We start from the raw sequence: 51,407 nt of genomic DNA, 5'->3' as shown, positions 1-51,407 counted from the left end.
GAAAGAAAATGCTTTCAGTGGACAGTAAAAATGTCTGTAGATAAGAATTTCAAAAATGATTTGCATCATATGTGATTATTAAAGTTAATGTAAAGAGAGGTAATGTACCAAATCAAACAACAAATCAAGCATTTACCAATTTTCCAGGTGGTGCGTGTTGAACCTTTAGCTAACATGGGTCAGGTGACCGCTCTGCTCAACGCTATTGGCTGGACACTGCCTGTGTTGCCTGAACTTGATGACCTCACAGTTGGTAGGTTATGAGAGAGAATCTATAATATCATGCTTTTTTTTTGGGATATTATCTTTCATGTAGTGTGATATAGCTGTTTGTGAATATAAAAGGTCAGCAAAATTTAAAAGATCAAAGTGCATGATAGATGAAACGAGCCTGAAACGAGTTGTCAGCAATTCCAGCACGAACCTACGTAGGTTTGCATAATTTGCATAATGTCAGTGTATGTTCTCCATTGGCTGCCTGCGAACAACGTCAACTTTGACCCTCAAACACCGTAGTTGTAGCTGAGTGTTGTCGACATGTCAAGAATAAGCTTTTGTCAGCGTTATGAAAGCAAATCCACTTTGCATGCACTTAAAAAGGAAAAGGACACCATCGTTACTGTCCATATCACTATGTAAACAAGTGCAGAGGAAGCTGAAATTCAGCTAGTAAATTTGCAGGGAAAAGTATGTGAACCCTTGCACATGACTATCTGGATAAATTCAATAATACATGCACAAAAAGGGTTCACATACTTTACCCAGCATCCGTGTGTTAAGCCTAGTTGTTTGTTACTAAGCCTCAGATTACAGCAAACTCTTATTTATGTGGCGTCTAGATGCATTTGAGCATTTTCTATTCAGCACACAGTAACACTTCTCTCCATTTAGATGAAGATTGTAAATCATCTCTGACCTGAATAATCTCTCCCTCTCTTTCCGCATGCTCCGCGAGGGATTTGTTTAATGTCTCTGAGCACTTGCAGATATTCGCTTTCTTTAAATGGAGCATAACGTCCTCTCCTGATCAATATTATATGCCATGTGTGGTGCATCAGAGGCTGCTCCTAATTAGGTTTCAATGAGGCAGATTAGATTTGGGGCGGATACGGGTCCTATTGCTGAAAGTGTTTATAGATCCCAGAAAGGAACGCTCATTGGCGGAGAATTGTTTTATACTCTCTTTCCTTCAAATTCATTTGTAATTCTGTAGAGACACAGTGCTTAGTAATAAGACATGGGAAAGGTGTGTTGTGTTTGTGAAGTGTTGGACGATAGGAGATATTTCTGGCCACATGTATTGATTCCTATATATTTGAAACCATAAGCACCGTATCAAAGCAATAGTTTTATACAAAACCATTTCTAAAAGCAGTTTAGAGCTGTGCATCTGCAATCAAAGGTCAGTTATTTGGACTTTTGATCCTTTCTTTTTAGCTTCCAGTTGGCACTTTTCCAAATTTGCTTTCCAAATATATTATCAGTGTATTTTTCAAGTGTTTGAAAGTGTCTCTCATGATTCAGGTGGGCTGGTAATGGGAACAGGCATTGAGTCTTCATCTCACATCTACGGCCTGTTCCAGCACATTTGTGTGGCCTTTGAGCTGGTGTTGGCTGATGGTAGTCTGGTCCGCTGCACTGAGGTGAGTCCATTGTTACAGAGTATATAAAATGCACACACATAGATAGGTTAAAAATCTTTATTAAAACAAAATTCTTGCTCACAGAAAGAAAACTCTGACCTGTTCTATGCCGTTCCTTGGTCCTGCGGGACTCTGGGGTTCCTGGTTGCGGCGGAGATCCGGATAATTCCAGCTCGAAAATGGGTGAAGCTTTGTTACGAACCTGTACGAGGCTTGGATGCTATTTGCAAGAAGTTTGCAGAGGAATCGGCCAATAAGGAGAACCAGTTTGTGGAGGGACTGCAGTACTCTCGGGACGAGGCCGTGATTATGACGGGCACCATGACAGATTATGCAGAGCCTGACAAGGTGATAATGAAAATTCTGTAATCTGATTGTTTTTTCTTAGATTTTTTTTATGGCCCACTTATTGAAGCTTGTTTCTGCCATGGATAAAAAAAAAAAAAAGAAGGTAATTGAGACTTTTTATCTCACAATTCTGACTATTTTTCTTGCAATTACGAGTTTATATTTCACAATTCTGAAAGAAAAAAAAAGTCAGAATTGCTTGTTAAACACAATTGTGAGGGAAAAGTCAGAATTACATGTTAAACTCACAATTGTGATAAAAAAAAGTCTGAATTCTATTAAACTCGCAATATTGAAAAAAAGTCAGAATAACAAAAAGTCAAAATTGCGTAAAACTTGCAATTGTAATAAAAAAAGTCTGAATTCTTTGTAAAACTTGCAATTGTGATAAAAAAAAAATCTAAATTGCATGTTAAACTCGCAATATTGAGAAAGAAAGTCGTACTCGGTTACTAACGTAACCTCGGTTCTCTCTAGAAGAGGGAACGAGTACTGCATTTTGTAAAAACGCATTGGGGAAAACCTCTTTTCCACGAAATACTGAAGCCAAAAAATTATCCTATAATTTTGCATTGTTGCAAAGCGCGTTGCAGCAGCACACAGCCATGGGCGAGACGGCTCGCTCGCTCATTGGCTGCTCTGCGGCAACTGCATTAGCCTATCGAGCGAGGCCTGAGGTGACGTCAGGCCAATGAGGGCGCTTCACGCCCTCCGTGCCACTTCCCGCCGAAACGGGTGTGGCCTAGCCCTATAAAAGGAGCTCGAAAAGGCTGATTCACTGATTTTTCATCGCCGAAGCGAACCAGAGTGAATCGCATGCACGGCGGGGAACGCAGTACTCGTTCCCTCTTCTAGAGAGAACCGAGGTTACGTTAGTAACCGAGTACGTTCTCTTACGAGAGGTCTCTCGTACTGCGTTTTGTAAAAACGCATTGGGGACCCATTGTAAAACGCCGTGCGTGCAGGGATCGAACACCACTAAACCTGGAAGTGAAGCCCAGGATTTAGAGTGCACAATCACCATAGGGACTCACAGAGAGTCCTGGAGAGAGGAGGGGAATCCCCCTGTCCATATATAGCAGCGTCGCAGACGCAATATATGACATCACATAGACAAGGCGGGGAGCCTGAACTAATGTGGAAATGTAGGTCTTACGCAATACTGCCCATAGTATAACAGTCGGCAGCGCGCAGCGCTCACAATCTCAGCGTCCCAATCAGACAGAACTGATTCGTTTAAACCGACAATAGCTTAGCCTGCAAGGCGGGAACCTCAAGGTTATAAAACCTTATAAATGTAGACGGCGAGGCCCAGCCTGCCGCCATACATATGTCCTGTAAGGAAATCCCGCTAGACCAAGCCCACGAAGAGGTGACGCCTCTCGTGGAGTGCGCTCTGACACCCAATGGGCACTGTGAGCCCTTGGCAGTGTACGCCAGCGCTATGGCATCAACTATCCACCTGGATAGAGTCTGTTTCGAAACAGCCGCTCCCTTGGAACGTCCACTGAACGAGACAAATAGCTGCCCAGTCTGTCTGAAAACAGACGAGCGAGACACGTAAGCTCTTAGAGCCCTAACTGGGCAAAAAGAGCTTGCGTCCCTTTCCTCACCCGACACCGGCAGGGCAGACAGGGAAATGACCTGAGCCCGAAAACGGCGTGTTGAGGGTTTTTGGAACGTAACCGTGCCTAGGTTTGAGTATGACTCTAGAGTCGCTTGGCCCGAACTCTAAGCACGCCGCGCTCACCGAGAGCGCGTGCAGGTCACCTACGCGCTTCACTGAAGCGAGAGCCAGTAAAAACACTGTCTTGAAAGACAGATGCTTGAGGCTAATCGTTTGGATAGGCTCGAAAGGATCACCTTTCATGGCTTCCAAAACAGTAGACTAAAGGAGGTCTGGGAGGATTCAGCCTCCTAGCTCCCCTGAGGAAGCGGATGACTAAATCGTTCCTTCCTAATGACTGACCGAGCGTTGTCTTAGAGAACGCTGCGATAGCCGCCACGTAGACTTTGAGCGTGGAAGGGGCTCTGCCCTTATCCAACAGCTCCTGCAGGAAGGAGAGAACCTCCGTCACCCCATAGTCGAAGGGTGAAAAAACCCCGAGCTGTGCACCAGCTGGAGAATACCGACCACTTCGAGGCATAGAGCCGTCTGATAGACGGAGCCCTAGCCTGAGTGATAGTATTTAGCACTCCCACTGAGAGATCAGCGGGTACCCGTTGAGCGCCCACACGTGGAGGGACCACAATTCCGGGTGAGGATGCCAAATCGAACCCCTGGCCTGAGAGAGGAGGTCCCTCCTCAATGGCACTGGCCACGGGGCAGTGTCTGCTAACTGCATCAGAACTGGGAACCATGGCTGGTTCCTCCAGAGCGGTGCTACAAGCAGCACTGAGCATTTTGTCTCCCTGATCCGTTCTATCACCTGAGACAGGAGAGAGACGGGGAGAAAAGCGTAGAGTGGACAGCGCGGCCACGTGTGGGACAGCGCGCTTTCGCTCTTAGAAAAGAACGCGGGGCAGTGAGCGTTTTCGTGAGACACGAACAGGTCCACTTCCGCTCTGCCAATCTCTCCCACAACAGCTGGACTGTTTGCGGGTGTAGAGACCATTCGCCCGTCGGAATGTTGTTCCTGGACAGTCTGTCTGGTCCCAGATTGTGGAGCCCAGGAACATGTACTGCTCTCAACGAGCGTAGGATGCGCTGAGCCCATAACAGGAGGCGTTCTGCCAACCTGTATAGGTTTCGGGATCTGAGACCGCCCTGGCAACTTATGTAGGACACCACAGACACGTTGTCCGATCGGACTAAGACGTGGTGGCCCTTTATTAGGGGACGAAAACGCGTCAGCGCGTTGTCCACTGCCAGCATTTCCAGGCAGTTGATATGTTGGAGCTTCTCCCGTTCTGACCACTGGCCGAAGAACGGTCTGCCCTCGAGCAGCGCTCCCCATCCCGAGGTGGAGGCGTCTGTCGACACCACTTTCACTCTCGAGGAAGTCCCCAGGCTTACACCTGATTGGTACCAGTCGCTCGCTTTCCAAGGTTCCAGAGCTGCAACGCAGCTCTGATTGACCTTGAGACGCAGCTGACCGGACGTCCACGCTCTGCGCGGTACTCGCGCTTTCAACCAGAACTGCAGAGGGCGCATGCGGAGCAGGCCCAGCTGAAGAACTGATGATGCTGAGGCCATAAGGCCGAGCATCCTTTGAAAACCCCTGAGCGGGACGATCGCGCCGCAGCGGAAAAGGCTTGCTGCGCGCTGAATGTTCAGCACGCACTGTGATGACAGCCGCGCTATCATAGACTGCGAGTCCAGAACTGTGCCCAGAAACGATATCGTTTGACTGGGGTTCAGACAGCTCTTCGCCCAATTGACTCTGAGACCAAGATTCTCGAAGGTGATCGAGTAAAATGGTCCTGTGCTTCACGAGCTCTGATCGTGATTGAGCTAGAATCAGCCAGTCGTCCAAATAGTTCAGCACTCGCATGCCTCGAAGTCTGAGAGGTGCGAGCGCTGCGTCCATGCACCTCGTAAATGTACGGGGTGCTAGGGACAAGCCGAACCGCAGGACTGTGTACTGGTATGCCTGTCCCTCGAAGGCGAATCTCAAGTATCGCCTGTGACGTGACGCTATTTGTATTTGAAAATACGCGTCCTTCAGATCTATTGACATAAACCAGTCCCCTCTGCGAATATGCGCGAGTATTTTTCTGGTTGTGAGCATTTTGAAACTGCGTTTCGTCAATGCTTTGTTCAGCTGTCTTAGATCCAGTATGGGTCTGAAACCCCCGTCTTTTTTGCCAGGAAGTATCTGCTGTACAGCCCCCCTTCGCTTTGAGCCTGAGATAAAGGCTCTATAGCCCCTTTGCTCATCAGTTCTGATATCTCGGCACGAAGTAGGTGTGCTACTTCTGAATTCACCGTAGTTTCGACGCGCGCTGTAAAGCGGCGAGGACGTCGACAAAACTGTAGCGAATAGCCTCTCTTCATAATGTCTAGCACCCATTCCGAAACCCCTGGAAGCGCTGCCCACGCATCTGCGTGGTTGGCTAAGGGCTGGATGCGAAGCGCGCTCTGATCGCTGGGCGACAGAAGCGCTTCGGTGTGCTGTAACATAGGCGTGATGCCTGTGACATTCGAGGCGGGGAGCGCACTGATCACAGCGGGCAGGACGCTCGCTCCCGACCCCGCTACGGTGCTTAACCGAGTGAGGGAGGGCTGAGCGAGTCCCGTAGGACTCATGATGTCTGTGGGTAAGTGTGGGCGCGGTGGAGCGGGCACATTTACTGCATTGGGCGCGCTGTCTGTCTGAACAGAGCGAGCGCGCACAGGTTTCGTTTTTACAGAAAACGTGTGACATGCATAACATAGTGTTTGTGGGCACTGGGTAGTGGGCACGTTTGCTATGTTGAGTGCGCGATCGACCTGAGTCGATTTTATGAGCGCGAGCCCTGTGTGAAGGGCTGTGCTTGTGTGTAGGGATGGGCACTAGACAGTGGGCATCAGCTCTACATTTATAGCACCATCGGCCGTGGCCGGGACTACAGAACATAGTGTTTGTGGGCACTGGGCAGTGGGCACGTTTACTATGTTGAATGTGCGATCGACCTGAGTCGATTTTATGAGTGCGGGCCCTGCGTGAAGGGCTGTGCTTGTGCGTAGGGATGGGCACTGGACAGTGGGCATCTGCTCTACACTTGAAGCACCATCGGCCGTGGCCGGGATTTTTTTTTTTTTTTTTTTTTTTTTTTAAGCGCGCTCTGCTCGTTTGGCGGCAGATGCGCTTTGGTGCGCTGTAACATAGGCGTTATGCCTGTGACATTTGAGGGGGAAGCGCGCTGAACACAGCGGGCAGAATGCCCGCGCTCGGCCCCGCTGCGGTGTTTAACCGAGCGAGGGAGGGCTGGGCGAGTCCCGTAGGACCTATAATGTCCGTGAGTGAATGTGGGCGCGGGGGAGCGGGCACATTTACTGCAGTGAGTGCACTGTCTGCCTGAGCAGAGTGAATGCACATAGGTTTCGTTTTTACAGATACCGTGAGACATGCAGAACATAGTGATTGTGGGCACTAGGCAGTGGGCACGTTTACTATGTTGTGTGCGCAATCGACCTGAGTCGAATTTATGAGCGCGGGCCCTGTGTGAAGGGCTGTGCTTGTGTGTAGGGATGGGCACTAGGCAGTGGGCATCTTCTCTACACATACAGCATCATCGGCCGTGGCTGGGACACCAGGCGATACATCCCGTGGGATTTTTCTGGGTAGCCATAAAAAGGCTTTCGTGTGCAGGCAAGCAAGCAGCTGTGCACTGCAGAACACACTGGAACAGTCACATTTCTTGGAACTGAACGAGCGGCGTGCGGCGGCTAGTCGAGTCGAAACACATCCGCAGTTGCCTCTCAGGGAACTGATAGAGTGATTTGCATTTGGCGGCATAAATATTTTCTGCCGGTAGACCCGGGATTCGAACATGGGTCTCCCGCACGAAAGCCTGAGAAAGCCACGAAAGCCAGCTTTTGGATGCATTGAGCGTCAACATGTATTCTTCGGCGTTTGCTGGCAGGCGTGCGTGTTATAACAGACTCGCTTGCTGCAAATTATATTTCCAGTCGCCGAACAGGGAACTGAGAAATGAGAGAGAAAAGAGGCCAGTTACGGAGAACACTCTTTTCTCCTTTTGCCGGTGAATGACGCGCGCAGAGGCAGGGTAGCTTTTCTTGTAACGTAAAGAAAAACTAACCCCGACCGTCCGCTTCCAGGAGGAGCAGCCTCGGAGAAGGATGCCAGGTGAGTCCTCAGAGTCACCATAGGCAATTGGCTCGGAGTGAGGGCGGCCGCCGTCAGCGAGCGCGAGAGCTGCGAGATCCTCTAGGAAAGCTCTTTTAGTGTTAAATGGTAAATACACAAAAAACACAGTATAGAGAAGGATATAGGCGCCGGATAGCGCAGCTGGAACGGCGGTGAAGGCGGCGTGGGCCAGCAGCTTCTGAAGTGGCTCGTCCCGCTGAAGGTGCTTTCTCAGACGGCGCGCGGCTTCTTCCGTGATCCAGCGATGCGTGAGCTTCGCTGAAGAGATGAAAAATCAGTGAATCAGCCTTTTCGAGCTCCTTTTATAGGGCTAGGCCACACCCGTTTCGGCGGGAAGTGGCACGCAGGGCGCGAAGCGCCCTCATTGGCCTGACGTCACCTCAGGCCTCGCTCGATAGGCTAATGCAGTTGCCGCAGAGCAGCCAATGAGCGAGCGAGCCGTCTCGCCCATGGCTGTGTGCTGCTGCAACGCGCTTTGCAACAATGCAAAATTATAGGATAATTTTTTGGCTTCAGTATTTACGAGAGACCTCTCGTAAGAGAACTGAATTCTGTGTCAAAGTCAAAATTCGGAGAAAAAAGTCAGAATTGAGTTTTTAACTTGCAATAATGAAAAGAAAATTCAGAAATGTGTGTTAAATTTGCAATTGTGAGAAAAAAAAAGTCAGAATTGAGTGTTAGAATAAGTCAGAATAACAAAAAGTCAAAATTGCGTAAAACTTGCAATTGTGATAAAAAAAAAAGTCTGAATTCTTTGTAAAACTTGCAATTGTGCGAAAAAAAATCTAAATTGCATGTTAAACTCGCAATATTGAGAAAGAAAGTCTGAATTCTGTGTCAAAGTCAAAATTCTGAGAAAAAAAGTCAGAATTGAGTTTTTAACTCGCAATATTGAAACGAAAAGTCAGAAATGTGTTAAATTTGTAATTGTGAGAAAAAAAGTCAGAATTGAGTGTTAAACTCACAATTGTGAGAAAAAGTCCAATTTCCATGTTAAACTTGAAATTCTGAGAAAGAAATTCTGAATTCTGTTAAACTTGCGGTTGAAAAGCAAGTTAGATTTGAGTTTAAAACTCGCAATTTTGAGAAAAAAGGCAGAAGTGAGTGTTAAACTCGCAATTCTGAGAAAAAAGTCAGATTTGAGTTTTAAACTCGCAATTCTGAGAAAAAAGGCAGAATTGATTTTTAAACAAAATTCGGAGAAAAAAGGTCAGAATTGAGTGTTAAACCCACAATTCTGAGAAAAAAGGCAGAATTGATTTTTAAACAAAATTCGGAGAAAAAAGGTCAGAATTGAGTGTTAAACCCACAATTCTGAGAAAAAAAAGGGAGAATTGAGTGTTGAACTCACAATTCTGAGAAAAAATTTTGCAATTACCTTTTTTATTTTTTTATTTCGTGGTGGAAACAAGCTTCCATACCCACTTGCCTGTTCACATATTGGCAACAGCCCACTTTCTCAATGACACTCTGTGATTATTATGAAAACATTTACAATTAAACCCCATTGCATTATCATTCAGATTCTTTTTCTCTCTGTCTTTCCCTTTGTCTGTTAGACAAACTGTATAGGTTACTATTTCAAGCCGTGGTTCTTTCGGCATGTGGAGGGTTTCCTCAAGCAGAACCGTGTATCAGTGGAGTACATTCCTCTCCGGCACTACTACCACAGACACACCCGCAGCATTTTCTGGGAACTACAAGTAAATTACTCAACAAAATCACCCAATTATATGCCTTTTTTCATATTTGTTTTTCAAGAAATAATAACAATAACTGTCATCATCTTGCTTTGCATTTGGGATATGAATATTATCAGACCCTTATTAAGACAGTCATAGTTTTAACTTTCAATTTGGCTTTTGGTTTGTGGTGTACTGTACACTTCAAATGCATCAAGAGTTTGAAACACTTAGTCAGACACATGCTTCCTCCTCTATGGGTTGCATTAGTTGCATTGTCCCATAATGCATAGTTAAAGAGACAACTGCTATTCTTCTCTTCCATCTTAATAAAGCGACGTCTCTCGCTCTCTCTCTCTTAACCCTTCTGTCTCACTCTCAAACATTCTCACACACAGTTTTGATGCATTACTGCAGTGGTTCCCAACCTTTTTCCTTGGGGCCCCCCCTATGTACATATTTAACAATCCGTGGACCCCCCTAAAATATATATATATATTAGGGGTGTAACGGTTCACAAAATTCACGGTTCGGTTCGATATGATACACTTGTGTCACGGTTCGGTTCGGTACGTTTTTGATACAGCAAAAAGAAAGAAATGCCAGAGAAATTTCCTTGATTTCATTTTTTTTATTCTTTTTTCTTAATTAAAACTAACATCATAAAGTATGATTTTTTTTTTTTTTACTTTGAGCAATTCTAGAGCTATAATTCACTCTTCTTATGAGCATATAAAACAAAACAGCTCCTTGGAAAAATTAAAAGTAATATTGTAGTAGTTATAAACAAAGGTTTATTTTATTTCAGATTAACATTTGAGGGCAGCAATTGTATTCATAATGTAAAAATAAAACCGATGTAATGTTACTTGAAGGCATAATAGCCTATTCCTGTCAAACTTCCATGGGTGCAGTTAGTGTTACTACAGTAAATCCATGGTGAATGTTGCTGATCTGTGGACACTGTTTCTTCCAGGTTTCCACGTCAGCGCTGTTTGATCCGTTAATAACGGAGAAATGTGAATGTTTCTCACTAGATCTCGCAGCGATGTTATTACTTCAGTGGCGATTTGAAATGCTTTATTTACCTGGATCTCTTATTAGCGCTGTGTAGTAACAATGTCGCATGATCACGATCGGCTCGCGCTGCACTGGTCCAAACTGATAAACGGTCCTTCAACCACACAATAACGAGCAGTTTCGTTCCGCTTGCATTACGTTTGCCATTTGATGTTGGGCAATGTTGTGGTCTCGCCGGCGTCTCTTACATTATGAGCGCGCTTGCCACGCGCAACGCTCCTATACATTTGAAATAACGAAATTGTAATTGAAATTCACCTCAAAACATATCCGCTCCCGCGCCCCCCCTGTGAACTCTGGCGCCCCCCTAAGGGGGGCGCGGACCCCAGGTTGGGAACCAATGCATTACTGTATATCCACTGAAGCCTTCCATTAGCTACAGGAAGCATGCGTTGTCTGTTGATTGGCAGCACTAGTCTAACATTACTCAATAAATTATGCAGCAAAAGCTCAGGTCAGGAGTGTGCTTTGACTTTCAAACATACATTTTGTGATCATAAAGAATGTTGTACATGTACAAATATTATTGCATTTGCTAACAGCACTTCCTGTAATATTCGTGTAAACACTCATCGGTCAGCCCATTTCTTTTCTGTCTTATTCTATATCTTGTTCCCCTTTACTTTTTCATCTATCAACCATGTAAACTTTGGTTTGCTTTTCCATCACATTTCCTTCCACCATTTCCTTGTCTGTTTTTCAGGACATCATTCCGTTTGGGAATAACCCGTTGTTCAGGTATGTGTTCGGCTGGATGGTTCCTCCTAAGATCTCTCTGCTGAAGCTCACGCAGGGAGAGACCATCCGCAAACTGTACGAGCAGCACCATGTGGTGCAGGACATGCTGGTCCCCATGAAACACATCAAGACCTCCATCCTACGCTTCCACGAGGACATACACGTGAGACACACAAACATGTGGTGACAAATTGTTGGCTAATATTATAAATCTGTACTTTTTTGTCTGTTATTTTTCATGTTAAACATGCTAAAGTTTTAAAACAGAATTCTTTATTTATTGAAAAAAGCAGGCATCAAAATATATTTCTTTTCCGGTAATGCTCACCACAGACTTTATTTTGCTCAAAAATCGAAAGCTGCTATTCTGAAAACACATTAGAAATTCTCACGGGAACCCATGACTCAAAAAGCTAATTCTCTTCCAGGCTACAAACTGAACAGCTCTAAAGCAGCCAAATCAGAACAATGTAAAAAGGGCCAATACACTCACACACATACTGTATATATTACATTTGAACATTTCTGTTTTCCATTTTAATGTTCAAAAGTTTAGTGTTCAAAAGTGTAATTTATGCATGATAAATTGAATTTTCAGCATCATTACTCCAGTGTCACATAATACTTGTATTAATGTTGAAAACAGTTTTTGCTGCTTATTAATGTGAAAACTTCTTTCGGGATGAATAGAAAGTTTACAGCATTTATTTGAAATATAAATCTTTTGTAACGTTATCATTGAAACTGAAAACCTTAAAGGAACCGTATGTAAGATTGTGGCCAAAACTGGTACTGCAATCACTTTCAAATTACTGTAGAGCGGTGTATCCCCTCCCCCTCCCCCTCCCCCCTGACTCTAGGTTGCCAGATAGGCTGCAGGATCCAGCAGGAACGTAGGCTGCTACAAGGAGCTTTCAACTAGAGCAGAGCTGGCAACCCGGATGCCGAAACACTACTGACTTCGTGATTGGTAGATAGGTGGAGGGTGGGGCATCAGGCCAAAACACAACATGACAACATCATGAAGGCTGCAACTTCACTTTTAAATGACAATATCCTGGCCGGACTACTGTTGTCAGTGATATAAGTATTTGAAATGAACATGATTTCTTAATGTCTAGTGACATATCAGGGCCATTTTATGATTAATTGAAATACATTTCTTACATACGGTTCCTTTAAAACTCACCTTTGATCACCAAAATGACATATTTAAAAGTTTTTTTTTTCATATTTAAAATTCTTCATGCCTTAAAATAGCTTGAATGTAACTCTAAACCCTTGCCTCGTGTAGTATACGCAGTTCTATGAATAGGCAAATTAGCCCTGCCTCCACTCACTCGCACCAGCTCAGAGATCCACTCGTTGACGATCACACGTTGACCTGATTGGTACACGATTTCAAACTGCGTTTTTGAGACTGTCTTTGGTTCACTGCAGTTTTAAGGAGAAAATACTCATACTATTTGTATGCAAATTTTTGGATATCACATAAAGAAACTCTGGGTGGAAATGCCAAGATGCGCATAAATTCAAAAATGTGCACAAAAAACATATGCGCTCACTTGAGGCGGATATTTATTTATTTGTATCCAGTAAGAAGACGTGCATAAAGTATGATGGAATCACATTTACCAAATAAATTCCTCGATGCGCATCAAAAATGTGACTTTGCACAATGTGACGGCATAACTGGACCAACCAGCAGACAGATCTAGTTGCATAGCATCTGAAATGTTGTTTTAGTCATTCTCTGAAATGGCTTAGGCAATTATACCAAATAACTTTGACAACAGACTCAACGCTATGCGATATTCCAATTTTGCGCACAAGTTAAATTCACAACTTTGGATGGAAACATCGCTAATGAAAACTGGAGTAATGATTCTGAAAAATCACCAGAATACAGTGAGGAAAATAAGTATTTGAACACCCTGCTATTTTGCAAGTTCTCCCACTTGGAAATCATGGAGGGGTCTGAAATTGTCATCGTAGGTGCATGTCCACTGTGAGAGACATAATCTAAAAAAAAAAAAATCCAGAAATCACAGATTTTTTAACTATTTATTTGTATGATACAGCTGCAAATAAGTATTTGAACACCTGTCTATCAGCTAGAATTCTGACCCTCAAAGACCTGTTAGTTTGCCTTTAAAATGTCCACCACCACTCCATTTATTATCCTAAATTAGATGCACCTGTTTGAGGTCGTTAGCTGCATAAAGACACCTGTCCACCCCATACAATCAGTAAGAATCCAACTACTAACATGGCCAAGACCAAAGAGCTGTCCAAAGACACTAGAGACAAAATTGTACACCTCCACAAGGCTGGAAAGGGCTACGGGGAAATTGCCTAGCAGCTTGGTGAAAAAAGGTCCACTGTTGGAGCAATCATTAGAAAATGGAAGAAGCTAAACATGACTGTCAATCTCCCTCGGACTGGGGCTCCATGCAAGATCTCACCTCGTGGGGTCTCAATGATCCTAAGAAAGGTGAGAAATCAGCCCAGAACTACACGGGAGGAGCTGGTCAATGACCTGAAAAGAGCTGGGACCACCGTTTCCAAGGTTACTGTTGGTAATACACTAAGACGTCATGGTTTGAAATCATGCATGGCACGGAAGGTTCCCCTGCTTAAACCAGCACATGTCAAGGCCCGTCTTAAGTTTGCCAATGACCATTTGGATGATCCAGAGGAGTCATGGGAGAAAGTCATGTGGTCAGATGAGACCAAAATAGAACTTTTTGGTCGTAATTCCACTAAACGTGTTTGGAGGAAGAAGAATGATGAGTACCATCCCAAGAACACCATCCCTACTGTGAAGCATGGGGGTGGTAGCATCATGCTTTGGGGGTGTTTTTCTGCACATGGGACAGGGCGACTGCACTGTATTAAGGAGAGGATGACCGGGGCCTTGTATTGCAAGATTTTGGGGAACAACCTCCTTCCCTCAGTTAGAGCATTGAAGATGGGTCGAGGCTGGGTCTTCCAACATGACAATGACCCGAAGCACACAGCCAGGATAACCAAGGAGTGGCTCTGTAAGAAGCATATCAAGGTTCTGGCGTGGCCTAGCCAGTCTCCAGACCTAAACCCAATAGAGAATCTTTGGAGGGAGCTCAAACTCCGTGTTTCTCAGCGACAGCCCAGAAACCTGACTGATCTAGAGAAGATCTGTGTGGAGGAGTGGGCCAAAATCCCTCCTGCAGTGTGTGCAAACCTGGTGAAAAACTACAGGAAACGTTAGACCTCTGAAATTGGAAAAATCATACATTGTGATTTCTGTATATTTTTTTTTAGATTATGTCTCTCACAGTGGACATGCACCTACGATGACAATTTCAGACCCCTCCATGATTTCTAAGTGGGAGAACTTGCAAAATAGCAGGGTGTTCAAATACTTATTTTAAAATATATTCAAAAAGAAAAGTTATTTTAAATCGTAATAATATTTCACAGTATCACTGTTTTGATGAATTTTTGTTCAAATAAATGCAGCCTTGGTGAGCATAAGAGACTTCTTTCAAAAACATAATAAAAAAACTTGACTGATCCCACGTTTTGAATGATAGTGTATATGCAATGTACTACATTTAGTGCATTTTCTCATGGTGATGTGTGTTGTAGGTGTATCCTCTGTGGCTGTGTCCCTTCATGCTGACCAATCAGCCGGGAATGGTGCATCCTAAAGGAAATGAAGATGAACTGTATGTTGATATCGGAGCGTATGGGGAGCCCCAAGTCAAACACTTTGAAGCCAAATCATCCACGCGCCAGCTGGAGAAGTTTGTTAGAGAGGTTCATGGGTCAGTTATCACTTTTCACCTTTCCATTAGTTGGCAAAGACTGGCCTAAATTTCAATAACCATGTTTTGAAATTCTGTAAAATTGTAAGTGATAAAAGTCTTTAAAACATTATTGTCACAGAAATACCCGGGTATTTTATAACACAGCACTTCCATATCTAGATTCCAGATGCTGTATGCTGATGTATACATGGAACGACAGGAATTCTGGGAGATGTTCGATGGAACACTGTATCATAAACTCAGAGAGCAGCTCGACTGTAAAGACGCATTTCCTGAAGTATTTGACAAAATCTGCAAGTCTGCAAGACACTGAATCAAAGCAAACCTGAAAGGTGTGACCAGCAAAACAGCCAAATAAACTGTACAACGCTTTTACTGAAGACTAGGGCAGATACACTTAAAGGGCAAATACTCTTATTTCTTGAAGGAACCAGCTAAGTTTCAAATTTCAACTCCTATGTCTGTATTTGAGACAAAAAATAAAGGCCCTTATTATTATTATTTTATTTTTTTTAAAGTTTAACATGATAAGATTCACTTAAACAATATATGGTGCTTAACAGATCAGTAGTTTATGTACATTCAAATGTGAATAAATATAAATTATAAATGAAACTATTTTAAAACGTTGACTAATGATCTGTTTAGCATCATATGACAAACATTTATTATAAGAGCTACTATTGAAGCTATATAGGACTAGAATATATATATATATATATATATATATATATATATATATGTATATATATATATATATATAACGTTTTCTAAAATAGTTTAATTTATATGTATATATAATTTTTTTATATATAGACAAGCTCGCAATTGCTACTAGAAAAAGTTTCAGAATTGTGAGAGAAAAAAATTCCGCAATAACATCTTTTTTTATTTCATGCTGGAAATGAGCTTCCATAATTACCAATGATTATTAAAACAAATGAAATTTAAGAACAAATTCTTTATTTTCCTACATTGTCAATGTTTCCTACCTCACACTAGATGTCTTAACAATATCTAACATAATGATTTATTGTAGAGGTGTGTTGAAAGGGATATTTTATATACTAAAAACATTAAAGCGCTTAATATACGCCTGGCACCGTTTGTGAATGTGTTTAACATTTCTTTTCGACCCATAATGTACCACTTTTTAATATGAAAAATATATTTGTGCGTATTATGAAAGTTATTCAGATACATAGGTTAGTATTTTGTCTAAAAACATAAGCCATTTTTTTTTTTTTTTATCTAAAAATCATATGTGTGGCCTTTTGAACTTGTTTTTGCCCTTTTATACTGTTCACACAGTATATATTTTGTATTTGTATTTTCAGTGTGCTGGATGTCACATACTTAGCAGTTTCAAAATATCCATTAAAATGAATAATTTAAACCATACAGACTGTCCTGCTGTTGATGTCATTGAATTTGGCTTTGATCAATATCAATTTTCAGTATCTAATAATGGAGCTTCCGCAGAGTTTTTTTCTGATTTTGATGGCAGTGCTTAATGTGTATGGGCTGGGTTGGAGTGGATTTATGCCTGAGGAATATATACCATATAAAAACTATCATCCATCTGGCCCAAATGAACATTAACATTATCTCTCCCTGTAACATGATGCCGGCACTTTATGATAATCATATACCTCCATATTATATTAATTAAATATCTTTGCTTCAAGAGAACATTTTTCTTTTTTTGGCAACATTATAATTTCCCTCCAAAACTAAACCATCATACAAATCTTCACTAATATCTATAATCAGTCATTAAAATGCACATAAATGATGGAAAACGCTTAAGGAAACACTTCTCCCATGTCTCCCTCTAGTGACTGAATTATACCTTCAAGTCTTTTCTTTAATGGTCCCACATGCCTATAACACTGCCAGGTGAAATGCTGCCAGATAAGAGAAAAGGTTCAGTCACAGCATTGACAATCTATCTATCTATCTATCTATCGAACTAACAAAATATCAAAGCATTTATTTGATCAAAATATGGCACTAGCACATTATTTCACAAAATAAGGTTCTTAGATTTCAAATGTGAGGCAATGGATTAATTGTTCAAAATGAATCAGCATGTACCCACGATTTCTGATCCTTCGGAAATAATTTTAATATGTTGATTTGATGCTCAACAAACATTTATTATTATGTTGAAAACAGTTGTGCTATTTTTATTCTATTTATTTTATTTATTTTTTTAACTGTGATACATTTTTCTGGATTCTTTGATATATACACATTTTCAAAGAACAGCATTTATTTGAAATAGAAATCTTTTGTAACATTTTAAAAGTCTTTACTGTCACTTTTGATCAATTGAATGCATCCTTAGTGAATAAAAAGTATTAATTTATCTCTCTTTCTCTTTTAATCTGACCACAAATGTTTGAATATTGTTTTCACAAAAAAGTTAAGCAGAAAAAACAATTGTTTTCAACATTGATAATAAGAATAGTAAATGTTTCAAAGAATCAAAGAATGATTTCTGAAGGATCATGTGACACTGAAGACTGGAGTAATGATGCTGAAAATTCAGCTTTGCAACATAAATTACATTTTAAAATATATTCACATAGAAAACAATTCTTTTAAACTGTAATAATATGTCACAATATTAGTTTTTACTGTATAAATAAATGCAGCCTTGGTGAGCATAAGATACTTTTTTCAAAAACATAAAAAAATATACACTCACCTAAAGGATTATTAGGAACACCTGTTAAATTTTTCATTAATGCAATTATCTAATCAACCAATCACATGGCAGTTGCTTCAATGCATTTAGGGGTGTGGTCCTGGTCAAGACAATCTCCTGAACTCCAAACTGAATGTCAGAATGGGAAAGAAAGGTGATTTAAGCTATTTTGAGCGTGGCATGGTTGTTGGTGCCAGACGGGCCGGTCTGAGTATTTCACAATCTGCTCAGTTACTGGGATTTTCACGCACAACCATTTCTAGGGTTTACAAAGAATGGTGTGAAAAGGGAAAAAACATCCAGTATGCGGCAGTCCTGTGGGCGAAAATGCCTTGTTGATGCTAGAGGTCAGAGGAGAATGGGCCGACTGATTCAAGCTGATAGAAGAGCAACTTTGACTGAAATAACCACTTGTTACAACCGAGGTATGCAGCAAAGCATTTGTGAAGCCACAACACGCACAACCTTGAGGCGGATGGGCTACAACAGCAGAAGACCCCACCGGGTACCACTCATCTCCACTACAAATAGGAAAAAAAGGCTACAATTTGCACGAGCTCACCAAAATTGGACAGTTGAAGACTGGAAAAATGTTGCCTGGTCTGATGAGTCTCGATTTCTGTTGAGACATTCAGATGGTAGAGTCAGAATTTGGCGTAAACAGAATGAGAACATGGATCCATCATGCCTTGTTACCACTGTGCAGGCTGGTGGTGGTGGTGTAATGGTGTGGGGGATGTTTTCTTGACACACTTTAGGCCCCTTAGTGCCAATTGGGCATCGTTTAAATGCCACGGCCTACCTTAGCATTGTTTCTGACCATGTCCATCCCTTTATGACCACCATGTACCCATCCTCTGATGGCTACTTCCAGCAGGATAATGCACCATGTCACAAAGCTCGAATCATTTCAAATTGGTTTCTTGAACATGACAATGAGTTCACTGTACTAAAATGGCCCCCACAGTCACCAGATCTCAACCCAATAGAGCATCTTTGGGATGTGGTGGAATGGGAGCTTCGTGCCCTGGATGTGCATCCCACAAATCTCCATCAACTGCAAGATGCTATCCTATCAATATGGGCCAACATTTCTAAAGAATGCTTTCAGCACCTTGTTGAATCAATGCCACGTAGAATTAAGGCAGTTCTGAAGGCGAAAGGGGGTCAAACACAGTATTAGTATGGTGTTCCTAATAATCCTTTAGGTGAGTGTATATGTTTCCAAACTTTTAACAGGTACTGTATATGCGCTAGCTTGTTGGAATTCAGTTAAGATATGTACATTTTTCAAGCCTGGCCCAAGGTTTCTTTTCTATTATACATTCACAAATCCACTCTGGTGTTTCTGGTTTTGTTCTCCTTTAGTTGCACATGGTAATTACCCTGAACAATTGTTAATCCAAGCAGTGGGACAAACAGTAAAGAAAGCGCCCAAGAGAGTTACCCTGCCCTTTGCTCATTCACACTCATGAAATACAGACCAATGACATGTTGAGCACTAATGAATCCACCAGTTTGAACATGCCCTGTGAAGTGAAGTGACGGAGGGAGTGAATCCTCTGATTTTTTACAGTCAGAACAGCTATAATTAAGGTCTTTATCAGTTATCTGGTCCTTTGTTGAGGTGAACAGGCCCTAAATTCTCAACTGCTGACATATCAAACGTGTTGTCCAAATATTTTTCAAAAAGTAAATTGTTTTACTTATTTAAATAACAATAAGATACGTTTTTAAACGTAGGCTACATTTATAGCCACATGTTTGTGTGTGCTTAACCATTTTTTTCAGGACAAATACCCAGAAGTGAGAACATATTTTGTTTTTATTTTTTTCTATATATCCCATATAGACAGCAAAATGTGTGTATGTGTACAGGTCAAATGTTTGGAAACATTACGTTTTTTTATATTTTTGAAAGAAGTCTCTAATGCTTATCAAGGCTGTGTTTATTTGATCAAAAATACAGAAAAAAAACAGTAATATTGTGAAATATTATTACAACTTAAAATAATAGTTTTCTATTTGAATATACTTTTAAAAAAAGAAATATTATTCCTGTGATGCAAAGCTGAATTTTCAGCATCATTACTCCAGTCTTCAGTGTCACATGTGACATCCAGTCTATCACATGATCCTTTAGAAATCATTCTAATATTCTGATTTATTATGAGTGTTGGAAACAGTTCTGCTGCCTAATATATTTGATGAATAAAAGGTTAAAAAGAACTGGATTTATTCAAAATAAAAAAATATTTTCTAATAATATAAATCTTCTTTACTATCACTTTTTTATCAATTTAACACACCCTTGCTGAATAAAAGTATTGATTTATTTTTAAAAAAAGAAAAATAATTACTGACCCCAAATTACTGACCAGTAGTGTATATTGTTGTTACAAAAGAGTTCTATTTTTAAAAAATTTGCTTCTTTTTTTTTTTTTTACTTTTTATTCATCAAAGTATCCTAAAAAAGTATCACAGGTTATGAAAAAATATTAAGCACCAGAACTGTTTCCAACTTTGATAATGAATCATCATATTAGAATGATTTCTAAAGTATCATGTGATAGACTGGAGTAATGATCCTGAAAATTCAGCTTTAACTGAAACCCAATTATTTTAAATTGTACTAATATATCACAATATTACTTTTTTTTCTGTATTTTTGATCAAATAAATGCAGGCTTGATGAGCAGAAGAAACTTCTTTCAAAAACATTAAAAATAGTAATGTTTCCAAACTTTTGACCTGTACTCTGTACATGTGCAAAACACCTTTTCCTTAATCAAGAATTAACTTACCGTAATCAAAAAGCATCCACATAAAGCACGCCCACCAGTATACAAACCACGCCCAACAATAACAAAAACACACAAACCACGCCCAACCGCATACGCAACACTCATAAACCCCGCCCACTGGTCTGACTGCCACAGAGTTACTACAGCTGCAGACCGGTTCCTCCTTCACCGTACATTTATGGTGCTCTACCAACCGGCCAACGACGATTTACATAGTGACTGGTGATCGTCCGGTAAGTAGATCGACATCATGGTGAAAGCATGTAGCTGTAATGATATCCAGCCTGTCATAACCATACAGGTGTAGCTTTCACATGACGCAACAAAAATTACGTGCTGCGAGAGCTTTTCTCATTTCTGTCTTGTACTGTACGTCGGTGCCAGTTTAAAATATCAATGGATTTGATCTGTTGGAAATAGTCGCGGTGCTTAATCGGAAGCTTTGGAAGTTGTTTGACACCGTGGCTGTGACTCAACAGCTAGTGAGTCGCCTACATAGACAGTACTTTCGTTGCATTATAGACGCGTGCAGATGTCTATGCGTGCAGTCTCGGAACCAACCGACAATGCAGTCTAGGTAGGCAGTTCAGTAGCTTTTCAGTAGCTTTTGAGACACAGCCTACATTCTGGACATGGCGTTTGAGAATCGGCCTTTGCACAATTAAAGAGCACAAGTAGTGCAGTCACGCAGACGATTCTTAAAGGGACAGTTCACCCAAAAATGAACATTTGTCAATTATTTACCCTCATGTCCTTTGCATGACTGCTGTGGAACACAAAACATGTTAGGCAGATTCAGTCACCCTTCACTTTCTTGGCATATTTTTCCATTCAATAGAAGTGAATGGTTACTGGGGTTGTCATTCTGGGTTAGGAGGAACAACATGGTGAGGGTGACAAAGTTTTAATTTTAGGGGTGAACAATCCCTTTAATTTGTTAGTGTACCTGGTATGATTCATATTAGATGGCAGATCTTATTTTAAGAAGGTTTGTTCCATTATGTTATGCCTTGTTACTCATGTGGGTGAAAGGTGAGCGCCTCCACCTCTTTTGTTTATAACGCAGAATGTGTTTTGTAGTGTGCATCACATTAAGTACATGGCTTAAGACTTGTACAAGACATTAACTCTTACATAAACTTGATGTATGAATGATTTTTCCGCCACATTGACAGTGAGTGAGGGAGGTGAAAGACGATAGTTTGCCCGTGACAATGACTACAGACAGAGAGCCTCCTGTCACTGCTAAACTCCTTCACCTTGTGTTTCTCTCCACCTTCTGGGGAATGCAGATATGGGTCACCTTCATATCGGGTAGGTGTGGTCACTAGTTTTATACATTTATACAAATGTATTCAAATCTAAACAAGGTTGATAATATGCACAGTCCTTAAGGTTGTCTTGATTTTTACTTTTGTTTTGCTCAGGCTTTGTGATGGACAACCATCTAAACCGACACACGTTTGGCTTCATCCAGAGCAGGCTCTTCCCGTTTTACCTGCATATCGGCTCTGCCTGCGCTTTCTTCAACCTCACCATCTTCGCCATGTACCATCCCAGCAACATGCTGGATGACAAAGAGGCCTTCCAGGTATTCACAACAAAATGTTCCCAGATATGTGTAAAGATGTTCCTGAAATAGTTCATCCAAAAATGACGAATGGTCCTGTACGACTTCCTTTCCTCTTTGGAACATAAAAAGAAGATATTTAATGGCGACTACGGCGTTCAAGCTTCAAAAAGGACACAAGATCACCATAAAAGACTTGAGCATGATATTTATGTCTTCTGAAGTCATGTTAAAATTCTGAGTTGGAGACACAGCACATTATTCATTGATAATCTTAATGAGCTGAGAACCGCTGTAATTGAATCCTTGAGTCAGTGAATTGAACTTTAACTGAATCAGTCAGATTCATGAACACATCATTGGTTTTATGAACTGACTCCGCTGATTTATTGACTAAAATTAGAGTCCAAAGAATTAATTGAATCGAGCATCTCATGAATTCGTGAATGTTAAGATTTAAATTGCGACGGAGCCATACTCAACTCTCATTCAGTACTTTTATGATGCTTTTGCTTCCTTTTTGAATCTCCAGTTGCATGAAAAAGAGCATTCTTCAAAATATGTTCTTCTTTGTTAAATGGAAAATAGGAAGTCATACATGTTTGGAATGACATGAGGATGAATAAAAAAATATTTTAAGTTGAACTAACCTTTATGTAAGATGACAGACTCTCTCTTGATTCTACTAGCTTTCTGGTTTCTCCCCAGATCTTCATTTATTTTGTGTGTGTGACTGTGGCGGCAGTGAACGCCCAGTGGTTTGGTCAGATGACCTCGGAAATCATGGCAGACATGCACATGATTGAGCAGGCCTGTGGATTGGGTCAGGACATCGGACTCTCGTCCAATCGGGAAGCCTACGCCAAGCTCTGCGAGACGGACCCCAAGTATAAAAAGCTGAGCGGTCGGCTGTGGCTGTACCACCTGCTGTCCTCTCTTTGTAACCTCTGCTGTATCGTGTGTAACGGATACAGCCTATATTACCTGGCAGAAAACCTCACCACCCTCTGATGACCTTCCCGCCTTATAGTGGAGTTATACTCCCAAAGTGCAATGCAAAACCTTCGGTTAGTGTCTGTGTGACTCCTGCTGCTCTCAGGTACTGGATTACTTCCTGACAAATCTGCTCATTCTTGTGATGGATTGTCTTTTTTTTATCTTTGTTGTGCTAGTTTTAGCATAGAATATGTATAGAGAATATTTGTTGTAAATGTTATAGATAATGGCTGTGGATATTTCAATTAAAAAGATGTTACACTGCACGCTTGAGGAATGAGGGAAAGAAAACGACACGCGAGTTTAAATGAACAAAAATGGGAAGTGGAAATATATTTTCTAAACGGTTTCCTTTTTTATATATTCTAGAAGTTGTTATGGTTTTCTGAGCAACCTCACTCTATCACAAAAAATATATATTTTATCAAATTATTTGGTTTCTCTGTTTCAACAGCCAGCTTCACCCTTTTCTCCTGGACTAGGTGTGAATGTAGCAACATGTTCGCGCACAATCTTTCAGTGCACTTCTACATTTTAACAAGGATGAATATGCTAATTATGCTCTCATCTTAATGTTATATATATATATAAAAGAGCAAAAGAGACAAAATATTACTGTCCCCAAACTTTTTCCACACTATATCAGTGTGGTTCATGAAGGATGTTCAACGTTGAGGCATTGTTTAACTTATATTTGCTGTTAAGAGACATTTACAGATGTAGATGCTCTCTATCTGAAACCATCAATTTGACCTTTGTCATGACAGGTTCAACAGAAACCAGTTTATCTCCTGTTTGACTGCTTTTGCACTCAGTGCCTTTTGCAGGTGTTAAGCAACAGCAAACCGGACTACCTGGGTGTATCTTGACAGTGTTCTTTAGAGGCATTTTTTTGTGAAACACACGTGATGTGACTCACTAATGTGTTAGTCATATAAAATTGTGTGTATTCAGATAATAAGCAGCACCATTATTATAATGGCTACACCTTGCTATAGAATGTAGATTCTGCGTTCAGTCGCTTTACCCTTCTGCTGTCTGTCCAGTTACTGTACAGTGCCTTGCATACTATAGCGATATCTTCCATTTTTCAGTACTGTATGCCAGTAAGATGCTGGTGAGGCTTTGAGTTTGTCCCTGTAATTAGGGATCGACTATATTTTATCAATGCAAATGAACCGGCAGCTATAACAGTGAACCTGTTAATGATTATATTTAGTGTGTTTAAATTAAGAAGGCTTAAAATATCATCTAGTATATCATGGTCAATGGAATCAAATACAGAATAACTTTGTGCTTATATTGTGTCATTGAAGTTCCATGGATTTTTAGCTGAAGTTTCGTTATTGTCTGGCTATGTATGAAGTAGTAGATAGAAGGGAGGGGGGGTGAGGAACGCAAGCTAGGTCTCGGGACGCGTTTTTTAAAAGTTGAACTGATTTTAACTTGAGCGCCGTATTTTTGGAACGATTTTTAGCTGTTTTTGCTGCGAGCGCAACCTTCAGTCTAGCGTGCGTTTACATAGAAAAACAATGGAAAAGTAGCGCATTTGAATGGAAAAACGCGTTCTGTGTGAACGGCCCCTTATACTAAGATTAATAACATTCTTTCAAAGTGTCTTGACTTTAATAATGTTCTCAAAACGTTAGAACAAAAACATTATTTATATAGAACATTGTTATCTGTTTAGTTGGACTTTAAATTATTTTTTGAAATAGTTTGTTAGGCTACTACTCGTTTTAGTTTTGTTTGCAAAATTAACAAATGGAATGTTCCCTTTATGTTCACATAACCGAGGAAAAAAAAAAATTTTTTTTTTTACAAAACTGGACAAAACGTTCAGACTCAGAGAACATTCAGAAATAACGTTTGTATAGCTTAATGGGAATGTTAGCATGTTAGCAAAACATTCTTAGAACATATTTTTGGGTCTGTCTAAATAAAAGGTAATTTCGTTTTATATTGCATCCCTTTATGTAAACCTGAAGTGTGTCTTTTTGTTGTCTTAAAATGACTAAACATACTGTTTGTTCCATTTGTAATTTGTGCAGAAATCACACGTCACCTTGAATGAAGATAATGTCTGAATCTGTGATGAATGTAAAGCTGTTGCAGTTACATTGTGTACTGTATGGAAATGGGATGAATGTTTTTGTTTGTTTTTTCAAATAAATTAATACAATTGTGTTTAGATATGATTTTTGCTCAACAGGCCAAAACTGTAATCTAAATGTAAAATGTCAAGGAGAGCCTGTACTTGGAGTTAAATGTTTTACTGGTATAAATGCAAATATATTTTACAAACAACAAAAGATATAAAATAAGAACATGTTGAACATTTTGTAAATATAGGTTCAGATGCTGATTGGTTTCATGTGACTGAAATATTTATGACCATAAGCAGGGCAGTAATGCAGATGAATACAAAAACACATTAACAGATTAATCAAAAACGTAGATGTTGGATTTGATACCAGGGGCCTATACCATGAAGATGGTTTAAGTGGCTAACCAGGTATGTTTCAGTTTAGTTTGCACCAGCCCTGGGTTTTAGGCACCATGAAAGTGGTTTGGTTTTTAGCAGTGTTCACAACTTGCGCTCCCCGGTTAACCTGGTCAGGGGCGGGTATGTTCCAGTTCCAGGTATGTTCTGAACTTGGACCAATCAGCTGGGAGCAGTGACATGTCTGATGATATAGCAATACTTTTTTCTTTTAGTTGTCCTCTTTCATAGACAGCTATTTTCTTCTTGCTGTGTAAATTTGTTTAAATTCTTAATATTTTTCAATCTCGTAATATTCTGCAGAAGAGAGAAGTGAATCGTGTTGGTTCTCTTGTGAGGAATGAATCGTAGTTTCACTTAATCCAAAAATAAACAAACAACAAAACTTAAGTAAAGTAGCAGCCCCTAATGGACAACTGCCGCATTGAAACTAAACAACAACTTAAAATCCAGGCCTAGTCCTCTCTCGTTTTGCATTGTTGTGACTCCTCCTTTTATCCTTCTGGAACTCGTCCGTGGGACTCGAGACTGGTGTGGCACGCAGGTGAAGCTCATTAGCAATCACGCCATGGGCCGAGAGACAGAGACGATAGAGTTATAGAGGGCCATTCAGTCCTCTTCAGTCCTCTTCCAGCTGGGTGAACTCCTCCGCGATGCCTGACGGTGGTGCAGGACACCCCTCGGTGGACGGCCCTCTGACTCCTCTGGCTTCGGGCACCCGGGAGCGAATCTCCTGTTCCCTGCTCCTCCTCATCATGGTGGACTGCAGCAGGCTCTGGCCTCAGGCAAAAGGCAACGACTCCTCCACTCCCTCTCGGACAGCAGCCGCCCCTCCACAACCCAGGCTAACGGCAGCGAGTTACTCCAGTCCACTGCCACGAGCGTTCATGGTGACAGATTCTGCTGAGGGCTCTTTGATAGCACGTTCCTCCTTCCTCCCGGGTTTCGGCACCACTGTAGCAATGTTAAAGGCTCAGGAGGTGGGAACGAGTGTATATACAGTGGGGAGAACAAGTATTTGATACACTGCCGATTTTGCAGGTTTTCCTACTTACAAAGCATGTAGAGGTCTGTAATTTTATAGGTACACTTCAACTGTGAGAGACGGAATCTAAAACAAAAATCCAGAAAATCACATTGTATGATTTTTAAATAATTCATTTGTATTTTATTGCATGACATAAGTATTTGATCACCTACCAACCAGTAAGAATCCCGGCTCTCACAGACCTGTTAGTTTTTCTTTAAGAAGCCCTCCTGTTCTCCACTCATTATCTGTATTAACTGCACCTGTTTGAACTCGTTACCTGTATAAAAGACACCTTTCCACACACTCAATCAAACAGACTCCAACCTCTCCACAATGGCCAAGACCAGAGAGCTGTGTAAGGACATCAGGGATAAAACTGTAGACCTGCACAAGGCTGGGATGGGCTACAGGACATCAGGCAAGCAGCTTGGTGAGAAGGCAACAACTGTTGCCACAATTATTAGAAAATGGAAGAAGTTCAAGATGACGGTCAATTTCCCTCAGTCTGGGGCACCATGCAAGATCTCACCTCGTGGGGCATCAATGATCATGAGGAAGGTGAGGGATCAGCCCAGAACTACACGGCAGGACCTGGTCAATGACCTGAAGAGAGCTGGGACCACAGTCTCAAAGAAAACCATTAGTAACACACTACGCCAGGGTTCACCAATCTCGGTCCTGGAGGGCCGCTGTCCTGCAGAGTTTAGCTCCAACCCCAATTAAACACACCTGAACCAGCTAATCAAGGTCTCACTAGGCATACTAGAAACTTTCAAACAGGTGTGTTGGAGCTGGTTGGAGCTAAACTCTGCAGGGACAGCGGCCCTCCAGGACCGAGATTGGTGAACCCTGCACTACGCCATCATGGATTAAAATCCTTTTTAATTGGAGGAAGAAGAAGGATGAGTACAACTCCAAGAACACCATCCCAGCCGTGAAGCATGGAGGTGGACACATCATTCTTTGGGGATGCTTTTCTGCAAAGGGGACAGGACGACTGCACCGTATTGAGGGGAGGATGGATGGGGCCATGTATCGCGAGATTTTGGCCAACAACCTCCTTCCCTCAGTAAGAGCACTGAAGATGGGTCGTGGCTGGGTCTTCCAGCATGACAACGACCCAAAACGCACAGCCAGGGCAACTAAGGAGTGGCTCCGTAAGAAGCATTTCAAGTTCCTGGAGTGGCCTAGCCAGTCTCCAGACCTGAACCCAATAGAAAATCTTTGGAGGGAGCTGAAAGTCTGTATTGCCCAGCGACAGCCCCGAAACCTGAAGGATCTGGAGAAGGTCTGTATGGAGGAGTGGACCAAAATCCCTGCTGCAGTGTGTTCAAACCTGGTCAAGAACTACAGGAAACTTATGATCTCTGTAATTGCAAACAAAGGTTTCTGTACCAAATATTAAGTTCTGCTTTTCTGATGTATCACTTATGTCATGCAATAAAATGCAAATTAATTACTTAAAAATCATATAATGTGATTTTCTGGATTTTTGTTTTAGATTCCGTCACTCACAGTTGAAGAGTACCTATGATAAAAATGACAGACTTCTACATGATTTGTAAGTGGGAAAACCTGCAAAATCGGCAGTGTATCAAATACTTGTTCTCCCCACTGCATATATATATATATATATATATATATATATATATATATATATATATATATATATATATATATATATATATATATATATATATATATATATATATATATATATATGAAGACTTCAGATGCAAAAGCCTCTAAGTCCGTCTAAAGTTTTTTTTTTTTTTTATCAGGCTCCTATGTATAGGTTTTTACCCAAGTACCGGCATTTCTGAATGGGCTGAGGCTGGGATTTAGTGAGTTTGAAGTGAGAGTATTTGATGGACGTATACTATGTGCGGAGAGCATTCACTCAATATTATTATATCATTTTTAACAGAGGTGGCTTTTAGAGGCTTTTGCATCGGAGGTCTTCATGTGTGTATATATATATATATATATATATATATATATATATATATATATATATATATACATACATACACACATATTTTGCCAAATACACTATTGCCAAAAGTTTTGGGACATCTGCCTTTACTTGCACATGAACTTTAATGACATTCCATTCTTAATCTGTAGGGTTTAATATGGAGTTTGCCCACCCTTTGCAGCTATTACAGCTTCAAGTCTTCTGGGAAGGCTTTCCACAAGGTTTAGGAGTGTGTTTATGGGAATTTTTGACCATTCTTCTAGAAGCGCATTTGTGAGGTTCACTGATGCTGGACGAGGAGGCCTGGCTCGCAGTCTCCGCTCTAATTCATCCCAAAGGTGTTCTATCGGGTTGAGGTCAGGACTCTGTGCCAGTCAAGTTCCTTCACACCAAACTCGCTCATCCATGTTTTTATGGACCTTGCTTTGTGCACTGGTGCGCAGTCATGTTGGAACAGGAAGGGGCCATCCTTAAACTGTTCACACAAAGTTGGGAGCATGAAATTGTCCAAAATGCCTTGGTATGCTGAATCATTAAGAGTTCCTTTCACTGGAACTAAGGGGCCTAGCCCAAACCCTGAAAAACAATCCCACACCATAATACACTTGGTGATGTAAGACTTTGATTCAGCTGCTCGGCCATGGAAACCCATTCCATGAAGTTCTCTGTTATTGAGCTAATCTGAAGTTTGGGGGTCTGTAGCTATTGACTCTGCAGAAAGTTGGCGACTTCTGCACACTGTGAGCCTCAGCATGCACTGACCCCGCTCTGTAATTTTACGTGGCCTACCACTTCGTGGCTGAGTTGCTGTTGCTCCCAATTGCTTCCACTTTGTTATAATACCACTAACAGTTGACCGTGGAATATTTAATAGTGAGGAAATTTCACGAATGGACTTATTGCACAGGTGGCAACCTATCACGGTCTACCACGCTTGAATTCACTGAGCTCCTGAGAGCGACCCATTCTTTCACAAATGTTTGTAGAAGCAGTCTGCATGCCTAGGTCCTTGATTTTATACAACTGTGGCCATGGAAGTGAGTGGAACACCTGAATTCAATGATTTGAAGGGGTGAAATACTTTTGGCATTATAGTGTATTCATATATTTATTTATAATCATTAAGGGCAGGCACGGAGGCTCAGTGGGTAGCACTGTTGCCTCACAGCAAGAAGGTCCCGGCTAAGCCAGGAGGCCTTTCTGTGTGGAGTTTGCATCTGTTCCCCGTGTCTGCGTGGGTTTCCTCCGGGTGCTCCTGTTTCCCCCACAATCCAAAGACGATAGGTGAATTGGAGAGACCAAAAAATAAATAAATCATGAACCATCTATCTATAAATTGTGTCTGTGTGTGTGTGTGTGTGTGTGTGTGTGTGTGTTATTTGCATATCTCTCGAACCTTTAGTCCGATGGATTTCAAACTTGACAGGTGTCTACGGGCACGTGTAAGTGCAGTGCCAAGTTTGATGTTGTTTGGATAAGAAACGCAAAAGATATAGTTAAGTATATCAGTAAAAGAAGCACACATTGGCTTTTGCCGCTCTAGCCGCTGAAATCAAGACTATTTATTACATTATGACATTATTCACAATCACACACCCCTGCACATCATCATAACTCTCATCACTGCCACTATATAAGCACTCACCTCTTTGTCCGACCTCGTTTGTTGTATGTGGAGTTGATCTCCCCATCTCCAGCGATCTTCCCATTTGGACTCCTCTACATGCTCACCTCATCCCTGCACCTTTGTTGTTTAATAAAATCACTATTCACCATCCATCTCCCTCTCCTGTGTCTGCTTAACCATAACACTTCTGAGCTGGTGTCAGGTTATATGGGAATGTGCTATCTGTATGATTACTTATGTTTGCAGCTTAACATACAACACATTTTTTTTTTATTATTCATACAACAGTAAATAAGTGTTTAACTGTCACCCCCCTTTTTGAGAATAGACATGAAAATGCACTATCCAAACTTAAATGGTTGTAATTCAAGAATGCTTTGGAATATAGACCTATGTTTGGTCTTGCCTTAGACACTTAGCAGATTGCTGAAGTGAAACTATGAAAAAGTATGAAAAAACTAAAGTATGAAAAACTTATGTAAGTTTAAATTGACTGTAATTCAAATGTACTGTACTTAACATTTCTTAGTTTATATAAAATATATCATTTAGCCTACTAAATATTTTTCATTCTAAAATTATTCTAAAATCAAATACATATATCTAACCATAAAGTTGAAGCTCCAATGAAATTTTGTTTAGTGACTGAAACCGTTTTCTTGATGCATTCTCCTGTAACAAATTGACTACTTCCACAATACTTCTGCGTACTACATCTCGGGAGTTTCCGGTTCAGCATTTAACTCACCTACATACATGAGAACGCAGATTATCATATGTTTAAAACAATTAATCATGTTCTCTGCGTTAACATGAATTATATTGACTGTTGAAATGCTCCTATAGCCTAAATATATTTTCTTTCCAACTGTGCATTCTGAATAATAAATAGGCATAAATCATATTTCATACCTGTTGAGTTTACATGTTTAAATGATTTTGACTAATAAAAAGGATTTTTTATTAAAAAGGATTGTGCGCTGATGCTTTTATTCCAGTCTTTTAAAATAGTTGAATGAATGAATGCGCGGTACATGCCTGTAACGATTTTAAATAGGCTAGGCTATTTAATTCATTTTAAACAGTAATGCACACAGAGGACAATGACAGTCAACTACTTTGAATACTAAGCAAGCATTTTGGGCATAAACATGTAAATAGTAAAAAGATTGACAATGAAAAATAACACAATAGTGATTAATATATTTAATTTAAATAAATAAATGTTCGTACCGATGGTATTCATCAGGTCTCACACACTTCACACCCTGTCGTGAAATAATGGTGTATCTTTAACAGCATTGTTTAAAAATGAGTGTCTTTCAAAAATGAAAATGCAGATCTTTCAAAATCAAAGGGATTACAATATGAATCTTTATTAAAAGAAATGACCTGTATTAATTGTCTCTCCAAATGATGCAGAGAAAGAAAGTCTATACTTGTTCAGAGAAAAACTCATTTCATATGGAAAAGGCTAAAGGGGCTTATGTTAGGTCTAGGGCCAAATGGCTTGAAACCGGGGGAGAAAAAAACTGCATACTTTTTTCAATTTGGAAAACACTTTTTCTGTTTATTTGTAGTCACAAGACAAAGTGTTTACATCACATTTAGAAAGAATGATCATTTCTACAAATATGTCACCAAAAATACGAACTGATCGAGGAGCTTTAGCACTCTCTCCCAATAGGCCTACAGTTATATTTTCAGAGGAATCTCTCGAAAAACCGGAGCTGTTTTATTTAATGACATATGTGGAGCTAAATATGGATATCAGACAGTCCGGTATAAAGAGACGTTAGAGATGGGTACCTATGGTAGGCCTATGAACAAAAATCCATATCACGGTATTTTTCAAAATTATACCGGTTTCACGGTAGCCTATATGACGGTATTTTATTTTTTAAAGCATTACTGGGTGTTAACCACATTTTCTGCTGATTGAGAGAGGAAATACTGCAGTAGATTGACTCAGATTTGCCCTATTTTACTGTCATGAGTGAATATTGTAGAAAAATCCACACTAGTGTTAATACAGGTTTGCACAAAATTATGCTATTTACAAAGAGGTGCCAGCAGGAGGCGCTGTAGGCGAACATAAACAGTGGTTTCCCCGGTAACGGCTGTACACAAAGCAGCAAATCGCTGCTTTATAAGGAAAGATAAAGAAAGATTAAATTTAAATAACATCGAACATTTTTCTAAAGACAGTCAGTTAGAATTCGTATGATATGATTAATTTGAAGTCGGCATGAAACGGAAGTTGCGATAGTCTTTTGTTCCCTATTGTGATATAGCCTACTTTTCGAACAAGAAAAAAATGTAGGGTGGGACTTGATTTTGTCCATGGGGAATTGATTGGATGGTTGTGGTTTGCTATTGGTCAATCTCATGTGAATGACAGGTTGTCCCACCCTCACGCCAGTAAACACATCATCAGAGAAGAGATGTTGCTCCAAGAGGGAGGGGAAGTCATTTTGATTAAGGATTACGAGGGCACATCAATTGAAAAAATGTGCACAGAAAAATTATTTATAATAAATCTGCAATATTCCATAAGAATTAAAAATGGCTAACTTTGATTTCATGGTGACTTTAACAAAAATAAAAACATAATGATGAAGGTCCACCCCTAACCCTAACTGTGTAGAGTACAAAATTGTACGAATTAGCCACTAATTAGCTAAAATGTAAAACAGTTATGAAATGCCATGAGAGTGTTAGTCATTTATATTGGATTCTCGATCCATCCCTGTATATAGCACTGGTATATGGAGATGGATATCACAATACAAGCAAACTTAAGTTAATAATAACTGCTCGGGCACAAAATTAATTAATTTTCTGCCATTAAAGTGGATAGCAAAGTCTCACACTGGACCCAGTGTTAATTCTGAAGCCAGGATAGAGGGGTTGAGCAAATGCAGTCCGAATTTTGTGGATGAGATTCATTGAGTCTGTGATGCTGTAAAATGCCAAAATCCCTGCAGAGAAATCGACATAAACGCCAACCCTGTGAGCCCACTGCATTTTGGGAACCTTAGTTTCCTTTCCACAGTGCCAGAATGTGTAGGTATCCTCAGAGCACACCAGACTCCACGACTGGGTGTTGTGTCCAAATGCACACTGGGTACTCTTTCCTTTCCTGCTAATATCCTCATAGGACACTGCGATGTGCACAGGACCCTTCCCGCTCCACTCGGCCTCGAAGTAACAACGGCCGGTCACGCTCTCTCTGCACAGAACCTGGCTATAGTTATCAAACCTCTCTGGGTGGTCAGGAACGGACAGAGATGTTTTGATGAACGTCACCTCTCCACTCTCTGAGCAAACGCTGAGGTTTCTGTGAGCGGTGTTCAGGTCTAGAGTCAGGGGACCCGAATCTGAAATCCAGAGACGCAAGATATGAATTAACTTGACAGTTTCTCTGTTGTCGATTGTACTGATTTCTTGTTGCATGTGTGTGTGGGTGTGACTGTGTTACTTACATTCCAAGAACTCCTCCCTGACTTTGGGTTCAGGGGTAGGAATAAATTTGAGGTTTGACACTAATAAGGCAAAATATAATCAGTGCAAACATTTTTAACATTCATACTTATTGTACTTCAACTAATTTCAGTTTATTTTATTATTTATAGTAGGCTATATGGAATACTTGCGTGTATTTACTGAATCCGGTATGAACTAGATAGGCTACTCACAATTATTCTATAGTAAATAGTATGTGAAACACACTTTATAAACATTTCAAACAATACAGTATTGTCGTCAACCTTGTCAGCGATTGTCAACCTCTTCAATGACAATGACAATCACATGACAATCTCATTTAGGATTCAGTTTTCAACTCACCTATTCTTTTTCATTTTAAATCAATATTTTTTCCATTTAATAATAATGTAAATAAATAAACACATTATTATTTTATGTTAATTGTTTTAAACAATAGTATGCAACATTGTTGTCAAATGACCTCATCACATGTGGCATCCAGTTACCATCTGGCAAGTATAAGGAGTTATGCTTATGTTTAATATTTCATTTGTAAAATTAATAGCATTGACAGATGAATAAATTAAAAACTAAATGAATTATTTCATGTTAATTGTTTTGAACAATAGAATGCAACATTGATATAAGGATTCCTTTTCTTTATAATTTTTAATGCAATCTTTTTTTAATAAAATTAAATAAAAATGTAAAATCAAATTAGACTTTTGACAGTATTTTCAAATAATAAATATAATCAGATTCTGGTTCATTTGTTACTTTGGGAATGTAAGATCAAGTCAAATTGAGTGCATTGTGGGATTTTCTGTTGTAAACTGCCTGTTGTGTTAAAGGTGCAGTAAGCGATTTCTGAGAAGCACTGTTGATATTTGAAATCAACCCAAACAAACACACTCACTTTATTGCTCCGCCCCCAAAATGCACAAACACGTAATGCAAGAGTGGATGTATCTTTATCATTGCTAAAATGAGCAAAATAATGCTTTGCCAAAAATAAACCGAAAACAAGAGTTGGTTGTTGGTCTCCATCAGCAGCAGTTCCAGACAAACAATAACACTCAAAACTTTATAGACTAAAATAACTAGCTTCCGGCAGACGGCTGTGTGCATCAATTTACGGCAAAATACTAAACCATGAACTTGACGCACAACGTAATGACGAATGCGGCTGCCCAGCCCTGTTTGTTTTAACCATGATAGGCATCAAAGCTTACACTACTCCTACATCCTACGTCATACACTTACATTGTCAAGTGTTACTCTTCTGCCGTAAGTTGACTTGCGTCTACCGGAAGCTAGTTATTTTCATCTGATCATAACCCTTCTTTTTCCAGTGATATTCCTCTGACATTTTCTCCTTTGTAATGTCTCTCAGCCATCTCTTTCTACAGTCTTTCTTCAAATCTCCCTCTTTCTCGCTCTCTCTCTCCTCCCCCATCATGAGTGGACACGCCCCCTACTGCTGATTGGCTATTGTGTTGTGCTGCTCAGTTTGATCCACTTTCAACAGCGTTTCTCAGAAATTGCTTACTGCACCATCCAAGTATTCTATGCAGATATACTGCAGGAACAGTAAGAATAGTATAGTTAGAATGCTATTCCAAACATAATCATTTGACGACTCACCTTTTTTTGATAATTTCTCCAATTTTTTCTGGCATAGATCTTTAATGTCCTCTCTCAGAACTGTGAGTTTTCTTGACACCATATCGAAACAGAAGTCTGGATTGGCTAGAACTGCAGGAGAGGTCACCAACTCTGGCAGACTACACAGTGTTTCATAACTCTAAGGAACAGATTTAAATGAACTCTTAGATCGAAATCACAGATGACAAGTACCCAAGTGGTACCCAAAAGCACTGATGTTACCTTGAGGAACTGAGTTTTATCATCAAGGCGTGCAATCGTGTTGTATTCAGCATCTCTCCTCTTGAACTCTGAGATCTCCTGCTCTAGTTTCTCCATAAATCCATGTGCCTCGTCTAATTCCGTCTGCTCCTTCGCTTTGATCATCTCCGTCGTCTCAAAACACAGAGCTTCAATGGACTGAATCAGCTCAGTGAAGATCTTCTCCGTATCCTCCACCGCTGCCTGGGCAGAGCTCTTTTTGACAACATACAGAACCAGAGAAGTGTTGAGTCCAAAAGTGCAAAACCTTTCTGCCCATAATGGGTCTCTTACTTATAAGTTGATATCCCACACCATCCCGCTTCTCCATCAGGACTTTCCACGTCCTCCTTGGCAGGAATGGACTTACCCTGAGGGACAGTACGGCCTGACTCAGATCCTGTAGCTCCGTCTCGCGCTCCTTTATGACCTGCTGGAATCTCCTCTGTGACTGCTTAAGCTCTTGCTGCAGACCAGAGATGATACACATTACACACATAAAGAAACATTCATATAGCCTGGAAAACCAGACCTAAATCTGAAAGATGAATGGTCTGGCATCGACTAATGAAAATCAGCCAGCTCGAGGGGCGGCACCAAGCATTTGCAATCTCTCTGCATGCAATTGGATAACACTACGACCAATCACAACAAGCCCCATACGCTTAGCTACCAGCAGAGCTAACTGGTAGATTAGACTCTTGCCGTATACGGTCGGCAAAACAGCAAAAACGCCCTTCTTGCAAAGGAACGATTCGAGCACCGTCTTCAAACAACTGGTGTTAATCCATAGCCATCTTGCAATGTTTACTAATGACTTCAACATCACAGCGCTGTTGTCATCTGATTAGCTCGCCTCTGGCCCGCCTATATCAGATAACCCGATGTGATTGGTGCAGCTCAGATACAAGGGCATATTTAATGAGCATCATTACTCAACGCCAGAGTAACTCGCTGAGTAAATTAAACTTGTGCTCTCGTGAGAACTCTGGATTTCCAGGGTAACATTCATACACTCTTAGAAAAAAAAAAGAAGTTCAGTGGGGTTCTATTTTAAATTTTAAAATGACTTAATTTTAATTAAACATTTATGCCACAAAGTTTATTAAGAGGTTATTTCTTTTTTTCATAGTGATAAAGTATGTTTTAAATAAATTAAAATAAAATTTATCAATTAAATAGAATAAATCCATAATATTATTTCATAATGGGATCCCCTAAAAGGGTATAAAGCAACTGACAGAACCCTTTAGGGTTCTATATATATATAACCTTTTCTTAAGAGTCTAAAACAACTTATTTTTGGAACACACCTCTTCTGTGATGAACATGTTTTTAATTTCTGATTAAAATTAATTTTGATATATTGAGGCATAATATCACAAATCAAAAGATGTCCTTTTATCATATGGAAAAAGCCTAAATATAAGGATGGAACTCTTGATTTTTTTTATTATTATTTATTAGGGGGGGAAAAAGCATGAAGCAGTTTTGTCAAAATAATTGTATAAATGAATAATTAATCATATTCATACAAAAAAAACGATGTGTGTGTGTGTGTGTGTGTGTGTGTGTGTGTGTGTGTGTGTGTGTGTGTGTGTGTGTGTGATTTCTGAAGGATTATGTGGCACTGAAGACTGGAGTAATGGCTGCTGAAAATTCAGATTTGCCATCACCAGAAAAAGATACAATTTACAATATATTCATAGACAGTTATTTGAATCATTTTCAACTTATTTTTCAAAAAATGTTTTACTAAGTATACTTGAGTTATCTTTCTTTAAGCCAAATACTTGGTTTTATTTTATATTACCTATTAATACATTTGAGGATTAGTGTTGAAATATGTTTGAGGGTCAATGTATATTCACTGATCTTGATCAGCTTACTACTGACTTATTCATGAACGTTAATAGAAAAGTTGATCCTCTTATTAAGTTATTACAAAGTTTTAGCATCACATTTAAAGTCAGATGAGAAGTCAAACACACCTCACAGAACATGACGAGGTCCTGCTTTTCTTTTGCAATGTCTTCATCATTCTTAACTCCAGGTATGGCGTTGGAACGGATTCCAGTATGTCTCAGTCTCTCAACAACTTCAGCAAACAGAGTGTTTTTGTTGAGTGCAGGTCTCGGGGAGAAAGTTTGCCTGCACTGTGGACAGCTGCACAACTTCCTCTGGTTCTTCTGCTCCCAGAAGATCTTAATGCACTCCATGCAGTAGTTGTGTCCACAAGGAATGGTTACGGGGTCTCGCAGGAGTTCCATACAGATGGGACAGCTGAACTGCTCCTGGTTGACAAAAATACCAGCCTCTTCTTCTGCCATAGTTAAAGTAAAAGACACAGACTGTCCACAGCAGCTTTGTGTGTGGAGACAGTATGGCGTTTGCTTCAAGTGCCTCCCACGAATAGTGACTGTATGGAGTTGTAATGGGAGGAGTTCATTATGTAATGCGTCACTGTGTGGCCATGTTTCAGAGGAGTCACATGCTTTATTAAGTCACTATTAGATCATTGTTGTTGTTGTTTTGAAAATAATATTTTCATCTTTACTTCAAAAAGCATGATTCACAGCTTTAAGTACACAAGCAAAGCTTCTGGAAAGATGATCCAGGGATCATGGTGGTTCCGATGCATGTCTGTACATGTCCACTGATGAATGAGTGCACAGTGACTATGTCTCACAAGATGTTTTCTGGTTTATGTTTGCACTATTTATAGGAAAGAATAAGGGTGTGTGGATATTTGATAAGTATGCACAGGGTGTGTGCTCTATCTATCTATCTATCTATCTATCTATCTATCTATCTATCTATCTATCTATCTATCTATCTATCTATCTATCTATCTATCTATCTATCTATCTATCTATCTATCTAGCCTATCTATCTATCTATCTATCTATCTATCTATCTATCTATCTATCTATCTATCTATCTATGCTATCTATCTATCTGTTTATCTGTCTGTCTGTCAAAAGGCATTCCTTTTTTAATCAGCTTTAAGGGGTTGGAAAAAATGTTCAAACCATTTTGAATGCCGAGAAAACTAGCAATTTGTGAATTATAAGGAATAAATAATAGATATGGATAACAGATAGGCACTGTGGGCATTATACACATCTCTTATAACCAAAATTTAAATATTACAGTTTTTCTCGATTGGTTTGGCTCATTTCTTGAAACCGAGATGACATTCTCAAAACCATAAGGTCATTTGGCCAAACAGTCTTACAGTTCTGCTCAACATTATAGCTCACTAGCAAAATCAAATATCTTTCCCCAAACTCTTCGTCCATGCTTCAAAAGCAGATTCCTTTCCCATATAAAAGGTCAGTACAGTCAAAATAGCACAGATCCTTCTCAATTGCCTTGGCACATGTGCATTCATTTAGTGCTTTTGTCAAAATAACCTGGATGGTTTAGCACAACACCATGGATCCCCTGCAAAAGCTCATATCTCTCCCAAAACAGTTTATCCATGTGTCAAAACTAAATATCCTTCTCATATAAATAGTCAATGCCCCCAAAATGCATTATACCTTTGGCATTGTTTAAGCACTGCAAGTCAAAATGCTTAGACGTTTTGTCACTGAGGCACAGGTCTAGCAACAGAATACCACTATGAATAAAACTAAAAGATTTTACAGTAAAATCAGCCTCCAATAAACCACTCATACTCAAGGAAACTGTAAACATTTTTATTCGTACAAAGAAATGTTAACATTAGAGAACATACTGTGAAAAGAAAACATATACAGGATTCTGTAAATGTGAACAGTTATAAACACAAACAAAAAACAAAAAAAACTCTAGCCTACCATACTGTAAATAAAGTTTCAGAACTATAGTACAGTAATATTTTCAGTGGTCGCCATTGTCACCCTCTCTTTCCTGGCCACCATCCTCATCCTCCTGGCCATCGACGCGCTGCTCTCTGTTAGGCCATAAATTCTTAGGCCTAATTTCACCTGATTGATTGTCAAGTACTGTCATAAATTTATCAAATGTTCCAAGAAATTCTTTCATGGTATTATATCTTTGACTAATTTTGACAGTTGAACAGACAATTGTGCATATGATGACTTACACAATGAAACCATGCTGATATGTTTTGGAGAGAGTAACCATTTCACTGAAAAATCAACTAATCAGTTTAGATCTATTTATTTGGAAAATGTGCTAAATGTGGGCTCATTGTGCTAACTGTAGCTACTTGTACATAATCATTTGAAAAAAAGCACAGAGTCACTTGAGACATGTACTAAAGCATTTGCAATTTGATAAAACCAATGAAAAATGACATTCTGTTGTGAACAATTGCAAGGTGGTTTGGAGATTTGTCCATGTTATTTTGAGAATGTCATCTCGGTTTCAAGAAATGAGCCAAACCAATCGAGAAAAACTGTAAATTCACTTTAACACACCGGGCTATCGATGAAATCACCGTCTTTATAATTCAGGCTTCTTTGTGACTGACAGTAATATTACTCCACACTAGAGGCCGCTCTCGTCGTCACAACCCATCGTCGTCACTACCGGTGAGTTCTTCTCAAATAAATTAGATTAAAATGGGCGGGGTGTAGCGGCCCAGACGTTTTCTATTATTGGTCAAGTACAATGTGTATAAATAATCATTTTCATATTTTAAATCACCACTTTGTAATATCAATTTATTGGCTATTAGTTTCTCAGTGTGATTATTCAGGTGCAAATTATTTTCCAAACTGATGCTGAAGCAGCGCATAGACACGTGGTAACAGTTACTTTTCTCCGCGTTGGCACGATCGGACCAATAACAGTCGAATGTAATTACTGTAGTAAGGAATTTCTAAAATTATTTTATAGAAATAACTGTGGCGGATTTTTCTGTTTGTTTGTCAGATAACAATCATTGAAATTAGCTCGTTTAAATTTTTATATTTCATAGTGTACATGTATCGTTAATAACCAAATAAATTTTCACGGAATTGAATGTGACTCAATGGGCGACTGAGCTTTCTGAGCCACCAAACACCCTTTGGTGGTGATATGATGTGAAAGCTAATAATAACATTTGCCGTCGCGTGGTTCATGTTGTGCGTACAGTTCTGTCTAAAAGCCGATGGTAGCGCACCCGTCCTCCTTTGGCTCATAACAGAAACTGGGTGGATGTAACAAATACAAATTTTATATTCTGCTGAACTCTGTGTGACAGAAGGCAGCGCAACATACGCAGGTAAGCCTTTCCCTTCACTCTGTTAGACGAGAGCTGTGTGTTTATGTGGCAAAGCATCAGCATTTATTGCACACTTACTGCTGCTTTGTTGTTGGTGTTTGACCCATCAAGTGTTTGTCAAGCTACAAATGAGTTAAACCGTCTTATACTTGAACTATTTTGCACTTAAACTTGCAAAAGCACCTCTGCAGAGCTTTGGTCACTTTTATAAGGTCCTTCAAGGTCCACATATGTTTATTAAAGTTTGACCTATTGCACCACCAGAGTGCTGTTCTCTTTTCACATCTCTGTCATCCTGCAATAACTGCAAAAAATAATCAATTTTAATTGACACAAAAAGTGATAAATTTGGCAATTTATGTAGTTTATTAGATAAATGGAAATTATGGCATACTCATAATTATGATGTAGGCTACTAAGTCATAATTATGAGATTAAAAAGTCAAAATTATTTTTTGTCACAATTATGACTCCGCATGTCATAATTTAGACTGTCATCATTTTTTAATTAGTATGTCATAATTATGGCTTAGAATGTCATAATTTCGACTTTTTAGTGCTGTCAAATCGATTAATCACACCTTACATAAAAGTTTATATATATATATATATACACACACACACACACACACACACACACATATATATATATATATGCACACACACACATATTATTTATTTATATGTGTATACACACACACACACACACACACACATATATATATATATATATATATATATATATTTATGTTCGATGTGATTAATCGATTTGACAGCACTACATTTTTATTCTCATAATTATGATTTTTTTTTCTTATGTGGCAAAAATGGGCTTTTATAGCCATGCGTCTCGTGCAGGAGGTGATAACTGTAACTTCTTAAAAAATGAATAAGCTTGTGTTGTGTTATTAAGGGAGTCTGCATGTTAAAGCAGTATCATACCAGATATTCAAAAATATTCTCAGGTACTTTATTATTGATTATAACTTATAGATTATAGAACTTATACATTATTTTTATTAACTATAATTGATTATTTACACATTGTCAAGAACATTAACAGGATGCCTAACAGGATGAACCTTAACATTTTGTATATAAAGAATTTCATTCAGACTTGAAATTAAAGCTTGCATTGATTTGGGTGTCAATTTTAAGTTAATTTTGTCATCAAAATTTTAAAAGTTCTTTTTTAAAATTTTAAGTTCGGGTGTAATTAAAATCAAATCAATACTTACAGATGTTTGTTGTTGTTTCACATCAACAATACTTCACTTCAGTTTCGGTCATAATTTCTTTTAACCAAACCTTTTATTTTGGGTCGTACAGAGAGGCCTTAATAAAAAAAAATTAACTTTGTGAGAATATGAATGGAAGAAGGATATCAATCCAGAATTTCCCAACCTGTAAAACTAGTTTTAGGACACGCCTCCTTTTCTAGTAAGCGAACAGCTACTTACAGAAAGAGGAAGTGCTGCAATCTCATTCTCTTGTTCTGTGTATCATGTCTACTGGTGAGTACATTGCATTTTGGGTTATTTTATAGGTATACTTTTTGATTTTCTAGCTGTGCAGCGTGACATTTAACCCTCAATGATTGTGCGGCAGTTGGCCTGTAGGGGTTTGACCTCTCACCTGTGTGCGGCAGTCAGACTGAACTGGAGATCTCCAAAGATGGCCAGACCAAGCTCAAGTAGGACACTAGCACTTTGAGGAGATTGCTGAAAAGATTTTTTGGGGGGGATGTTGTGTTAATGCCTGTGAACTAAATGATTTGCAATTTGTATTTATTTGCAGATTTAACAAAATTTCGTAAGGAGTTTCATAAAGCAAAGCACATTGCTATCATTACGGGGGCTGGAGTGAGTGCAGAGAGTGGCGTACCAACCTTTAGAGGACAGGGGGGCTACTGGAGGAAATGGCAGGCACAGGTAACACACACACACACACACACACACACGTTGGGTACCCATGTTTTATGGGGACTCTCCATAGACATAATGATTTTATACTGTAAAAAACTGTACATTATATCGCCCTACACTAAACCTACTCGTCACAGAAAACTTTCTGCATTTTTACATTTTCAAAAAAAAGAAAGAAATCCCTTAGTGTGATTTATAAGCTGTTTTCCTCATGGGGATCCTTGAGGACAAGGATTTTGGATATTTGCAATGTGTATCTGTAGACAATATAGAAAAAAAGAAGGTTAAAATAGTTCCTCTATTAGCAAGCTGTTTTAGCAGATATTAACAAAATATGACTTCTACCAAGTTTTTTTGTTTTTTTTTGCTGAGGGACACTGTTGATTTTTTTTTTATGTAAAAATTCAATTTATACTGTGAGAGTGATATATTTAATGTAATAATATTTAGATAACTAAATAAAAAAAAGTTTCCATAATTAAATAATAATCTTTAAATAAAAATCATTATACTAAAACAAATTGTTAAAATATCATCTGAAAAATATATATTTTAAATATTTAAAAAGATTTTAGAAAAAGATTTAGAAAAAAATGATTACATTTAGTAAATGTAAAAAATATTTCTATGTATAATTGTATGCATATTTCATAAACATAAGAGCACACTAACTTTGAAGGCCCTAAAAAGACATTTTCCAATAAATATTAATAATAATAATAATCTGTATGTGCCTGAGGCTTGAGTAACAGCGTGAGTACAAGGAGTAACCAAGCTCTGTTTCACAACATAAATAAGCCTAAATGCACTTCTCAATGAAGGGATTGGTTGAATCTCATCGAATCTGTGTGAGACTTTAAAAAGCAGTGGAAAAGTTGCAGTAGTAGGGTACCCGTGTATATTCATCTGCATGTCTTTTTTTCAATTTATGTTTCAGTATTATATACAAATGGGCCTGTAAAAGATAGTTTACATGTTACATTGTAAATAATGACTGTAAACTTTGAACGTCTATTTGACAGATCTAACCAAATCTGTCAGGCTTCCTATAACAGAGCACATAAACAGTAACCTACTGTAGTCACAACACATGTACGCAAGTAAACATTAAAAATAATAAATAAATAAAAATTGTGGAGATGGAATGTGTAAATGTTTTTTGTTTTTTTTGGTTTTCCTTTAAAAGGACCATCTCTTGGTCTTTCACCTCTCGTTGTCTTTCAGGACTTGGCAACCCCTGAGGCTTTCTCTCGAGATCCTTCTTTAGTGTGGGAATTTTACCATTACAGGCGTGAGGTGGGTCACACATTACTGACTAAATGGCTACCAATATCATAATGGCATTTTTTTCCTTTCAGTGACCAATTCACTTTAGTAATTATACATTTGATAATGTGGTAAAATAGAAATACTTGGATTAAGTTAATTATTAAATTAGATTTGCTAATATATGCAGGTAATGCGCAGTAAGATGCCGAACCCAGCACACCTGGCTATAGCGGAGTGTGAGTCCCGTCTCAGCCAGCAGGGGCGCTCTGTTGTGATCATCACTCAGAACATCGATGAACTGCACCATCGCGCTGGTTCCAAACACGTCTATGAGATCCACGGTGAGACGACGGCTACTCAGACCAGGCCTGGATCATGTCACCATTATAGTACATTTATTTTTGGCTAAAATCTGATTAACAGAACTGAAAATGATTGGTCATCCATTTGGAGGGTGTCCCATCTTTCTTTCCATACAATCAATCCTTCTAATTTTGGTTCTTCTCTTCAACTGATATCTCTCTCTTTTGTCTATCTCTCTCTAGGTAGTCTATTTAAAACTCGCTGCATGAGCTGTGGAGAAGTCAAAGCCAACCACAAGAGTCCAATCTGTCCTGCTCTGGAGGGGAAAGGGTAGAGCTCACGCAAAAACACATCACCATTATTTTATCAAATATTTAAACCACAAGAGACTGCACTCTCCTTATATGCTCCTTATTGTCTTTCTTTTTCCAATCCTCAGAGAGCCTGACCCCAATGCCAAGGATGCCAGAATACCAGTTAAGGACCTGCCCAGGTTTGTGAGCGTGTTTGTTGTTAAAGATAGGACTGGCAATTTCGGAGAGGCTAGCTTTAAAAGCATAAGATCTAACCCTCCCTTCAGAGCGTCTCCAAAGCCACGCCTCCTTCAAAACACATAAACGCGTACAGCGGAGTCTGCAAAGCTTCACGAGATGAGAGACAGCGTGAAACTACCTCATGTCTCAAAGCACATAACATTACAATAATAATGAACGTAAACAACTTACAGAGCTTTGACTGCTGCAGATTAATTTTTGGCGTTGATAGTGTTGACAGAAAAGCATAAATCTGAGTCTGAGGACGTGAACAGCTCTAATTGAACGTCACAGGTTGCTATTTTGTAATTACGGTTATGACATGGCGTGAACGTAGCATAAGATTGTTGTTTTGGTTCAAGAGGAACTGTAAATGGCGGCTGCTGTTTGTTTACGGCGCCCGGTGACTGTGCTTCTAAAACTCTGCATAGCCTCACGAAACGTGATGATGACGTGTGATGCTTGTGCGAGCAGGTGCGCGGAGGTATGGAAATACATATGTTGACAAGCAGGTAGGACATCGTATGGTTGGACAGACATATTTGGTCCTAAAACTTTCACAGAAGATATGTACATTAATGAAGAGATGTTTTAATATTTAGACCACTTCTATTGATTGCTATCAGGATGTGAAGAGTTTCAAACAGTATAATAAAAACTGTTTATTAAAACAAATTGCCTAACCTACTTTTAAATGCAGATCAGTAGAGCGTGATGATAGGTCAGAAATTGCGGCACCTTGTAAAATGCAGCTCTTTTGGGTAAATATTTAATAAACACAGTTGTGTGGAAACCTTCTGCATGGGTTCAGAATCTGATTTTTTAACCGTTTTACTTCGTAAACTTGAAACTGAGAATTACACTATTGTTTAGTTTGGGGTTTTGAAAGAAAATAATACTTTTATCCAGCAAGAACAAATTAAACTCATCAAAAGTAACAGTAAAAAAAAAAAGTTTTTAAATGCTATTCTTTTCAACTTTCTTTTTTAATTTATTAAAGAATCCTTTAAAACTGCATAATGGTTTTCACAAAAACATTAAGCAACTGTTTTAAACATTGATGATAATAATAAGAAATGTTTATTGAGAACCAATATAATATCATTAGCCTCATAGCATAATTGGCCAAGTCATTTTTTTAATTAATTATTTCTTAGGCAATTATGCTATGAGGCTAACGATATGTAAGCAATAAGGTACGAGAGGCTGTGCTGTATCGTGAATAAGTAATGGCTGAAGGGCGTTGTTAGGCACGACGCGATGCAGAGTTTTATAAATTCAAATATAAAACAGCCGTAATTGTTGTTATAATATTTCATACAACTCTTAGACTGCTTCCACTAAAAACTCTTCAGAGTTTCATTGCCCACTCCTGCCTACAAATCAGGAATTATGTCTTGTGCCGCAATAAATCTAATCAGATACTGGTGGAATGCAAACCTCTAGTTTGCTTTACTGTAAACATATTGTAAGGCTGTTTAATGTAGAGAAGGAGGGAGGCAGGCTAGTCATGTAATACGAAATTAGGACTGTTTTGATCCAAGAAACCTCAAAAACATTATGGACTTCAGGGGTAAATTATGTAATGCACGTACACACACACACATGCATAATAATGTAATCAAGCTTTTGAGAATAGTAACACCTTTTTTCCAACAGTGGGCAGCAGATATCCATGTGTCTATTAATGCTTCAAAGATGTTAGTTTTGCACTTTGTGTTTGTAGGTGTGAAAAGAGGGGCTGTAATGGCTTGCTGAGGCCTCATGTGGTTTGGTTCGGAGAGACTTTAGATTCAGATATTCTCACCGCTGTGGAGGAGGAGCTGGAAAAGTGTGATCTCTGCTTAGTGGTGAGTGACCACACATGAATGCATAAAACTGCAGAAATTACTTAGTGAGCTGCATACCCAGAAAGCATTTTTGGGCATCAAAACTGTGACAGAAGCTACGCTGCAACATTATTCTGCCTTCTATAATACCTTATTTCAGAGAAATCCAAAATTAGCATCACATTACATGCATTTTGAGCAGACTGAAGTATCAAATTGTTAGCTTAGCAACGGGCTAGCATCAGACTCCACTGGAATCAATTAGTGGAGATCAGTTATAGTCAGAAATTACGTTAATTTAAGTTTCATGAACTTCCAGTGAGTCATATGTTGATTCAGTTAACTTAATTCAGTGAAGGATTCATCAGACTGATTCAAATCAGTAAAATTAATCAATTAAAGGCAGGGTAGGTAGGACTATATAAAAATAAAAGATCCAAATTTGTTAAAACTTTCTATATATATCAATACATAATTAAAATGTAAGTACTCTGAAAAAAAGAGTATAAAAATCAAGTGACTCTAGACCGTTTAATCTGTATTAAACACAGCTCATTATTTCGATTCGGGACGAATCAAAGGATTGGCTTAGGCGACTGTCACTCTCTCTCGCAACCATGGCAACCACCCTTTTGCCACGGGATCTGCCCACTTGCGCGCGCACGTTTGATTTGAGGAATTCGAGAGGCACGGAACCTAGGAATAGCAAAACAATGGCAGAGAAAGAGCAATCAAAATTCACATTACCGGCATGCAGTTAGTGAAGGCAAACAAGGCAAAAAAAGAAGACAGTACAAGAAAAGGTAATGAACAAAAAGTCTTTGGATAATCAAAGAAATAAAACGCGTGTCAATATCATCGTGGCTTTCCAGCGACCACCCCGTCCTCAGCCTCTACTTCCTCGGACCCTAGTTGCACGCCACGGCCTCTTGCACGACCTCCTCTGCTTCGCCCTAAAATTATTTTTTATTTTACAAAAGGACATTTTACAAACCTACATTTTGCGCATGTGCTCCTGCATGCACTTTTCCAGTCACAACACAGCAATCAAAGGAGGACGCGCTGAAAACTGAAATGCTGTTCTCTTCCTTCATAACTCGTACTGAGAATGTTTGAGTTGCAGAGGAATTTGTGACTGTTTCACCTGTTCAACCACATCAAAGTTTCGTAATTAGTAAGTCCGTGCTTTTTCTCTTTTTGTTCTTATGTGCTGAAGGGCTGCTGTGCCTTGGTGAAACGATGTTTGTACGTGAAGAGCTCTTTTCCAAAACGCCATAAACCTAAAAAGCTGCCTCAAAGAACCAGCAAAAGTAATGATTATGAATGTGTAAAATATTGCAATAAGACATTTTAATTGTTTATTAATTTCTGTGTCGGCTGCAAAGATGAAGTTGACGATATTTGACTCGCGATCTTCGCAGTAGGCTAGTGAACGCATGCACCGGAGAAATGCACATTTAGGCTACATAGTTTTATTTTGTTTTGGATGGTTTTGTTTAGAACCAGATTTCTGTAAATATATTCCACATTTTTTAGGCCTGTGAGGCGAGGCTACGGTTCGGTTCACGATGATATAATCTCCAGTTCAAGCACCTTATGTTGTGATTGATAGCCTATATTTACTTTATGTATTTAATCCAGGAATGAAAATATTAATGAATTAATGAAAAAAAAAATATATTAAAATTAAGATACAATTAATACAAAACGAAATTCGTTTTAAAGAAAGGCTTTGTGCTTTCTGTTTTGAGGTCTCTGTTAAAGTTTGAAAGTCTTAGTGCAGCTTTCAGAGCGCTCGCGTCCATAATGGAGAACTGTCAAGTAATATTGTTTTTTCTTCATAAATGCAAACACGAAAAATAAAAGACAAAAACTTTTTTAAAAAGACAAACCATAAATTTAGAAAAAAAAAAAAAAAAAAGATGGATTTATAGCGTTTTGGGGGAAAAATGAATGGATTTATACCGTTTTGAAAATGTTATTTTTTTTTTACTTTGAATTGATCATCAACCATATTGTTGTTTGATTTAATAATCACTGTTGCAAGAAGTGCCTAGTTAAGTTTTTTTTTTGTTTTTTTTGTAAGTGGAAAAAGTAGGGGCTGCCACAGATTCTGTTTAGTTAGCTCCTTTATTGTTTTTTTCTATAGCCTAGTATAATATAGGTCAAATGCAGCAAGTCAAAAGACCAACTGGACCTTCTTTGCCAGTTTGCTCACATTTCTTTGAAGGATGGCAAAAATATCGCCTGAATATCGATATCTAGATATTGGAATTATATCTAGATATTTTTTTATTACATGTGATTCTGACATGATGTCACTACATGCACTGTGCTCCTTCCTCTCTGCTTGTCTCAGGTAAATAATGCGTCTTCAGCTCAGCGGTTGGAGTCGCGCGTTCATGTGTTTTGGGGGCGTGGCTTTGGAAGGAGCCCAGAAGGGAGGGGGTGGAGTGAATGGAAATAATGAACTGTCTTTAAAACAGTCCTGAGAGGTCTACAGACACTCGATTTTTATACTTTCTTTTTCAGAGTACTTACATTTTAATTATGTATTGATATGTACATAAAGTTTAAACAAATTTGAAAAAGAATTTTTTTAGACCATTCCTACCTACCCTGCCTTTAAAGAAGCTGCTCAAATGAGTCATTTGTCCGTGAATCGGACTTTGCTGAGTTTGTTTTTGTGTGCAGTCTTTTTATTTCCTCACATTCAATTCTGCAAGTTTTGCAAATCAAGACATTCACAAATCGGGTACATTTTGATTTTGGATAAAATGTGTTTGTTTTTTTCCTTGCAGGAAACACTGGCATAACCTCAATAGAAATCATACTCATAAAATGATTACTGGTTAACATATTAGTTTATTGTTTTAACCAGTATATGGCCCACTTCTATTTGTTAGGTGCTGTGATAGTTAAAAGAAGAAGAAGAAGTGTTGTTTATATAGCGCCTTTCCGTAGCTCATGGTCACTTTACATTGCACAATACATTTACAAACCTACACACACATTGCAAACACAAAAGGACACATATAGCCACATTATCCAAAATGCATGTTAAATAGATATGTTTTTAGTCTTGAAGGTTGCCACAGATGAGGTGTTACGAAGTGTAGGGGGTTAAGTTAGAATGCCACCTAAGAAGGTAGCTGCCTATTTAGGCTGCAAGAGAGCTCACTATGTTTTAGAACAGAGCATAAGTGTCTGCCTAAAACATTTACGACACAATCTCATCAATTCCAAACACAGATGTGTGTTTTTTGATAGCTTTACGTAAAGAATTTGTCATCTCCAACTGTATTCTGTGTGCGTCACATTGTTTTCCTGTCTCCAGGTGGGCACCTCCTCCATAGTTTACCCAGCGGCCATGTTCGCTCCTCAGGTGGCGGGTAGAGGAGTGCCTGTAGCTGAATTCAACATGGAGTGCACACCTGCTACTAAGAGCTTTAAGTAAGACACACTATTACATAAACTATCTCTTTACATGAGTCATAGAGATGCCTCTCAGTCAGCCCATTTAAGAAGAAAACGCATAGATGCTCTAGCGCACACAAGCTTTCACATGCGCATGGACTCTAATGACAGATTTGAGCAAACAATGAACCATTGAAATTGAACACCTGTGTGTGGTTTATTTGAGATTTGTTTCTCACCAACAGATATCACTTTGAGGGTCCTTGTGGCACCACACTGCCTCCCGCCCTGGAACGGCACGAGAGCGAGGCCATTTAAGGAGAAAGAAGGCATGACCCTCCGTTCGTGCCCACTGCGTTTAGCACTTTAACTGAGAGCACATGAACAGGGACTGGTTCATGCCTTCATGTGATTGGTTTTCCTATGGCTTGTTTGCACGGCTATGAAGATTTACAGCAAAAATTTGACTTAAATAATGTCTTTACTTGGCCTATTTGGCAGCATTTTGTGAAAGTTGTGTTATTGGCAGAGGTTCTTCTTAGTAGATTTGTTCCAGTTGAGAAACTTCTGGGTAGATAATTTACAGTGTTCCCACAGTCATGGAAAACCTGGAAAAAACAGATGATTTTATAATTGTAATTTCCAGTCAAGGAAAAGACAAGGAAATTGAAAGTCTTGAAAACTTATGGAAAGTTCTATCATGAGTGATTTCTTTTACATGATCCCCAGAGTACTCCCCCCTATAAATGTATAGATCATAGGTATCTATGAGCAGACCCAGCCGAATGTGAGGTGATGGGGTGGTGGCGGGATGCTGAGAAATTAGTCATGAGACAGGAGGTAAGGGAAGGCTTTATTTATACTGGCTTCTTCTTGTGCTGATTGGATGATTACCTGAACATGCTCCTCCCGAACTTTGTTACATAAAACTTCATTAAAATAAAGTGTTCAATGGCACATGAGCCTGATGATTGATTATCCTTTAAATTCTTTGGTTTGAGTTAGTTTTTCCAGATAAAAATTATGATTGAGATTTAAAATATGATTTTAAAAAAGCTCTAGGTTTGCTGTATTTGTTTGTAGACTTGCACAGTTTGTACAATTAAATTTATGATAATATGTCTAATATAATATACATATTTTAATTATGATTATTATTAGTAGTAGTAGTATTGCTAA

At 39.3% G+C, this 51,407-nt stretch overlaps 4 protein-coding genes across 8 annotated transcripts in view; 3 read left to right on the top strand and 1 right to left on the bottom strand.

Annotated features, from left to right (window-relative positions):
- The window catches only part of dhcr24 (24-dehydrocholesterol reductase), a 17,646-nt gene extending 1,810 nt beyond the window's left edge, over positions 1–15,836 (top strand). The window contains exons 3-9 of the mRNA XM_084090285.1: positions 148–253; positions 1,525–1,643; positions 1,728–1,991; positions 9,364–9,507; positions 11,270–11,467; positions 14,935–15,113; positions 15,276–15,836. Of these exons, the coding sequence (XP_083946411.1) occupies positions 148–253; positions 1,525–1,643; positions 1,728–1,991; positions 9,364–9,507; positions 11,270–11,467; positions 14,935–15,113; positions 15,276–15,429 (1,164 nt within the window). The 3' untranslated portion in view covers positions 15,430–15,836. The remainder of the gene's footprint in view (positions 1–147; positions 254–1,524; positions 1,644–1,727; positions 1,992–9,363; positions 9,508–11,269; positions 11,468–14,934; positions 15,114–15,275) is intronic.
- Positions 15,837–20,732: 4,896 nt separating this feature from the next.
- Positions 20,733–25,384, top strand: LOC311068146 (transmembrane protein 205). 3 transcript variants are annotated; one of them, XM_084090414.1, is made up of 4 exons: positions 20,733–20,866; positions 21,809–21,947; positions 22,061–22,224; positions 22,912–25,384. In XM_084090414.1, exons 2-4 carry the CDS (start codon positions 21,848–21,850, stop codon positions 23,212–23,214), a joined length of 567 nt encoding a protein of 188 aa, XP_083946540.1. In that variant the 5' UTR covers positions 20,733–20,866; positions 21,809–21,847; the 3' UTR covers positions 23,215–25,384. The 3 variants fall into 3 exon arrangements, with proteins under 3 accessions (XP_083946540.1, XP_083946541.1, XP_083946542.1); XM_084090415.1 differs by lacking the exon at positions 20,733–20,866 and adding an exon at positions 20,873–21,210; XM_084090416.1 differs by lacking the exon at positions 20,733–20,866 and adding an exon at positions 21,508–21,621.
- Positions 25,385–32,228: 6,844 nt separating this feature from the next.
- Positions 32,229–38,143, bottom strand: ftr85 (finTRIM family, member 85). The gene is made up of 6 exons (XM_084092047.1): positions 37,723–38,143; positions 36,102–36,197; positions 35,714–35,947; positions 35,471–35,630; positions 33,823–33,882; positions 32,229–33,717 (listed from the first exon to the last, which is right to left on the bottom strand). The coding sequence occupies exons 1-6, from the start codon at positions 38,059–38,061 to the stop codon at positions 33,185–33,187; spliced, it is 1,422 nt and encodes a 473-aa protein (XP_083948173.1). The 5' UTR covers positions 38,062–38,143; the 3' UTR covers positions 32,229–33,184.
- Positions 38,144–40,297: 2,154 nt separating this feature from the next.
- On the top strand, positions 40,298–51,196 carry sirt5 (sirtuin 5). Of its 3 annotated transcripts, none has more exons than XM_084092051.1 (10): positions 40,298–40,952; positions 42,520–42,645; positions 42,750–42,883; positions 44,102–44,173; positions 44,334–44,487; positions 44,692–44,779; positions 44,889–44,942; positions 46,709–46,832; positions 50,149–50,264; positions 50,474–51,196. In XM_084092051.1, the coding sequence occupies exons 2-10, from the start codon at positions 42,546–42,548 to the stop codon at positions 50,544–50,546; spliced, it is 915 nt and encodes a 304-aa protein (XP_083948177.1). In that variant the 5' UTR covers positions 40,298–40,952; positions 42,520–42,545; the 3' UTR covers positions 50,547–51,196. The 3 variants fall into 3 exon arrangements, with proteins under 3 accessions (XP_083948177.1, XP_083948178.1, XP_083948176.1); XM_084092052.1 differs by having other exon boundaries at positions 40,658–40,952; positions 42,561–42,645; XM_084092050.1 differs by lacking the exon at positions 40,298–40,952 and adding an exon at positions 42,239–42,466 and having other exon boundaries at positions 42,561–42,645.
- Positions 51,197–51,407: the final 211 nt, after the last annotated feature.

The sequence above is a fragment of the Abramis brama genome, assembly GCF_963993115.1.
Source record: "Abramis brama genome assembly, chromosome: 18".
NCBI classification, from domain to species: domain Eukaryota; kingdom Metazoa; phylum Chordata; class Actinopteri; order Cypriniformes; family Leuciscidae; genus Abramis; species Abramis brama.
The sequence above is the reverse complement of the archived record's forward strand: the minus strand, read 5'-3'. Positions and strand labels throughout refer to the sequence as shown.

What these genes read in the sequence shown, in the direction of transcription:
- LOC311068146 (XM_084090414.1), top strand. Translation starts at nt 21,848, where the DNA reads ATGACTACAGACAGAGAGCCTCCTGTCACTGCTAAACTCCTTCACCTT. An exon ending in ATGGGTCACCTTCATATCGG is followed by an intron (nt 21,948 to 22,060) that starts GTAGGTGTGGTC and finishes TGTTTTGCTCAG; the next exon opens with GCTTTGTGATGGACAACCAT. An exon ending in ATGACAAAGAGGCCTTCCAG is followed by an intron (nt 22,225 to 22,911) that starts GTATTCACAACA and finishes GTTTCTCCCCAG; the next exon opens with ATCTTCATTTATTTTGTGTG.
- ftr85 (XM_084092047.1), bottom strand. Translation starts at nt 38,061, where the DNA reads ATGGCAGAAGAAGAGGCTGGTATTTTTGTCAACCAGGAGCAGTTCAGC. An exon ending in AGGCCGTACTGTCCCTCAGG is followed by an intron (nt 35,948 to 36,101) that starts GTAAGTCCATTC and finishes GTTGTCAAAAAG; the next exon opens with AGCTCTGCCCAGGCAGCGGT. An exon ending in CAGGGAGGAGTTCTTGGAAT is followed by an intron (nt 33,718 to 33,822) that starts GTAAGTAACACA and finishes TCTGGATTTCAG; the next exon opens with ATTCGGGTCCCCTGACTCTA.
- sirt5 (XM_084092050.1), top strand. Translation starts at nt 42,323, where the DNA reads ATGGAAGAAGGATATCAATCCAGAATTTCCCAACCTGTAAAACTAGTT. An exon ending in GGAGGAAATGGCAGGCACAG is followed by an intron (nt 42,884 to 44,101) that starts GTAACACACACA and finishes GTTGTCTTTCAG; the next exon opens with GACTTGGCAACCCCTGAGGC. An exon ending in AGTGTGATCTCTGCTTAGTG is followed by an intron (nt 46,833 to 50,148) that starts GTGAGTGACCAC and finishes TCCTGTCTCCAG; the next exon opens with GTGGGCACCTCCTCCATAGT.